Genomic DNA, 72,089 nt, shown 5'->3' with positions numbered 1-72,089 from the left:
TTTTGCCTATTGAAACCTGATGCATTTTTCTCCTTACTATATTTTAGAGCTCTTTCTGCATCAATACATGGAGAGTTTCCCCCTACCACCTTTTTAAATGACATCTGCATAGTATTCCATCGGATAGATAACATTTATTTATTTATGTAAACATTTATTTAACCAATTTGCTATTGATGTGCAATGCTTTGTTTGCAATCTTTTGCAGTTACAAAAGGTGCGGCATTGAGTATTCCTTGCGTTTACAACATTTTCTAAGCATGCTAGGATATCTGTAGAATAAATTCCCCAACATTTAATTAATCATTGGAGGGCAAATAAATTTATAGTTTTTTAAAGTTTTTATTTAAATTCCAGTTAGTTAAGATACAGCATAATATTTGTTTTTGGTGTACAATACAGTGATTCAACACTTCTATACAACAGCTGGTGTTCATCACAAGTGCCCTCCTTAATCCCCATCCCTTGTTTCACCCATCACCCCTCACCTGCCTTCTGGTAACCACCCATTTGTTCTCTATAGTTAAGAGTCTGTTTCTTGGTTGACATTCCAACATATATATATATATATCACATCTTCTTTACCATTCATCAGTCCATGGTCACTTGGGCTATTTCCATAATTTGGCTATTTTAGATATTGCTGCTACAAACATTAGGGTGCATGTTTCCATTTGAATCAGTATTTTTGTATTTGAGTAAATACCTAGTGATGCAATTGCTAAATCATAGGGTAGTTCTATTTTATTTTATTTATTTATCTATTTATCTATTTTAAATTAAATATATTATTTATATTTATAGTTATTTATTTATTTATTTGTCAGAGAGAGAGAGAGAGAGAGAGCACAAGCAGGCAGAGTGGCAGGCAGAGGCACAGAGAGAGGCAGGCTCCCCACTGAGCAAGGAGCCTGATTCAGGACTGGATCCCAGGACCCTGGGATCATGACCTGAGCTGAAGGCAGTGGCTTAACAGACTGAGCCACCCAGGCGTCCCTATTTCAGACTTTTTGAGGAACCTCCATACTGTTTTCCAGAGTGGCTGTACCAGTTTGCATTCCCACCAAAAGTGTAAGAGGGTTCTCCTTTCCCCACATCCTCATCAACACCTGTGGTTTCTTGTGTTGTTAATTTTAGCCATTCTGACAAGTGTGAGGTGGTATCTCATTGTAGTTTTGATTTGCATTTCCCTGAAGATCAGTGATGTTGAGCATCTTTTCATGTGTCTGTTGGCCATCTGGATGTCTTCTTTGGAGAAATGTCTGTCCATGACTTCCACTCATTTTTTAATTGGGTTGTTTGTTTTTTGAGTGTTGAGTTTTATAAGTTCTTTATAGATTTTGGGTACTAATCCTTTATCAGATATCTCCTTTGCAAATATCTTCTCCCATTCCACAGGTTGCCTCTTAGTTTTGTTGATTGTTTCCTTCACTGTGCAGAAGCTTTTTTATTCTGCTACAGTCCCAATAGTTTATTTTTGCTTTTGTTTCTCTTGCCTCCGGAGACATATCTAGAAAGAAGTTGCTACCTGTTACTGCCTGGGTTCTCTTCTAGGGTTTTTATGGTTTCAGGTCTCATGTTTAGGTCTTTCATCTATTTTGAATTTATTTTTGTGTAAGGTATAAAAAAGTGGTCCGATTCATTCTTCTGCATGTTGCTGTCCAGTTTTCCCAACACCATTTGTTGAAGAGACAGTCTTTCTCTCATTGGATATTCTTTCCTTCTTTGTCAAAGATTAACTGACCATATAATTGTGGGTTCATTTCTGGGTTTTCTATTCTGTCCCATTGATCTATGTGGCCATTTTTGTGCCAATACCATACTGTCTTGACCACTACAGCTTTGCAATATAACTTGAATTCTGGAATTGTGGTGCCTCGAGTTTTTTCTTTTTCAAGGTTGCTTTGGCTATTCGTGGTCTTCTGTGGTTCCATACAAATTTTAGGATTGTTTTTTCCGTGAAAAATGCTGGTGGTGTTTTGAAAGGAATTGCATTAAATGTGTAGATTGCTTTGGTAGCATAGACTTTTAAACAATATTTATTCTACCAATCCATAAGCATGGAATGTCTTTCCATTTCTTTGTGTCATCTTCAGTTTCTTTCATCAGTGTTTTATAGTTTTCAGAGATAAAATTTTAGTTTAGATAGCCATTGCTACATTACCTTCCAGAAGTTATAAACCAATTTTTGTTTTCACCAGTAATACAGCCTATTTCCCCACATCTTCACCAGCACAGCGTGTTATTAAACCTTTAGATTTTTGGCAAACTCATAGGTAAAAGATGGTATTTCAGCACAGTTTAAATTTACATTGCTTTAATTTTGAGTGAAATTGAGCATCTTCTCATATGATATGTAGACTCGATACACTAAACAATTTCCAGTTGATTCAAAGACTGATATCTTTGCAATTAGAAAGCTGGAGCCAATGCAGGTATCAGCCTTCTTGGAACAAATATTAGAGTCAGAAAGCACCTTAGGGGTCATCAAGTCCTATCCTGATCTGATGCCTAAATGACCTCCTTGCATTTCCCAGCACAGTTGTTTGCAACTAGGGAGTTCATAAAATTGAAGGCAGCTTTCTGTGGCTCTAAAAATTAAGAAGTTTTTTATATTGAGCCAAAATCTTTCTGTAATTACTGCATGACAGTAATTACAACATGCTCTTGTTAAATTATGCTCTTCTTTTAGATCACAATGAATATACCATGAAGAAATAATATTAGCTTCAAATATAGGTAGAATAGTCTTCAAATTACATTACATATTGTCTTCATCACAATTAGAAATAGAATTTAAAACCTAAATGCCATCACTGTAGTATTCTTACTAAAAATCCAAATCTGATCCCGAGGAAACCTCACACAGTACTAAATTGAAAGACACTCTGGGCAATAACCGGCCTGTACTATATCCAAAATACTGTCGTTATGAAAACTGAAAAAAAGCTAAGAAGCTGTTCTAGATGAAAAGAGATTAGGGACTCCTGGCTGGCTCAGTTGGAGGAGCGTGCAACTCTTGATTGTGGGGTCATGATTTCGAGCTTCACTTTGAGTGTAGAGATGACTTAAATAAATGATACTTAAATAAAAAGAAAGAGAGAGATTAGAGAGATGTGACAATTAATTGCAATCTGTAATCCTGAATTGGATTCAGGGATTCCAAAGAAGACTAAAAAGACCATAAAGGATATTACTGGGAGAATTGGCAAAATTTGAATACAGATTGTATATCAAGCTATAGTGTTACATTAACATGAAAGTTTCCGATTTGAATAATTTAGCTGTGATACTATAAGGGAATGTCCTTGTTCTTAAGAAGCGCATACTGAAGAATTTAGGGGTAAAGGGCCATGATGTCTGCAACTTACTCTTAAATGATTCAGTAAAAATTAGAGAAAAAGAAACAGAGAGACAATAATAAAACAAATGTGACAAATGTTAATTGCTGAATGTGGGTGAAACGTGTTTGGGATTTCATAGTACTGTTCTTGCAACTTTTCTGAGTGTGTTTGAAAATCTTTCAACATAAATTGAATAGAAATACTTTTGGAAGAGTGACTTAAGTTTCCACCAAAATGTGAATGACTGCTACGGGCACATTTACTGAAAAGGCACAGGTGGCAATTGATTAAAAAACGATTTGGAAGCCATGCACGGTCCCTTAGAAGCACTTCATAAAACAGACAAAGAAAATTGGTGAGTTGTTGGCTTGCAAACTAGTCTCCGTATTTTCCTCCAGGACATATTTGTTTGGATAATTTTAACAAAAATGATCGCAGTGTGCATAACTCTATTGTGATCAGCTGTGTGATTGCCAGGATCACAGTTCCATGAATCCAATCACAGAGGTGGTTATCAATCAGGGGGTGGGGGGTGGGGGGTGGGGGAAGTATTTCAGAAGGGCTAAGAATGAAAACAAGATGAGTGTGGTGGTATAAAGTTGAATTAAAGGAGAAAGTTGATGGTAGAAGGAAAGGTGGTTGTATTTGCTGTAATTAAACATAGGGGAACATGGGCATGTTTGGAACTGGTAACTAAAATTTTAAAAAAGGAATGGCTAATCCATCAGTTATGGTCACAGTCTTACTATAAAACAAACCACCTCAAAATCCAGGGGCTTCAAGCAACGATCTTTCATTTTCAGTCACACATCCGGTGGGGAGCTGGCTGCTGTAGGCTGGGCTGAGCTGGGGTTGGGTCAAAAGTCTGCTCCGCATGTATCTCATCTTCCCTGGACCAGCTGGCTCCCCAGAGCGTGTAACTCTCATGGCCATGACCAGCAAAAGGAAAGCAACCCAGCTGTGCAAGCCCCTTTCAACCCCAGCTTGTATCACTTTTGCTAATATTCCTTTGGCCAAACTCTTCCAATCCTCTGTGTTTGAAGAGCTATACTCCTCTGCACTCCCCCCGACCCGGCCCCCCACCATAAGCTCATGAATGCACTGCTGGGCAAAAATCTTTCTGGCCCACGGAAAAGAGAGCATCTTCAGCTGCTAGCCCTGTCCTCTCTACCATGCTGCTTTACCACCAGAAAGAGAGGCTATGTGTAATGCTTCAGGATACATTTAAATTCCCTGGACAAGTCACTTCTCGAACCCGTGCCCTGAGCTCCTCACAGGTAACCTGAGAATGGTGATAATGCCACCCTCTGCATAGCTATGAAAGTTGAATCAACTTAGAACACTGCTTGGCACATAGGTAGTACGATGTGTTAGCTATTATTATTATTACTTTTACTAATTCCAGGAACCCACAGCTCTAAAGCAAGTGGTAGTTAAGGTACCCTGCCTTTTACCCTGCTAAAAAAATTTTGAGTATTAGTCTATTTTTAAGCCAAACTGGCTTTCCAAAGGTTCTAGTGTTGTCCAGTCAGGCAGCCTATGGGGCACTAAAAAAAGGATGCTATTTGAAGTTTTTTGAATTTTATTTATTTATTAGAGAGAAAGAGAGAGAGAGAGAGAACACACACAATCAGGGGTAGGGTCAGGGGCAGAGGGAGAAGCAGGCTCCTCGTCGAGCAGGGAGCCCAACTTAGGGTTCTATCCCAGTACCCTGAGATCACGACCTGAGCCAAAGTCAGACGCTTAACCAACTGAGCCACCCAGGAGCCCCGCTATTTGAATCTCACCAGATAACAGGAATCAACTCAATTAATAGACCTCATTAATTTCAAACTCTTAATTCATTAACACTAATATACTCATTCCATGGATGGACAGTTCCCCTAGTTATAGTCATGGTTTTAATGTCATTACAGATTTTAACATTATCCTCCTAACATCTTTCTTGGGTCTTGCTCCATTAGGCTACATTTTCTGATTTCATAAGCTAAAAAGCACAACATTGGATGATGCATGCCTGGGGGCCTCCCAAGGGTCCCAGAGAGGGAACATGGCAAACCTTCATTAATTTGGACTCTACTGACTCTGAATCTGTGATAATTTTCACACAGGAGAAGTTCTTGGTGCTATTCCAAGAAAAAGGCAATGCATTCAAATTTTGCCCACCTAAGCTTAATATGTAGTTCAATATCTGAAGTGAGGAGATAAGAAAGGGTGGGAAAGCCTGAGATCTATGAGGCAGACTTGGCCTAATTTAAGCTTGGACATGCACACAGCAGGTAGGATGAGGAAATAAAAACTCTAAAGCACTCTAAGAATAAAGCAAAGCGACTAGCTTTTAAAACTAAAATGAGAGGCCCCTGGGTGGCTCAGTCAGTTAGGCTTCCAGCTCTTGATTTGGGCTCAGGTCATGATCGGGCTTCTCGCTCAGCAGGAAGTCTGCTTGAGATTCTTTGTCCGTCTCCTTCTGCCCTTCTCCCCATTTGCATGCGTGCACACTCTCTTTCTCTCTTTCTCAAATAAATAAATAAAATCTTAAAAAAAAAAACCCTAAGATGAGAGCATCTTATTACTCATTTGGCCCCATGGAGAGTCAGAAGATGAGAAATTTGAGAACCAGTTCTGCCTCAGGACAGCTGGGTATCCTTGGGCGTGTGGTTCAGCATCTCTGACCCTGTCTCCTTATCAGTAAAATGGGGATGATTTTTACTCTGCGGAACTATTGGAAGATTTTATTGGAATAATCTGTGTAAAGTCCCTGGCATTGTGTTTGGGAAGAAACCAGAGGCTCATGCCAGTAGTGATAATACTATCAACTACTCAAATTATTTTTTGAAACTCATGTTTTTAAAGGGACTTCAGATTTAGCTTGAATTACCCAGGAAGAAAAGTTTCACTATCCTAGAGTCAGGTTTCATTATTGAAATAAAAAGATATTTTCCAGGGGCGCCTGGGTGGCTCAGTCGGCTAAACCTCTATCTTCGGCTCAGGTCATGATCTCAGGGTCCTGGGATCGGGCCCCGCATCAGGCTCTCTGCTCAGCGGGGAGCCTGCTTCCCTTCTCTCTCTGCCTGCCTCTCTGCCTACTTGTGATCTCTGTCTGTCAAATAAATAAATAAAATCTTTAAAAGAAAAAGATATTTTCCAGATTGGTCTATTGACCTACTTATCAAACATGGGTTCCTTCTGACTGCTTCTAAAAATCAAATCACCATTAAAGGACAAACATTCATTGCCATTCAGGGTGGTTTAAAAAAATCACATTTCATGCTTTTAGAGGCAAATCTAGCAAAATAAGAATTTCGGAAACATTTAAGCAATTATTTCATCAATCTTGGCATTAATGCAAAGCCTCATAAAGAGCTACCTCAAAGATGCTCATACTTTTCAGAAGTGTACATTCTACTCAGTTTGTTTAAAAACACACACACATAATTTCATGATTTTTTTCTTATGTAAAGAATAAACTCTCAGCTTGAAAGAAACATTGGGTTTTCTGCTGTTAAAAATGATGTTATTTCCCTGATACCACATTTGGTAAGAAATCAATGTTACTTTCCAAGCATAAAGAGGAATTGATAAAAGCATGGTTGTTTCCTTTTAACCACCTGATGGAGAAGAGTCGTCAAACCTTACGGCACTGGGTGGCTCAGTCGGTTGAGCATCGGGCTCTTGGTTTCAGCTTAGGTCACCATCTCAGGGTGTGAGATCGAGCCCCACATCATGTTCTGTGCTCAGTGTGGAGTCTGCTTGGGATTCTCTCTCTCCCTTTCCCCCTGCCCCTCCCTTGGCTTGCACATGCACGTGCTCTTTCTAAAATAAATAAAACTTCAAAAAACTTTAAAAAAAGAAAAGTCAAACCTTTGGATAGGTTACCAAAAAAGTTCCAGAAGTGTCTAAAATGAAAAGATGTGATCCAGGGAAATTATAGAGGAAGACATGTGCATACAACAACAGCCATTGCATGGCCACCAGTGGGAGAACAAGACTATCAAGAGGAAGCCCCAAAATACAAAACAAGAAAATATTTTTTTTTTAAGATTTTATTTATTTATTTGACAGAGAGAGATCACAAGTAGGCAGAGGCAGGCAGAGAGAGAGAGGAGGAAGCAGGCTTCCTGCTGAGCAGAAAGCCCGATGTGGGGCTCGATCCCAGGAGCCTGGGATCACGACCCGAGCCGAAGGCAGAGGCTTTAACCCACTGAGCCACCCAGGTGCCCCACAAGAAAAGATTTTTAAAAATCTTCCTATGTTTGATTTCAAAATGGCTTTACTGAGATACAAATCACATAACATACAATTCACCCATTTAAAGTGTTCAAGTCAATGGTTTTTAGTATATTCACAAGGCGTAACCATGACTACAATTTAATTTTAGAATATTTTCTTCACCCCAAAGTGATCTTTTAGCAGTCATCCCCATTTTTCCCAAATCCCCCCAGCCCCCAGCCCTAGGCAACCACTGATATGCTTTCTGTCTTGGTAGATTTGCCTTTTCTGGACACGTCATGTAAGTGGGAGCATACAATATGTGATCTTTGTGATTGGGTTTTTTCCCTCAGAATATTGTTTTCAAAGTTGATCTATGTTTTAGCATGTGTCACTCCTTCATTCCTTTTTATGGCTGAATAACATTCTGTAGTATGGATAGTCCAAAGTTTGTTTATCCTTTCTCCAACTGATGGACATTCGGGTTGTTTCCACTTTATGGCTGTTATAAGTCATGCCACTTCGAACACTTGTGTCCATGTGTCTGCTTCAATGCCCGTTTTCAGTTCTCTTGGGGATATACCCAGGAGTGGTTCCCCGGACTGTTTCCCACAGTGACTGCACCATTTACATTCTCACCAGCAATGCACGCGAGGGTTTTGATTTCTTACATCTGTTTGATTTTGTTTTAAAATCAAACTGAAGACGGCTGACAGCAAAGCCAGGCTACTAAGATGGAAAGAATTAGAAAGAGATACAATGAGCACATAAAGGGTTTTGCGGCTGCTGACAATGTTGTGAGCCTGTTGGATGAAGAAGAGTCAGGAAGAAATCCAATGTCAAATAAAATAAAGTATTTTAAACGTTATCATTATCAACCAACATTGCCTGTCGCCACCTGTTCCTTTGTGCTTTTGTCTCCCTCCTGGGCAGCATGCATATTCATATTTAGAGACTTAAATTAAGGACAAAAACTGAAGAGGGAGAGAGCTTAGTGGAAATAAATAATTGAGGATAATTATAATTGAGGGAGAAAATAGACAACTATTTATGATATTATTTCAATGCGATGTATTATCAAGCTAAGCGTCCAACTTCACCTCCCCCCACTTCCATCCCTGAAAACACCGTTCCAGCCAGTCTCTCAGCTCCACTGTCCCATTGTCTGATGACTGCTATCCCATTTATCCCCAATTCTTTGGCAGCTTCTCCACTTCTGCCTCTGAATACACAGCGCTTTCTTTGGATATTACTCATTGGGCACCTTCTGCCATATACCATTGTCTGTTGTAGTTATTTGACCTTTGATGCAAAAGCGCTTCACCTCCTTCCTTCACCTCCTGCATGCTGGCAGCGTATTAAACTTTCTAATTCACCAACAACAGCTTGGGATTATGACGCGAGAATTTCATAAAGGCACTCCATTTAGCTTTTTTGAGCCATTTCATTCTGGAGCAGCACATATAAATTTCAGTGATGTCACAAGATGACAAGGCACACATTTTTCAACTTCTGGACCCTGAAAATAAGCACCCCCCAATTGCTTGTTTTTCTTAACAATATTCCCATTTCCAAATGGCAATACACACTAGCAGCCAGAAATAAATATTGACCGTAAACTGACATTTAATCAAATTTCTGACTCACCCTGTGTGTGACCCATTTCCCATCTGAGTACACACACACACACACACACACACACACACACACACACCACGCAACTCCAACAAAAAACTCACCTGTCAATATCTGCCTCTGAGCATAAAAACCTGAACAGCAACAAAAAATAGGAGTTGCCACGTTCACAAAAGCCTGCAGATCTATTCCCAGAACTAGAAAGATAATGTTCATCCTCCTGAAACTGTTGAGAGATTTGCAGCTTTTTTTATGCTGCAGAGCTTATAAAATAAAATAATAATGCAACACAGTATACTTCGGTTTTATATAGCACCTTTCATCCAAGGAACTTAAAGAAACTTGCAAACATTACTCATTCACCTTCATAAATTTTTTTATTAAATTAACAAGATAGTCTACCAAACAAAAGTTAAAAGCAATAAAAACAACCATATTTTATGTAATGACTGTTCCAAACATACCCAATTTCCATTTTCTTGACTTACATGAAATTATTCAGCCTCTCATTAATTTCACCCTCCAGGAGATAAGGCAACCACAAGCCGCTGAAGCATATAAATAAAAAAGAATAATTCAGAGCTTGTGTCGCATTTGTCTCCTCCCTGTCTAACTTAGAGCTTGAATTCTGATGAAGAAGGAAAAGCCCATGATATATTTCTTATCAGGCCAATCCTATGTGTATTTCACATATGACAATGACCCCACTAAGCCTGTAACAGGGTTTGAACTCTTAGGGGAAACTCTTGTTAATGCAAACAGAGACATAGTTCTGGGACTCCAGGACTCTGCGCCTAGCCATTTGTTCTTTGATCCAATATCGCAAAGCCAAAGTTTGCTTGGGTCATATGTGTTTATGCATATAGGCGGGTGGAGGGGAGAAACTCTCTTACTAACGAAGAAAGACGGGGAAGATGGGAATCCATAGCGCAAGGACTCTTAAGACCCCCAAATGGGGGCTCCAGGAATCTCCGTGGGTGTTTTCTTCAAGTGGGTGCGAGCCTTTTGAATGAATTGCTTCTTAAATTAACATAAAAGCAAGACAATGCTCAAAATTCATATTAAAATAACAGCACTGTCAGGATGCCGGGGTGGCTCAGTCAGTTAAGCAGCCGCCTTCAGCTCAGGTCATGATGTCAGGGTCATGGAATCGAGTCCCGCACTGGGCTCCGTGCCCCGCAGGGAGCCTGCTTCTCCCTCTGCCCGCTGTTCCCCAGCTTGTGCTCTCTCTCTCTCTGACAAATAAATAAAATCTTCTAAAAAATAGATAAAGTAAAATAACAGCACTGTGTTAGAACTGCTTGCCACGGCAATACAAAAATGGATTTTCCCTAGGAAAGTAGAAAGCTCCACACCTAGGTCACCCTATGCTCTACCCGAGATGTTTCCCCATCTATATTTTTGTCTGTGGTCTGTTTGGTGGGAAATTCAACCCATTTGAATGTTGAACTAGATACCAAATCAAGGCCTGAAACTCTGCAAGGGTTTTATAATCACACATTCATGAGACTCTGGGCTGTTATAAATGCCAGGACAAACATTTAGATGAAGATAAAGTAAAATAAAGCTCATAGCTTTATTTTCCTAAATGAATTATTTTAAAGGAATATTTAACAGTGTTTAAGGGTTCTAGCCAATGTGTGATTTTAGCCCTATTTAAGCTATGCCAAAATAATTATTTTAGTGGGAAACAAGACAAAAAGTTGCACTTAATGTCTTGGCATGGTATAAATCAAAAAGAATAACGATTTCTTGGTTTTAAAATACTTTATTAAAGAACATTAAAAACATACCAAAAGACAGAATAGTGAACAATTAAATAACCTTTACCACAAAACAATAGACATTGGCCTTGGCGACTGTATTCTCATGAAATGAAATGAAATGAAATGAAATGAAATGAAATGAAATGAAATAATATTGTTTTAGCTAAGACTTCGTCCTTTCCTCTTACCTTCCTTCTCCTCCTAAAAGAAATCCAGGATCCTAAAGTTGGTGTTCATCATTCTCATACATATGTGAGTCCACTGAAAAATTGCTATTGCTGCCTATTTATTCATTCCTAAATTGATACAAGTGAAATTTATTTCCGGTTTTTTCTACAGTTAGAGTGTTAGGATAAAATTCATGTACACGTTTCCTTGGTCATACTCAGAAGAATTGGGCCAGGGTGGATATGGACATGTGGACTCTTGGGTTGTTGGATAGACACATAATTGACTTTACTATGTATGGTCAACCTGCTCTCCAAATTACTCTTTTTCTTCAAAGATTTTATTTATGTATTTGTCAGAGAAAGAGAGAGAGAACAAGCAGGGGGGAGTGGCAGGCAGAGGGAGAAGCAGACTCCCTGCAGAGCAAGGAGCCCAATGAGGGACTCCATCCCAGGACTCTGGGATCATGACCTGAGCTAGAGGCAGTAGCTTAAGCTACTGAGCCACCCAGGTGTCTCACCAAATTGCTCTTCTGAAGGCTCTTATAGCTTCAGGGCCTCACGGTCACTTCGTGTTTTCAGACTGTCATACCTTTAAAATTTTTGCCAATCTGCTGTGTATAAAATATTTCATTGTAAAATGGTATTTAATTTATATTTTTCTGGTTAGAAGAGTAGATGATATTTGAACATATGTCACATATTTATTGCCCATTTACATTTCTTCCTCTGTGAACTGCCTATTCAAACTTTTGGCTATTTTTTTTTTAAAGAGTTGATTGTCATTTTCTTATTGATACAGTGGTGTTCTTTATATGTTGAGGTTACCGATTTGTTAGTTATGTGTTACAAAATATTCTCCCAGTCTATGTCTTGATTTTGTTTTTAAGTATCATCTCTCTTTCCCTCTCTCTTTTTAAAAATTTTTAAATGGAGAGTTTCAAATACGTGGCAAACTAGAGAAAACAGTGTAATAAAGCCCCATGTATGCATCACCTAGATTTAAGAATCATCGACTCCTGGCCAATCTTGTTTGATTTATAGCCAACCCACTCCCTAGCTTCCCTACCCCCCACCAATTTCTCTTCTTGCTTCCTGGGTTATTTTAAAAACAAGTCCTAGATATCATATTATTTCATCCATAAACATTTCAGTATGTATATTTAAAAGGTGAAAACTTAAAAAAAAAAACATGGTTTGTCATTTCTCTTTCTAATATAGAAGTTTTAAAAATTTTAATATGGTCTAATATATCATTTCAAAGCTTTACTTTTCGCATTTTGGTCTACAGTCAACTGGAATTATTTCTTTCGTATGGGATGAGGTATGATTATAATGTTTTTATTACCCTCCGTATTTAACAAATTGTTCCAACACCATTTAATGAAAAGTTCATTCTTTCCAGACTTATTAATGATGTCTTTTGTCAAATACCATATTTGAAACTATATATGAACTTGTTTCTGCATTCTCCATTCTATTCCCATGGCCAATGAATCTAGCTTTCACCAATAACAGTACTTTTAATTATTGTAGCTTTATAATGGATTTTCATATCTGAAAGATAATTTTTCCCTTCTTCTCTTTAAGATTGCCTTGGCTACTCTTGGTCCTCTACCTTTCTTAGGAGTTTTGAGATTGTCAAGTGTCAAGAAAGATCCTGTTGAGATTTTGATATAAATTACATTGGGGGGCACGTGGGTGGCTCAGTGGGTTAAAGCCTCTGCCTTCAGCTCAGGTCATGATCTCAGAGTCCTGGGATCGAGCCCCGCATCAGGCTCTCTGCTCCGCAGGGAGCCTGCTTCCCTCTCTCCCTGTCTGCCTCTCTGCCTACTTGTGTTCTCTCTCTCTCTGAAATAAATAAATAAAATCTTAAAAAAATTACATTGGATTTATAGATCAGTTTGAGAATACTTTATGTCTTTATGATGTTGAAAATTCCCAACGAATATGGTATACCTTCCCATTTATTGTCATCATTTATGTCTTTCATTAAAATTGTGTAATTTTTATGGAAGTCCTGTGAATTTTTTTGTTAGAGTAATTTCAAAGGACTTTAGCTCCTATTGCTATTTTGAATGTTCTTTTTAAAAAATTACATTTTTTAATTTTTTGATGCCATTACAGAAGAAAGCAATTGGTTTTGTATTTGAACTTATATCGAACAAAGTTGTCATACCATCTCATTAGTTCTAATTGTTTGTCAAGTCTATGAAGATAATCATGACATCTGCAGGTGACAACAGTTTTGTTTCTGACATTTTAATTATTTTTCTTTTCCTAAGTCACTGGCAAGGATCACTGATACATATTAAATAAAGGAGCGATAATGGGGATCCTTTTCTTGTTCTTAGGTTTAAAGGGAATGTTAATAATATTTCATGTAACAATGTTTGATCAGAGGAGCAGAACACTAGGAGATATCTATTTGACAGGGATCTGTCCTTACACAATTGCAGAAGCTAGAAGGATGCTGTCTTCCCAACTGACGCTGGAACTTGAAGTTCAGGGGCAGACAGTGGGGATGGGAAGATGGATGTAAAGTAGCGAAAGATCAAGGACAAGATTGGACCCACAGGCAAGGGCTGGAGCCCACAAGGACAGACTGAAACCTGTGTCAGTTCTTACTACCTCCGATCTTGGTGGCTGGAGCTGTAGAAGAGCTCAACACACACACCTCGTCCAGGAGTCAGAAAAATCCCACCTGCTAGAGAACCACAATCAGCTGAGGTGATTGCTAAGGGCAAAGGGAATGAAGACTAGGTAGTCGAAGGAGGTAGTTATGAACGCCAGCTATGACCATGTGACCAGTTGCGGGAACAAGAGTTTTGAGCATTTCTTCATTATTCCAATGTGAGTAGGAATGAGGTTAAAATATTTAGTGAGCTAGTTTTTGTTTTCTCTCCCTTTGGGTCTTCGTCATCAGGGAGCTCAGAGCCCCCTCACCCATCCCTGTAACTGTAGGGACCTTATTATTGGCACAGTTGCAATGTTCTTTTTTTCTGCCAATATTGCACTTGTCTCTTTTTGTTAACCAATTCATGTATTTTCTGGGGGGAAAGAAAAGTAAAAATTAAATAAGTAATGATTCTGGTAGTAACCAGCTTTTGGATGTCTCATTTATTTTCCTTTCTATGTAATATAGATTTATAGCGATATTAGATATTATTTTTCCTTTGGAACACATTATACATAATAACAATGGAATGGTGGCAAGTAGGGAAGTAGAACCACCAGGAATGAATATACATACACATATGGACGTGTTACAGGAATTTCACCTTAATGCAAGTGTAGCAGCCAGTAAACAGTCTCTGAAAGGTTATTGTCTTCACTTCTCCTGCTGAAAACCCATCTCTACGGGGCAAGCAGTCGGCAAGGGAAGATGGACAACGTAGGGGAGGGCAAGAACAAGTGGTAACCCACAAGCACAAACTGGAGACTGAGGATGGACTGGAGCCCATGTTTGTTCTTGTTGCCCTTGACCTTGATGGAGCAGGTGCTGTCGCTTGCCCTCGGCCAACAAGGGGAGCCAGAAGACAAAAGACAAAATACGTGAATTGCAAAATGGCTGCTTTGTCAGTCCCACCCTCCAAATGTCACCGGAGGATCTCTCTCTCCCCAGGGCCACTCTAACCAGAAACATACATAAAGGGGAGTACTGGGAAATGCAGGTCAGTTTAGCCAAGTCGACAAATGACAGACCCACCACAAATGCTTCGGGATTTTTTTTAAATCAATTTTATTGAGGTGTTTATTTCTAATAACATGCACCCATTTCAAGTGTACAGTCTGATGAGTTTTGACAGCTGTTGCTGATTACACCCATGTAACCAGTAATCACCAGTACAATTAGGTTATAGAATATATCCATCCCCCTTAAAAGTTCCCTCCTGCCTCTTTGTAGTTAATTCCCCCCTCTGCCCCTCCATTCCAGGCAACCATTGACCTGTTTTCTGTCAGTATAGATCAGCTATGACAGTTCTAGAATTTTATATAAACAGAAGCATGCAGAACTGTACACTCTGGCTTGTATCTGGCTATTTTTGCTCAGCCTAAGAACTCTGAGATTCATGTATGTTGCAGCACGCATTAGTAATTCATTCTTTTCATTGCTGAGGCATATTCCATGGCCTGGGTAGATCACAATTTGTTTATTTTATTCCCCTGTCAATGGACATTTGAGTTGTTCTCACTCTTTGGCTATTATGAATAGAGCCACCGTGTACATTCACGTATAAAGAAGGCATTATATGGGTGTACATTTTCTCTTGTATAAATGTCGAGGAGTACAATTCGTGCTCTACTCAAATATTTTGCCCAGTTTTCGATGTGGTTTGTTTTTCTTCTAATTAAGTTGTAAGCGTTCTTTTTCTTTCTTTTTTTTTTTTAAGATTTTATTTATTTATTTGACAGAGAGAGAGAGGGAACACAAGCAGGGAGAGTGGGAGAGGGAGAAGCTCCCTGCTCAGCAGGGAGCCCAATGTGGGGCTCGATTCCAGGACCCCAGGATCATGACCTGAGCCGAAGGCAAACATAACCGGCTGAACCACCCAGGCTACCTGAGTTGTAAGAGTTCTTTATGTGTTCGGGAGACAAGGTTTTTGTCAGATATATCAACTGTGAATATTTTCCTCTGGTCTGTGGCTTGCTTTTTTTTTTCTTTGCCTTTTTATTTTTTTATACGTGTGTTTCAAATAGCAGTCCTTAATTTTTGTGAAGTCCAGTCTATCAGTATTTTCCATTTTTGACTACTGCTTTTTGTTTGCTAGGATATCCTTTCTGCCCCAATCTGGTCTCCTCTATAAGTTTCATAGCTTAACTTTCGCATTTAGATCCATCTTTCAGTTAATTTTTCTTTTTTAAAAAGACTTTATTTATTTATTTGAGAGAGAGAGTGTGTAAGAGAGAGAGAGAGAGCACAAGAAGGGGAGCGTCAGAGGGAGAAGCAGACTCCCTGCTGAGCAGAGAGCCCAATGCAGGACTCGATCCCAGAACTCCAGGATCGTGACCTGAGGCAAAGGTAGTCGCCCAACCAACTGAGCCACTCAGGCATCCCCATTCAGTTAATTTTTATTTGTATAGTGAGCGCTGAGTTCCCTTTTTAAAAAATATGGATACCTAGTTGTTCTAGCATTATTCACCTTTCTTTGGACCATATCTGTGTGAGTCTGTTTCTGGACTCCCTCTTTTCTTCCATTCATCTATATGTGTCCTCACTCCAATATCATGCTGTTTTGATGAACGTAGCTTTATCAGAAGTCCCATAAGACTTTCAAGTTTATGCTTTTCCAAAATTGTTTTGGATATTCTTGGTTCTTCTGCATTTCCATACACATTTTATAATTGTTTATCAGTTTCTATTAAGAAGTCTGCTGGGAGGGGCGCCTGGGTGGCTCAGTTGGTTAAGTGTCTGACTTCGGCTCAGGTCATGATCTTGGGGTCCTGGGATCAAGCCCTGCGTTGAGCTCCTTGCTCTGCGCGGGCTTAGGGGGAAGGGTTCTGCTTCTCCCTCTCCCTCTGCCCTGCCTCCCCAACTCATGCTTGTACACACACACACTCTCTCTCTTTCAAATAAATAAATACAGTCTTTTTTAAAAAGTCTGTTGGAATTTTGACTGAGATCCACTGAATTGATAGATCAATTTGGGAAGAACTTATATCTTAACAGTATTGAATGTTACAAGTCTTAATCATTGTATCTCTCTTTGTTTACTTATATCTTCTTTAATCCGTTACAGCCATGTTTATCATTTTCATACAGAGGTTTTGCACAGTTTGTTAAATATTTCCCTACATATTTCATTGGTTTGTTGCTATTTGTAAGTTGTACTTTTTAACATGACAATTTCGAATTATTTATTGAAAGTGAGCTCTGTTCTTATCATTATCTCCTTTCTTCTCATTTTTTTCGATTTAACTTTTCTTTTTCTAGCTTCTTATGGTGGAAACTTAGATAATTGATTTTGAATCCTTTTTCTGCCTAAAATAAGCATTTATACCTATACGTTTCTTTCTAAGCAATCTTTTAGCAGCACCCCAGAAATTTGATATTTTATTTTTATTTTCATTCATTTTGAATGTCCCATTGGTTTCTTCTTTGACCCATGGCCTTCTTAAAAATACATTATTTCATGGCCAAATATTTGGGAAATTTTTCAGTTATCTTTCCATTACAGATTTCTAAACTGATTCCCCTGTGATCGGAGGTCATATGCTGTATGATTTCAATCCATTTAAATTTATTGAGACTTTTTTAATGGCATAGCCTATAATCTGCATTGTCGACTCTTCCACATATGCTTGAAAAGGATGTCTATTCCACGGCTGTTAGGTTAGAATGTTTTATAAATGTCAATTATGTCAAGTTTGTTGATGGCATTTAAGTCTTCTATATCCTTACTGATTTTCTGTCTAGTTGATATATTAATTATTGAGAGAAGAGTGTTGAAATCTTGAATAACAACTGGGTTTGTCCGTTCCTTTTTAAAGTTGCCTCAGATTTTGCCTCATCTATTTCGAAGCTCTGCTATTTGACACATATGCATTTAGGATGCACGTCTTCTTGACGAATCGACCCCTTTATCATTAGGAAATGCCTTTCTTCATCTCCAATAACTTTTTTTTGTTTGTTTCCTTTTCAGCAAAGGTCTGTTTGTAGTAAACTCTGTAAATCTTTGCCTGAAAATGTCTTGATTAAATGATGGCTTAGTTGGATATTGAATTTCAACCTGATAGCTATCGTCTCTCAGCCCTGTAGATGTTATTCCATTATCTTCTGGGCTCTGACTTTGCTGTTTCAATATCTCTTCTCACTTAAGTGTTATTTTCTTAAGGTGCTCTGTTATTACTTGCTAATGGCTTTTTAAGATCGTCTGTTGAACTTTAGTATTTTGTTATTTTTTTGCAAAGTGTCTAGGTTTGGGTTTATTTTCATTTTTCTTGCTTGGATGTGCTTCTTAAAACTGAGATTTATGATTTTAATGAATGCAGAAAAAATTGTCAGCCATTATGTCTTAAAATATTGATTCCCCATCACCCCGCCATCCCCATAATCTTTCTGTTCTCTCCTTGGGGAATTCCTGTTAGAGACATATTTGACTATCTAATTCTATCCTTGATATCTCATAACGTCTTTTATGTATGCTCCATAATTCATGTATTTCATTTTTTTACCTTGCCATGTTGTGTCTTGAGTAAATTCTTCAGATATGTTCTCCAGAGAGTTCAATAATTCTCTTCAGCCATGTTAAATCTGATTTAAAAGTCCACTGAGTTTTGAATTTCATTAATTATATATTTAATTTCTAGGAGATCAGTTTGGTTCAAAATCTGCCTGTTATTTTTAAAACAGTGACTTGTTCTTATGGATTACAGTGTTTCCTTTATGTCTTTAATTATTTAAAACATACTTATTTTATCCTTTGCATTAGGTTGTTCTAATATCTGAGGTACTTTGGGGATACAGATCTGCTTTTTATGTGCCCACTTTTACTCCTAGTGAAATCTTTCTTCTGTTTTGTAATTTAAAGTCTAAGCTGAATGTTTCAGACTTGGGATATAGCCTCCAAAGCACTTTTGCCTTTGTTTCTGCCAGACGATAGAGACTGGGAAGAGTTTTGTTTGTTTGTTCACGATTTTATTTATCCATTTGAGAGAGAGAGAGAACACAAGGCTTTGTGGGGTGGGCAGGGCAGAGGGATAGGGAGAAGCAGACTCCCCGTGGAGCAGGGAGCCCCAGGCAGTGCTTCCTCCCAGGACGCCGAGATCATGACCTGAGCCGAGGGCAGACACTTAACTGACTGAGCCACCCAGGTGCCCCTGGGAAGAGTTTTTATATTAACTTTTCATTTTAGGGCTTCATGCACCATGAAGCACATGGTTATGCATTTTTCAGGGGAGACATTGGCAAAGAAAGCAAGCAAGCAAAAAAGCAAGCAAGCAAGACTCTTCATTGTCAACTGTGCCGGTAGGCGGGTTTTTGTTTTTTGTTTCCATTTCTCACCTTTTACTAATGGTTTATCCCTTAAAGTCCCTGGATTTTTGTAGAATATGGCAATTTCAATTCCTTGCCTCAAAGGAATTCATTATGCAGCTAAACCATCATTCAAACAAGAGGGATAAATAAACACATTTATAGACTTAGAGTTACCACTAACAAATCTTGCTAAAAAAAGAAGCAAAAAGATTTTCACAAGGAAGAAAGGTATTTGAACAAAACAATAGGAATTCAAACGGAAGAAGCAGGATAAGAAAGAAATTGGTAAATGTGCTCCAGAAATCACTACATATTTTTAATGATGATTAATTAAGGGGACATTAAAAGTTAATGGAACAGGGGTGCCCAGGTAGCTCAGTCGGTTAAGTGTCTGCCTTCAGCTCAGGTCATGATCCCACGGTCCTGGGATTGAGCCCCACATCAGGCTCCCTGCTCAGTGGGAAGCCTAATTCTCCCTCTCCTTCTGCTGCTCCCTGCCCCCACCCCCGACTTGTGCTCTCTGGCACTCGATCTCTTTCAAATAAATCAATAAAGAAAAAATTTTTTTAAGTTAATAGAACAAAGATACTGGACAATAACAGCATTAAAATGGAGATCATATCCAGGGAGATTAGAATGTAGCAGAAAACACAATTACAGCTGGCTTAAACCATCCAGAAAATATTATTCAGATTAACAAGAAATCCTAAGATAGGTGGTCCTTGGGCTGGTTAAATTAAGGACTCCTCAGGGCTGACGAGCCCTCAGAACCTTCATCTTCCCCTCTGGCTTCCTTCTCTTGAGCTCCGTGTCAATGTTAAAATCCAACCCAGCTGACCGGATCACTTTTGTCTTTAGATCTCTCTTTGTTCTATCCATCTAGAACTTTCCATTTCTCACCTGGAAAGACTTTCTTCTGTGCACACACATATATTTTTTCTCCCTAAATTGGAATCATGCTGTACATACCATTTTGTTACCTGCCTGTTAGAAAATATTCATCATTATAATGTTTAGCATTGAATAAGAGAAAGTCTTTGATTTCATTTTTCATTTTTCAAACGGCTGTTTTGGAACTGTGAAAAGAGTCCTTAAAAAACGTTGACTCAAACAACAATTTAATGTAATTCATTGTCATCTGTTCACTCAAATAAAAATAAAGGAAGAAATGCCCACCTACAGAAGGTGGAGGGTTAAGAGAATAAACAAGCTGGTGAGTGTTCACACAGTAGGGAAGAAATAGAAATCAGTAAAATCTGCTTTCACCAAGACAGTTTAATGGCCTGGTTCGCTTCACTGTTGAGATTAGGATTCTGACGTTAGTGTTGCAATGTCTTTATTATAATATGCTTTGTCTTTGTGCTCCTTATTTTCAGGGTTGCACAATAAGGCTCAGTAAGTGTGGCTTTTATTCAATAACTCTGAAATGCTTTGTTTATTGATGGGTTCCTTCCATATAGTATTGTGACCAAAGGCCTACCTAGGAAAGATGCTAGAAACTTCCTTGTGGACCTGTCTATTGGGGATGGTGGCAGCTGCTGTGGATGTCTGTTCCAGAAAAGTCACTTGAGTCCCAGAGGCCATGGAAAGAGCCCCAGATTTCTGGATATAAGTACTTCCACCATAAGAAGAATGGATAATTTAAGCATAAACTTTCTTTTTATTTTATTTTATTTCAAGATTCATTTATTTCTTTATTTCTTTCTTTATTTGAGAGAGAGAGAGAGACAGAGAGAAAGGGCCCTGTGAGTGGGAGGGGAGGGCAGGGGGAGAGGGAGAGAGAGACTCTCAAGCAGACTCCACACTGCGTGCAGAGCCCCACAGGGGAGGGGCGGCTCAATCTCATGACCCTGAGATCATGACATGATCCAAAATCAAGAGTAGGTTGCTTAACTGACTGAGCTGCCCAGGTGCCCCACCTTTCTTTTTAAAAAACTTAATTTTGGGCCACTTGGGTGGGTCAGTCAGATAAGCATCTGCCTTCAGCTCAGGTCATGATCCCAGGGTCCTGGATCCAGCCCCCTTGGTGAGGGGGGTGGTTTCCCCTGCTCAGCAGGGAGTCTGATTCTCCCTCTCCCTCTGCCCATGCTCATGCTCTCTCTCAAAAAATAAAATGTTAAAAAACAAATAATAGTAACAACAAAAAAAAAACTTGATTTCAAATAGCCAAAAAGTGAGAGCAACTTGAGCATCCTTTAACGCATGGATGGGTAAGCAAACATGATAGAAGCATACAATGGAATATCATTAAAGATTAAAAAGGAAGGAAGTTCTTTTTTTTTTTTTAAGATTTCATTTATTTATTTGTCAGAGAGAGAGAGCAAGAGAGTGAGCTCACAAGAAGGGGGTAGCAGCAGGCAGAGGTAGAAGTAGGCTCTCTGCTGAGCAAGGAACCTGATACGGGACTCAATCCCAGAACCCTGGGATCATGACCTGTACCCAAGGCAGACACTTAATGACTGAACCACCCAGATGTCCCAGGAAGGAAATTCTGACATACACTGCAACATGGGTGAACCTTGAGGACACCATACAAAATGAAATAAGCCTGTCAAAAAAGACAAGTACTGTATAATTCCATCTATATGTGGTATCTGGAGTTGGCAAATTCCTAGACAGAAAGTAGAGTGGTAGTTGCTGGAGCCTGGAAGGAGGGGGGAAATGAGAAGCTGTAGTTAATTGGATACAGAGTTGAATGGGTACAAAATGAAGATTTTCCAGAGATCTGTTGCACAACAGTGTGAATATAATTAATACTATTGAACTGTGCACTTAAAAATGGTTAAAATGGCTAATTTTGTGTTATGCGTATTTTATCACAATAAATAAAATTTAATGGGGAAAAGAAAAAATCTTGATTTCTATTTTGAATAGGTCATACATACATGGGGTGAAAAATCAAAAGGTACAGAAGGGTAGGCAGTGTTTTTGCTATGTGCCTGAGCTGTCTCTGTCTTCTTACCTGTCCCACAACCACGCAGCCCACCTGCCATTAGGCATGAACTGATACCACTTTCCTGTGTGTCCTTCTGTAGGTATTTTATGACTCATTCTTTTGAATGGCTGCACGGTATTTTATTGTACTTTTGCGTCATATTTTCACCATGCCCTTGATAGCGTTTAGTTGCTTTTCACCTGACATTTCTTTGAAATTTCACTTTTTAATAAAAAATGTCCATTCTTTTGCACTTATTTAATTTTTTTATTAAATTTTACTCATTGTGATAGGCACTATAAAAATTAGAACGCACAAGGAGGTAAACATTAAAATGTCCCCCTGCAAGCTGTGTTAGGAGCCTCAGAAACATTGAAGTCATTGAGGTCCCTGAAAATGGCTGCAGGAAATTTTTTACATTTTTAAAATAGAAACCACAAATTTTTTATATAAAATAAAATAAATAAAACAAAACAAAATAAAACAAATAAAGTGAAAGAAATAAAACAAAATAAATAAAATAAAATAAAGTACAAAAGCTCCCTGCTACAGCTCTCTCCCAGGTCAACACATTCTGGTTTGCCAGCTTCTTCATAAATCCATTCACTGGCCTCTGTCTGCTCTGCTCTGCTCTGCTCTGTGCTGCAGGAAACTGTCTTTCCCAGGCTCCTTTGCCTGGTGGTTTCTGTAGCTTCAGGCAGTGGGGGCACGGGCACTGGTAAAGACTGGAGGCTGGAAGGAGGGCAGAGCCAAGGGGTTTCGTTCTCCTCTCGTGCTTGAGTAGGACCTTCTGCAGTTGCTGCCACTGCTTCTTGGTTCAAGCTCCCCTCAGTCAGCCTCACCGTCTGTGGCCCCAGCTCCCCCCATCCCAGCACTCTCCACCACTGTTCTACAACTGCTTCACTGGCCCAGCTTTTAGAACCTGATAACGCGGGACACCTGGGTCTACCTTCAGCTCTGGTAATGATCCTCGGGTCCTGGCATTGAGTCCCGCATCAGGCTCCCTGCTCAGCGGGGAGCCTGTTTCTCCCTCTCCCTCTCCCTCTCCCTCTCCCTCTCCCTCTCCCTCTGCCTGCAGCTCCTCCTGCTTGTGTGCTTTCTCTCTCTCTCTCTCTCTCTCAGTCAAATAAATACATAAAAATCTTTAAAAAAATTTTTTTTAATAAAAAAAAATTTGGAATCTAGTAACACCACCTCTTCCCTATACCTCTTCAGCCCTAAGGATGGTAGTCATTTTCTTGGTCTTAATAACTTCTGGGTTAACCCGAAGTCTCCTATGTGGTGCCTTACTTCTTCCATTACGTGCGTAACTAAGTTCTTGTATTAAATATACTCTGAATGACATCCTTAGAGTGGTTTCTCTGGCTGGACCCTGACTGACAATCAGTCCTAGAGACAAACATTATTATTAATTTCTTATGTGTGTTCTTCCAGAGGTATTTAATACACATACAAATTATATTTATTTTCTCCCTCCCATTTTTTCCCCAAATGATAAAATATCATATGCACTATTTTGCACTTTGCTTTTTTTTTTCTGCACTGAGCAATAATCCTGGAATTTGTTCTACATAAAGATTTCAAAGGTCTTCCTTATTTCTTTTAATCCATCACATGGGTCCACTTAAATAATCAGAATAAGCCATGCTCATTTGTTTACATATTGTCTGTCACTGCTTTTGAACCTGTCCCTCATCTATGGATTTTTAGGTTCTATATGATTTCCTGCTATTACAAATAATTCTGCCAGGATTAACCTTGAACTTTACCACATCATGACCTTGGGATAAAATTTGGGAATTGAAATTGCTGGATCAGTGGGTATGAGTGTTTGAAAACTTTTTAAGCATAAAATTTCAAAAATATATTCTTGATAGGCTTGGGAGAACTTTCAGAGTTCCGGCAAAACAGCATGTTAAGTTTCATCTTTTAGTTTTATTTTGCATACGGTCGACATAATTCCTCAGAGAACAACACGATTTCACACTATTAAAATGTTCTTGAAAGATTACGTATTAAAAATGAATCCTTCGAGGGGCGCCTGGGTGGCTCAGTCGTTAAGCGTCTGCCTTCGGCTCAGGTCATGATCCCAGGGTCTTGGGATCTGAGCCCCGCATCAGGCTCCCTGCTCAGCAGGAAGCCTGCTTCTCCCTCTCCCACTTCCCCTGCTTGTGTTCCCTCTCTCGGTGTGTCTCTCTCTGTCAAATAAATAAATAAAATCTTAAAAAAAAAATGAATCCTTCGAGTATACAACCAAGTGAAAGCAAAAGGGCAGGCCTCCATCATCACCTTGAGTTTTTCAAGAAGTTCAAGTACTACTAGTTTAATAGAGTTTAAGAACTCTATTGGGTTCTCTTGACTGTGAACTGGTACAGTGATTACCCACTGAGGATAACCAATTTTCCCATTGAATGATTAAAAAAAGAAAATCTCTGAGCATAGAAAGCCTACTACAATTCTCTTCCCTGGGAAGAGGTTGAGTTTTGCATGGAGAGAGTGCACCAGTGAGGACTTGAGGACAGGTTCTAGAAGTGCTCAGGACATAAAATTGGTTTGACTTGAAAGCATCACATAGGTGCACCCTTGAAATTCGATTACTGAAAGCTTTACATTCTCTTGCCTCTTTAAGGAATTATATGGACTGGCCCAAGAACTGTCTATTTCTGCCAGTTCAAATGTGAACCTTGGGGTCAATGGAATTTCTGGAAATGAAATCATGTATGAGGAAGAGTATCATTACTGACTATTGCCCCTGGTGCCACGGTTGGCAAGCTTTTTCTGTAAAGGGTCAGACAGTACCTGTGTTAGGTGTTATGGGCTACGCAGTCTCTGTTGCAACTACTGGGTTCTGCTGGTTTCGTGGGAAAGCAGCCATAGACAATACAGAAATGATTGAGCGTGGCTGGCAGGATTTTACCAGAGGACTGGAGTCTGCCGACCCATAGCCTAGAGGAACATCAGAGTCCTCTCAGGGCACCCTCACTTTAAACCATGGAGTGTTTCATGGATTTTGGTGCTCTGGCTCTCTTTGACTTGAGCCAAGCTCTCCCATGGGACACCTGGAACATCTAAAATGACCTTCCCTGGTAACAGCCCAGATATGCTCTTGTCTTTTGGTTGAGAGTAAGTACACAGGGCATGTTGCTATGCTATCCTTCAATGACTTTGGGGTTCCATGGAGCGAAAGTCATTCATGACAGAGCATCGGAAAGTGAGAGAACAAAAGCAAAAAGAGGCCCCTGGTGTCACTGATGTCACCTAAAATGGATGTTTCCAATGACACCTGCCAACAATGGGCATAAGCTGCACTTGCCATCAAGAAGTGAGGTCTATTTCCCTCCCCCTTGCAAATGGGGTTAACGTTGGGACTTGCTTTGGCCAACAGAATATGGCAGAAGTTCTATGTCCAGGCCTTAGGAGACTTGGCAGCTTTCACCCTCTTGCAAGCCTTAGGTAGGGAATTTTCTAAAGTAGAGAAACTTGGGGCGCCTGGGTGGCTCAGTGGGTTAAGCCTCTGCCTTCGGCTCCGGTCACCGGTCATGATCTCAGGGTCCTGGGATCGAGCCCCACATCAGGCTCTCTGCTCAGCAGGGAGCCTGCTTCCTCCCCCTCTGCCTGCCTCTCTGCCTACTTGTGATCTCTGTCTGTCAAATAAATAAAATCTTTAAAAAAAAAAAAAACTAAAGTAGAGAAACTTGAGTTAGATTTCTGCATAATGAGCGATCACATGGAGAGAGAGATTGGTCATTCACATGCAGAACTCAGGTGTCTGGTCACTCATGCCATCTAGGCTGAGGCACCAGACCTGGAGTGAGGCCATTTTCAATGTCCCAGCTCCAGCCCGGCTCCCAGCTCAACGTAGCCACATGACTGACTGCAGGTGACATCCCACGGAGTAGAGACATCACATCTCTGCCCATCTCCAGCCAAACGGCAGAACTATGAGCAAAGGCGCAGAGGGTGTTCTAAGCCACTAATTTTAGGGATGGTTTGTTATGTGGCAATTGTTCCCTTGAGCCCATGACCTAACGGCAGGGAACTCACATTGGGGAACCCCTGGCCGAAAGCTCTCCTGAGTCTTAACCTTCTGCCCTTACAGCATCATACCTAGTAAGTAACTCCTTAATCTGGCCTCTCCACTGCCTGGCTTTTACTTACTTCTCCAACACCATCTCTGTGCTCTGCCGCAAGAAACTCTTCTTAAGAGCAGTACCCCATAGTGGTTAGGAGCACTCTCTGGAGACAGACTGCCTCTTACTGGCTGTGTGACCCTGGTCAAATTTCGTAATCTCTCTGTGCTTAGTTTCTGCATATGTAAGATGAGTAATAAGAATCCCCACTTCCTATGGGCCCGGCGGTGAACATTAATATGTGAATACGTGTAAAGTATTTAGAACACGGTTGGCACTGTGCAATAGATGATTTGAGTAGCTTTTGTTCGAATGTTCTGTCCTGCCACAGTGGCCCTCTCTGTCCTCTTTTTCTCTTTCCTTCTCTTTCAGCTCCTCTGGAGCCCCTTCTTCTATGTGGTGCCCCCTAATGCAAGAGCTCTTACTCATCTAGGCCTTGCTTCTCCAATATCCTGGATACTCATTCCCGGGACTCGCACCTGACATGTGTAGGCTTTGAGATTCCGGGTCCTTGTGCAGTCTGGGGATCCCGTGCTGCCCCTTGAAGGCAGATATGGTTGTATAAAGATACCCAACAATTGCATTGCTGCCCCTGCAGGGTATGCACATTTTCTTGAAATGAAAAACTTTATGGGGACATCTGGGTGGCTCAGTAGGTTAAGCGTCTGCCTTCGGCTCAGGTCACAATCCCAGAGTCCCGGAATCAAGCCCCACATCTGGCTCCCTGCCCAGTGAAGAGTCTGCTTCTCCCTCTCTCTCTACCCCTCTCTCCTGTTCGTGCTCTCTTTCTCACTCTCTCTCTCAAATAAATAAATAATAAATTCCTAAAAAAAAAATGTGGGGTGCCTGAGTGGCTCAGTGGGTTAGGCCTCTGCTTTTGGCTTGGGTCATGATCTTGGAGTCCTGGGATTGAGCCCTGCATCGGGCTCTCTACTCAGCGGGGAGCCTGCTTCCACCTCTCTCTCTGCCTGCCTCTCTGTCTGCTGGTGATCTCTCTCTGTGTCAAATGAATAAAATCTTTAAAAAGAAAAAAAAGATGTGAAGGATAAAGGGGGACTAAAGCCAGTGGCAACGTTTTGGGGTGAGCAGGACTTGCATTGATCTTGAAGGCCTAACCACATAGTGAATGGGAGGGGTGGGTCCTTCTTCTGACACACATGATGGAGACCTTACACGCACGAGGGCTCTGGAGTCAGGCTGCCATGTCCTATTGCTTGCCCGTCACTCAGTAGCTTGGTAACAATGGGCAAGTACTTAACCTTGACTCTTTGGTCTCATCTGTAAAACGGGAAACTTAACAACAGCACTCCATTCACGGGGTCACGGTGAGGATTTAATGGCTTCTATCTCTTAAACCCTTGGAACAATGCCTGGCACCAGGAAATAGTTCATAAATGTGAAAGATTTTTGTATGGTTAAGCCCTGTAATTTCTATCAGCTGTCGGCAGCTCTATCCCCAGACAAGCCCACCACTAAAGAACACGTTTCCACACTTTTCTGTGACAAAGATCATCCCATCCAGGTATGATCCGTCCCCCCTCCTCCAGCTTAAGGAGGAATGCCCTGAGGGCATTCTATCTGCCGGGTCCTTAAAGCGCTCTCTTAACCCAGGACTAGATTTACACTTGAACTGTGTTATTTTAGCCCTCTATAACATTGCTTTTATTGGACTGTGCTGTAAAAACTTTGGTCTATACTGCAGGACGTTATAAAGAATAGCACCGAGAGCTATAGATTTTCCTATAAAGATACCATTGAAGAGATTAATTTCATTTCAGTGTCCTCTATCTAGGGAAAACTTTCTCTCTCATGTTTCATTACTAAGAATAAGTGTTCTTTTCTCACAGTTTTGTTGCTGTTTTTTTACCATCTGTCCCTGTGACATAAGTGACAGAGCAAAGGATCACTCTTGGACTTTATCTGCCAAATCTGAGGCCCTCTAGCATGTGACAGGCTCTTACATGATATTCGCGGGGGGAATGCTTTGTCTCTTGTTTTCTACCATCATTTGCCCTCTCTCCTGATCATCTTGATTAATTTATTTTAAGATTTTATTTATTTATTTGACAGACAGAGATCACAAGTAGGCAGAGAGGCAGGCAGAGATGGGGGGAAGCAGGCTCCCTGCTGAGCAGAGAGCCCGAAGTGGGGCTCGATCCCACTACCCTGAGATCATGACCTGAGCTGAAGGCAGAGGCTTAACCCACTGAGCCACCCAGGCGCCCCCATCTTGATTAATTTTTTAAAATGGTACTCCAACCCAAATCCTTTGGTTGGACCAAAGTGAGTAAAAGATTTAAAAATTGCTACTTAAAATAGTTCTAAAGCAACACCTTTTTAAAATACTTGGACAACGTAAATATGCCTTCTGTAATTTTAGAAATCATGTAACTTATCTGTGAGTTTCTTCTTGGCCTTGAGTTGTTAAACAGTTAGTGAAGAAAATTAGAATGATTTGAGCAAGAATGTGGGTGCTTGTTTTCAAGCCCCAAAGATGTATTGTCACGAAATCCATTATAACCACCACAGCCACCACTACCACTGAGCAGTATGCAAGGAATTCTGCTGGACATGTTATGTTCATCATTTTACTCATGAATGAATAGGTGCCATATTGAATATAGTGAACAAATAAAATATATGCTAGACATAAAAGGTGCTGGGGAAACAGCAGAATAAAACCAGGCAAGAGCTCGGCTTTCAGAACACTTTGGTGGAATTAGTTGTCTTTCATACTGAATTTATCACTGCCTGCCTTGGAACAAGTTGTCTCTGTGCTCTGAGCTCTTAAAGAGGCATTGATCAGAGTGCTTTATATGTATTAGCTCATTGACTCCTCAGACAATCCTATGAGGTTTATGCTAATATTAATATTAATTCCATCTTATAGATTAAGAAACTGAAGCACACAGGGTTTCTGAACTTCAGCACTATTTGGAGCCAGGTAATTTTTTTTTTTTTTTGATGGTAGGGGCTGTATTGGCCACGGTAGGATGTCTAGCAGTGTCTCTGACCTCTACTTGTGACTAGATGCCAGTAACAACCCCTGTCTTCAGTTGTATAACCAATATGTCTCCAGATATTGCCAAATGTCCCTGAGGAGGCAAAACTGTCCCCCGGTTGAGAATCACTGGGTTAGATGATTTGCCCAAACTCACACAACTCGTCAGCATCAGAGCTGAGATTTAGACCTTCTGGCTCAGAATCTGAAATAGCAACAACACTAAACTTTAAATGCAATCGTCTTGTTCGTGATTACAATTTTCAGCAGAGAAAATGCAAAAACCATGTGCCAACCTTCTGAAAATGACGGACATAGCACTGACATTGAAATTTAATCATTATTAGCATTGTAATTCTTTGTGTAGGATCAGTTAGGGTCCCAGTGGGAAACCAAGGTATCCTCTAATTAGGACAATTGGAGAAGGGTTGAATAAGCCAACTGCTGACAAAGGTGTGGGACAGGGAGCAGAGAGACCAGAATGGAGAGTACAGTACTCTGAGGCTATTAATAATGGCAACCCTTTACCACTTCTAGGCCCGATGGGATGAGGAAGAGAAAGAAAGAGAGAGACAGACAGAGAGTATTATAAAAAGACACCTCTAGAAAAACATAATGTTCTGTCAAGGGGCCCAGTTAACCCACGGTGACCCTACCACAAGAGGGCCAGGAGAATAAATACCATAACTGCACTCTCCTTCTTCCCCCTGATCTTCCGGCACAGTTAATGGCTTCCCACTGGAAGCCAGAAAGCAATGGTGCCCACGAATGTGCCACTCAGGTCAGGAGGAGGAGAAGGGCGAGGAGAGATATCTGTATGCAGCAACAACACTTCTTATGGGATTTCAATCTATCTGCTTTGAGATTTTATTTTTTTTAATTTTTTTAAAGATTTTTATTCATTTATTTGACAGACAGAGATCACAAGTAGGCAGAGAGGCAGGCAGAGAGAGAGAGGAGGAAGCAGGTTCCCCGCCGAGCAGAGAGCCTGAGGCGGGGCTCGATCCCAGGACCCCGAGACCATGACTGGAGCTGAAGGCAGAGGCTTTAACCCACTGAGCCACCCAGGCACCCCTGCTTTGAGATTTCAAATGTTAATCCATTAACTTGACTGATTCGTGAGATTTCTTGGTGGGAAGTCAATTTCATCTAATATCTTTGTGCAGATTTTTCCATGACTTCCAATTTGTGTAGTTGATTAACCAACTTATACAGAATTTGCGGGGAGAAAAAGAAAATTATTGTAATATCTGCTTTGGAAAGATGTCATCAGGACGCATCTGTTACTAAGACATAAGATTCGCTATTATGTGTTTATATTGGCAGAGCTTCAAATGTGAAAATTCTCTTCTAAGCAGTTCTTTGAAATATTTGGATATTTGCTTCAAACTTTTTGCTATGCCTGAAACTGATTAAACATTTATTTTGAAGAGTTGATGCATAGCATGCCTGAATTTACAGTCCTTGCTAAAGACTTAAAGATCATGTCTATACAACAACAAAAACGGCCTATCAATTCAGAGAAATGGAATCAATTTATGGGGGGAAAAATCACCACCCTAACGCTGATTCTGTGGCATCCTTTGTGTGAAATAGCTTTTGGGTGACCGTAATTTTTCTTTTTCTTGCAATGGGTTTTGGCACGTTGGGCACAGCTTGGCTAAGTTTCTTCCCTAACCACCCTTGACTGCTTCTGTCTTCTCTCATGTTCTTTATATATTGTGAGTTCAGACCCTTGCTCTGAACTGTATGTTCTAGAAACAGAATCTTGGAGTCGAAAGTGCTTTTAGGATCCACTCAGTTCTTTCAGCCTCCCAGTGAATAAACATCGTCTCATGTAATGTCTGTGACAAGTGGCCACTCAGCCAGTGTTTGAGCATCACCTAGGACAGGGTACCCTGTGCTTTGCAAAGCAGTTTGTTCTGGTGTGCGCAAACTCACACTGTGACACGGGTCATCTTTTTATTGAGCTCAAACCGGCTTTCCTCTAGCTTTCAGACATGAGGGCGAAGCAAGAGAAGACACTGGTGAAGATCCTGGGTTCTGAGCCAGACTGCATTTGTTCACGGTTCAGTTTTTCCACTTACCATCTGTGTGCCCTCATGCAAATTATTTAACCTTCTAAGCCAGTTTGTCTGGAAAACAGGGACAACAGGAGAGTGGTAGTTCAGAACCATATCAATTTTGCAAAGTTGGAATGAAGATTCCCCGAATTTCTTTCATTGGTGGGTTCTAGGTTAGGGTTGCCTACAAGAGAAGGTGGAGAGCAGAGTGAGGCCAGAAGGAGCGTGTAGGGCTGGTGCTGTTGCCGTGCCCCTGCATTGTCACGAAATTTCTGGCTTGAATTACTCATGCAGGGCAGCGATGGGGCCCACAGCTCTTCCAATTCCTGCCAGATCTTCTCCTTCAGCATCTCGGAGTCCTAGGCCAACTCTGTGTGAAGCCCAACGGTGAAGCATGGCAGCTCTTCCGAGGGTCACCTGCATGTTAGAGACCATGAGAGACCAATGTAGGTTTCAGTGTGAGACCAAGATGACCAATATGAGTTCTGATGAGAGACAGATGTGGGTTTCAGCTTCTTGGTGCTCTCACCCACCTCACGTCCATCTTCCCTTCCCACCTACTGGCCAGGCTGGCTTTAGGCACCAGGCACCAGACACAGAACTAAGAGCTCTGCAAAAACTATATGGCTCCCACTACTTTGTAAGATCTAATCCCTCGAATAGATCTCTTATATGACTCATACTGGTTGGGCTTCTCTGATCGAACCCTAATGATACCAGTATATTGTGAAGAATAAATGAAATAATGTATGTAAAACACTTAGCACAGTCCCTGAAAGATAGACGAGTGTCCAGGATCTGCAAACCTCTATGATTCTTCCTCTTCATGGAACTACCAGCTCCATTCTCCAGGGCACTAGAGAATGCATTTGGTTCCTCTTCCACCTGACAATGGACCCACATATTTAAATCCATAGTTTTGAGGAGAGAATGATCAGCCAAGTGAAACTTTATAGTAGATATCAGACTAAGTGATTTACGTACATTATCTCATTTAATCTCCTTAAAAACTCTAGGAATTTTATGGATGAGGCTATGGAAGTCCATCCCAAGGTAATATATCAAGAGGCATGACGATCTAAGCTTGTTAATGATGTAAGAGGACTTTTGGACTATCTATACTTAGATGGATTTTACAGCGATATTCAATTTTTAAACTTACATATTTATTCTTGAAGTGTTACATTCACTTTGTGAGTATTGCTAGTTATGCTATTAATAAATCTTGTAACTGCCATTTAAAATAAGGGCAATTACTTTCATTTGTTCTCTGATTAATAGTCAACACAATTCAAACAAATTAAATTCACTTTAAACAATTAATCTCATTCATAAACTTATTTAATTCCCCTTTTTAAATTCTCCTCATACATTTAATGTATTTGAACTTTTCAAGCCCTTCAACTGCCTGACAAGGCGTACATATAATCCTAACAAATAAAATCCTACTAGGTGGTTAAATAACTCTGATGAAGATAATACATTTAGCCTGTAAGTGTGTTAAATCTTGAGTTCTCTTAAATATTTCAATACTGTTAATACACTTGGTGAAATTCTCATATTTTTTTTTTCTGAAACTACAAGTCAAAATCAATTGCTCACGGCTAATCCCACAGATTCTCTAAAATGGCAGGTTCTCTTCAACATCACAAAGAGATTACTTTTAATTCACATGAAAGCATTACTGGGATGATGGTTATTATATCATTCTAAATTCTTCCTTGGAGTTGAAAAGTCACTCAAATAAGAGTAGCAGATTTACCATATCTGCTGGATTGAGCAAAAGTTAGAAGGTGGCTTTGGCCATCAGAGTATGTTTGCTCACTAGGTAGAGATTCAAAACAAAGACAGTAGATTTAAGAGCTTCGTGCCTCCTGAATCAGCCTACCTTAGCCACCGAGTGCAAAGGGAACCTTTGTTCCATGTACAAAGGGAACACAGGGTACAAAGAGACTATGGTGGGGTGGGGGTGGGGGGTTCACTTGGTCAGCTGGTTCAGGGAAGACTTCAGCACCATACCTTTCACAACAACATTTTACCCCCTGATTTGGAAACTGGAAATCTACAATTCCACTCTGGTGACAGCTAACTCCTTTAACCCCTAACTGGGCTCTGAATTCTTTAAATATTCTATTTAGTCATGTATCAAGGGTTAGTAGAGCTGGATTTCAGCCCAGGTCCCCTTGCACTCAGAGCTTAGGTTATGATCGACCATGATATGCTGTTTAATGAATCCTCTCAAGTCTTTTTTTTTTTTTTTTAAGCTAAACATTTCCTTCTAGTTCTCAGGGGTTTGTTTGGTTTTTTTCCTCCCCTTCTACTTTTCATTTTGTGAATTTCCAATTGCCTCACTATCCTAACTTCCCATTTCAGAATTTACTTCGGTTGACAATATTCCTCCTAAAATGTAGTGAACTGGAGTATGAGGGGACAATTACCCACCTGGATCTAGACCAGAGTGAGGAAGAATAGTTCAAGGATCAGTCATCCAAGAGGCTCTTAAAAATGGGCCTTCCTGGAATGTGTCGGTGGGTCAGTGGATTAAGCATCTGCCTTCAGCTCAGGTCATGATCCCAGGGTCCTGGGAATCAGTCCCACATCAGGCTCCTTGCTCAACGGGGAGCCTGCTTCTCCCTCTGTCAACCTCTCCCCCTGCTTATGTGCTCTCCCTCACAAATAAATAAAATCTTTTTAAAAAATAAAATAAAAAATAAAATGGCCCTGCCTCCAGTTCCTCCACCTCACACATTTAAGATAAAAATATGGCCCTGGTTTCCTAGTAGTCTTAGCCCTTGGTGTATTGGGATGGAAAAGGTTGCAAATCAATGGTCTTGATACTTTGTTTCTTTTAAACAGGGCTTAAGTATGAGCTGGTTTTTAAGAGCCACATCAAAGTGTTAGCTCAAGTTGACCTTTTATGGATATAAATAAAATCTGTAATTCTTTTAATCCCCAAAATACCTTGACTTCTCCATCCTGAATTTATATAATTAAATTATTTAAGCTAAAAATGGAAATAAACATTGAATTTATTCTTCTTAAATTTCATTTTGTTATTAGGCACATTATTCCAGCTTATGGAATTCTCTCTATAGCCTTACACCAAGGATACTATTCTTTGGAAGTTTATTCTTCTTAAGCCTATGATTTAAAAACAAGTCTTAGTATCTTCACCTAAATTGTTAGTACAAATGCTAAAGAGATTGACAAAGAGATTGACCAAGATAGGTATGATCTTAGAGATTTCCACCTTAGTTGGTGTTGAAATGTTAATTAAAACCTTTTTGGTATCATTACTCAATTACAAATTTGCTAAATTCTTCTTGAATGGCATCCATATTTCTACATTTTGTCTATGATACCATGAGACTCTGTCCAATGTCTTCCTGAAATGAAGATACTTTATTTCTAGGGGCATCTGGGTGGCTCAACCGGTTAAGCATCTGCCTTAGGCTCAGGTCATGATCCCGGGGTCCTGGGATAGAGTCCCACATTGGGCTCCTTGATCAGAAGGGAGCCTGCTTCTTTCTCTGCCTGCTGCTCTCTCTCTCTCTCTCTCTGACAAATACATAAAAAATCTTAAAAAAAAAACAAAACACTTTATTTGTAGTCCCTACTACAGTGCCAGACACAGCACATAGCAGGTACTCAGGTGAGACTTACATTAAAGGATATATCATAGCATTTCAGGACCACTAAGTGTATTCTGGACCATTTTATGTGTTCTCTGCCTCCATGTTCTTGCCTCTGAAATAAATTAAAGCATATCTGCTGAACACTGGTTGGTAAGCTAAGTGCAAAATGTGATAGTTATATTACTTTTAGGATACAAAAGGCCTGTAACATACAGGACAGTCATGAGCTCCACTTAACCACAGCTCTTTAACACATACTATTGTCCATTTGTATGATCTTGAATAGAATGAAATGTTGGATTGTTTTAAACATATTGTGATTCTTTTTTTCCCTCCAGTTCACTGAGCTTCGAAAACAAAAGGAGATTCAATTTCAAGTCAAATGAATTCACTAGCTTGGTTTATTTCATTTGGTTTTCTTTTATTTGTTTTATTGGAGGGAGGTATTTTTGTTGCTTAGTAAATTAGTTTAATTCATTCTCATTTTGTTCACGGCTTATGCCAACATATGTTTTATGTGAAACAGATTTATTTTTTCTTAAGATTTTGTATTTATTTATTTCAGAGAGTGAGAGAGAGATCATGCGCAGGGGGAAAGGGTAGAGGGAGAAGCAGACTCCCCGATAAGCAGGAAGCCCACCAGGGGACTCAATCCCAGGACCCTGGAATCCTCACCTGAGCTGAAGACAGATGCTTAACCGACTGAGCCACCCAGGTGCGCTGTGAGACAGTTTTAATCTTACGATCTCCCCAACATACTTCTAGGCCTCACAGTTCTTCCATTTGATATTTGACTAGAAAATCCGGTAAAGTTTATTGAAAACATAAAACAACTACCAGTAAGAATGAAATAGGTCACCAAGTCACTGGTGACATGGACCACAAACAATGATATCATTAGGAATTCCGAAGGATATTCCTAATGAATTCCTAATTCCTAATTCCTAATGATATCAATAGAAATTGATCACCATTAATTTTATTAAAATACCATCATGAAATTGGCATATCGTGAAGGACAAGTAACAAAAAGGAAAGTAACTGTGAATGGAGGTAACTTCCCAACTCACTGTTTTCAATGAGATGTCCGTGGTGCCTCCACATGTAAGGATTTCTTTTATTCTAATTTTTTAAATGGTGCACTTTAAGCATACAATGAAGGGGAACATAATTTGTCACCTCAAAATATGCCTCTTCGGTGTAAAGATTATCTTGAGCTGGTTATTTTTAAGAAAGAGCAGACACAGGAAAAGCTCTGAAAACCTAGTAGAAGTTATCTCCTGTTAAGTCACGTTTATATTTTTTTAAGAGTTTATTTATTTGACAGAGAGGGAGAGAGCACAAACGGGGAGTGGCTGAGGGAGAGGGAGAAGCAGACTCTGCTGAGCAGGGAGCCCAGTATAGGATATAGAGCTCCATCTTAGGACCCCGGGGTCATGACCTGAGCCCAAGGTAGGCGGTTAATCCACTGAGCCAGCCATGGGCCAGGACACATTTACATTTTTAAAGAAAATCTCTCTTTGTGAGGGTGTTTCCCTTATGGTACCTGGAAAAAAGGGGATTACTGAGTCTCTAGAAACTCTTATCAAGGGGAAGGCAGTGACCAAAATCTGCCTGATAACCATATCCTTGTTTACTGTGCTTTCCCTGATCACTCCCCATAACTGGCTCCCTCTCACCCACATCCTCTTTCGTCTTTAGCTGGAGATGGTATTTAAGATGGTAGCTTTGGCCATTTCCAGGAGTTACTCAGTTTTCCTGGGTCTCTCCCACGTACACAGGCGGTATACATGTTACTAAACTTCTGTTTGTTTTTCCCGTGTTAACCCGTCTTTTATTGTGGGAAGGGGGTAGGAGTCTCAGATAACAACCTAGAAGGGTAGAATGACAATTATTTTTTCTCCCCTACAGCAGCAAAATAGAATAGGAAATTGAACAATTTTTTTGCAGATTTTATTTATTTGTTTGAAAGAGAGAGAGCATGCCCACAAGCAGGGGGGAGGGGCAGAGGGAGAGGGAGAAGCAGACTCCCCACTGAGCAGGGAGCCCAGACATGAGGCTCCATCCCAGGACCCTGGGATCATGACCTGACCTGAAGGCAGACGATTAACCGAATGAGCCACCCAAGCGCCCTGCAACTGAACATTCTTACACAGACTAACTAGTTGGAACATTTGTTAACCTTTTGCCCTGATTGCTTCATTTTTGAACCATTTTTGGTGTAGTTTTGGAATGCAGGTGAGGTTTGGTGGGGTGAGGTCTGGAGCTAGGCCAAGAAAGAATTCTTGGGACATCTTTGGTGCAAAATGGTGGTTTTATTAAAGCACGGGGGGCAGGACCTGTGGGCAGAAGAGCTGCTGTGCCCAGGTTTTGAGGGGAGACTGATTATATACTTGGGAGTTGGGGGAGGTAAGGAAAAGAGAGGATTCCAAAGGATTTTCATATGTTAAAGAAGACTCACAGGAAACCTGATTTCTTGCCATTGTCAAGTTAAGGTTGTTATTCCCTCTAGCAAGGCATTAATATTAAAAGAGTTTGGGAGCTTCCTGGAGGAATATCACATATCCCACCCAGGAGTGGTGGTGGGGTGGGTGAGGGTTGCTGGGTGTCAGATTGTGCCTTGTCCTCACCTAGTCTGAGGAGTATGAAGATCGTAATACTTCATTCCTAAAAACTCTAGCATTTATCTCCAAATAAATAACGTTCTCCTGCATAACAACAATAGTACCATAAGCCTAACAAAATGAGCTATGATTCCTTACTATCACCTAATACCATCTAATATCTTATTTTACCAATGTCCCCCATTGCTTAAAGATTGTTTCATCACTATTTTTTAGCCTCAAAATGTAATCAAAGATCAGTGTTTCTCATGATTATGTTGCTTCAGTATATTTATAGTTTATACCCTCTTTTTTTCTTATTACATGATGTTGACTTTCGAAGAGAATGATCAAATATTTTCTATGTCTCACATTCTGACTTTGTAGGATTATTTCCCTGTTGCATCATTTAAAATATGTCTCTTCCCACAATGAATCCATAAAGGGAAAGTTAGACACAAAGATGTGATTAGATTCAGGTTAAACATTCTTTTCAAGAACATAGACGTCATAGGTGTCTGCTTCCTATGTATTACATCAGAAGGCCCATTTTTTTTAATGTGTCCATTATTAGTGATACTACCTCTGTTCACTAAATGAAGATGGTTTCTGCTTGTTAAAAGGACAATTTTTGAAAAGGGTGAACTCGGGAATCTCATACACATATAAGATGAACATATGTCAAAGAATTTATTTAACTCCTTAATTAATGAGGAAATCTGTAAGATGTTACAACTGGTTCAAAGGAAAATCCAAAAAGCTGACACATATATAGGATAAATAAATGCTGACATGATTGGCTTACATTGGTCAATATCCATGGGACAATAATCATCTGCATTTCTACCAGACAACTTCTGTTTCTATGGACAAGAATTTATTTGCATTATTTTCATATTCGACAGCTTAAAGAGCTGTGAAATAGTTCAAAGACAAGGAAAGGCCCAGAGACCCAATGGAATCAGATAACCTATACAGCACCTACTTTTCCATTGAAGAATGGACTCTTTGGTCTATTCAAAGGCTTTCATAATTTTCCCCTATATTCTAGATCTCTCCCTTATAAAGCTGGCATTTTTTACTTTTCATCATTTTTTACTTTTCATTATCTGTGATGCCTTGGGAATCTCCATGAGGTAATGGAGATACGGTTTTGTTTAAGAGTTTTGGTATTCATCGATGATTTTTGTCTAAATCAATTATTTCACCAACGGGGCAAAATGGTGATTGTTTTAATTTTATCATTTCTCCTCTTTTTATTGCCAGACATTCTGCAAACTTGAGGAGATTTCCCTTATAGTTGGGACTATTTTATTACCCCAAAATACAATTTCGACTGAAAAGGCAAAAAAATTAGATTTTCTCCTTGAATTACCAATTTTCAGAGTTAGGAGCACATATAATAAACACCTCTACTGTTGGGCACCTGGGTCCTGTGATACAGTCCCACATTGGGCTTCCTGCTCAGCAGGGAGCCTGCTTCTCTGCCCCTCCCCTGGCTCATGCCCTCTCTCTCTCTCACTCTGTCTCTCAAATAAATAAAATCTTTTAAAAAAACAAAAATCACCTCTAGCGTTGCCAAAGAAGATTTTGTTTTGTTTGGGGCTTTTTTTGGGGTGTGTGTGTGTGTGTGTGTTTTATTTCCTATATTTTATTCAATTATATTTATTTTTATTGCTCAAATCGTCTCAAATTTAATCAGTCGGAAGCTCTTCAATCTAGTTCCTTTATCCTTTCCACATGCCTCCATTACCCTTTGAGCACCTTGCTTCTGGCACAAAACAATGCACCAGATAGATCAAGAAAAAAAGAGAAAAGACGCAAAATACTCATATCAAGCATTAAGGAAGGTTTATTGCTAGAGATTCTACCAACATTAAAAGGTTAGTGAAGAGATACTATAAACAGTTTTATGCCAATAGATGTTTTAACATAGATAAAATAGAAAAATTCAATTTTATTGATCTTTTCAAAGAAGTGGCTTTTTGTTTCATTGATTGCCTGGGTTTTTTAAATTGATATTTCTAACTGAAATGTAAAATCAAGTCAGTACAGAAAACAGTGTTGAGATCCTTTCACCAATTAAAACCAGAACTACCATATGATCCAGCAGCCTCATTTCTGGGTATATATCCAAGGGAAATAAAATCACTATCTCGAAAAATATCTGCACCCCATGTTCACTGTAGCATTATCGACAATAGCCAAAACACAGAAACAACCTAAGTATTCATCCATGGGTGAATGGATAAAGAAAATGTGATACACACACACACACAGAAACCCAGGGACACATGTGCATGCACATGAGCACATGCATGCACACACACACACACACACGCACACATACACAGAGGAATGTTATTTGGCCATAAAGAGAAAAGAAATCCTGCAAATTGCAATAATATGGATGAACCTTAAGGGAATTATGCTAGGCGAAATAAGTCAAGACAGAAAAAGATACTGTATGATCTCAGTGATATGTGGAATCTTAAAACAAAACAAAACAAAAACCTCATAGAAACAGGGAGTTAGACCGGTGGTTACCAGGCGCAAGGGAGTAGAGGAAATGGGGGAATAATGGTCAAAGGATACAAACTTCCAGTTAGAAGATGAGTAAGTTCTGGGCATCTAATATATAGCACAGTGACTATTTTTTTTAAGTAAATTCAAGTATATTATATTTAATATATAAGTATATTTAAGTAAAATTAAGTAAGTTTTTAAGTAAGTTTTTAAGTAATCTCTACTGTGGGGCTCATACTCACAGCCCCCAAAATCAAGATTCCCACACTGCACTGACTGAGCCAGCCAGGCACCCCTAGCACAGTGACTACAGTTAACAATACTTGAAGGTTGCTAATTAAACTTCCACAATGTTTTATGTCAATGATTTCTCAATAGAGCTGGGAAAATGTAAAATTTAAGTATTTGTACTAGCATCTCTTTTCTCTTACACTGAAACTCTTGGTACCTAATGATAATAACGTAATTCTTTATTTGCCATATCTTGAAATATACACAAAATGGATTTCAAGGAATAATACTTCTATTACTGCTAACAAGCCATGGAATGAAGTTAAATATTTGCTACAGTTCTTTCTGTCTTAGAAGGATATACAACTCTCAGTACCATAATGTCACATCAAGTAATTACTTCAGTGTGGTAATAATATATCATCTGATATATAGTTGGGTTCATTTGTTTAAATTTTTTTTTCAGTTTTAGGGTTTTTAAAATATTTATTTTGGGGGCACCTGGGTGGCTCAGTCACTTAAGTGTCTGTCTTCAGCTCAGGTCATGGGATCCCAGGGTCCTGGGATCGAGCCCCTTCTCAGGCTCCCTGCTCAGCAGGGAGTCTGCTTCTTCCTCTCCCTCTGCGTGCTACTCTGCCTGCTTGTGCTCTTTCTCTGTCTGTTAAATAAATAAAATATTTAAAACATATATATATATTTATTTATTTTAGAATAGGTAGAAATTTAGCAAATGCAAAGCAATAAAAAAGAATACTCAGAAGTCTCCCTTCTATCCTTGTCTTCTCACTTCCTTCCCCATCCTTAGAGTTAACCATTTTGGTTAGTTTCTAGTTTATTATTATATTATGTTACATTTGAAAATATATGTGCATTGGGACCCCTGGGTGGCGCCGTCATTAAGCTCAAGTCATGATCTCAGGGTCTTGGGATCCAGCCCCGCATCAGGCTCCCTGCTCAGCGGGCAGTCTGCTTCTCCCTCTCCCTCTCCCACTATTCTCCCTCTCTCAAATAAATAAATAAATAAATAAATAAATAAAATCTTTAAAAGAAAATAGGGGCTCCTGGGGAGCTCAGTTGGTTGAGCGTCTGCCTTCAGCTCAGGTCATGATCCCAGGGTCCCAGGATCAAGTCCCATGTTGGGCTCCCTGCTCAGCAGGGAGTCTGCTTTTCCCTCTCCCTCTGCTGCTCCCCCTGCTTGTGCTCTCTCACTCTCTTTCTGTTAAATACACAAAATCTTTAAAAACAAAAAAAGAAAAGAATATATATGCACCTGCATATATATTCCTGTGTGTGTGTGTGTTCTTATTTCTCCTCATTTTTCACACAAAATACAGCACACTGTAAACACTGTTCAGTACCTTGGTTGTGTGTGTGTGCATGTGTGTCTGTGTTTTAACTTAATGGTATATTCTGGAAATTAACCCATCTCATTACATGGAGATTATAGTGAGTTGAATTGCATCCTCCAAAAGATATGTCCACCTAGAACCTCAGAATGTGTCCTTATTTGGCATAAGGGTCTTTGGAGATGTAATCAAGGTAAAGGTCTCAAGAGGAGATCATCTAAATATATTGACTGGTGCCCTTTAAGATAAAGGAGAGGGAGATTGGAGATACAGAGAAGGAGGCCACATGAAGGCAGAGGCAGAGATTGGAATAATGAAGCTACAAGCCAGAGAATTCCAAGGACTGCTGGCAGTCACCAGAAGCTGGGAGAAGGGCCTGGAATGGATTCTTTCTCAGAGCCTCCAGAAGGAACCAACCCTGCCATCACCTTGCTTTCGGTGTTGTCGGGATTCCAGATCTGAAGAGAATACATTTCAGTTGCTTTAGGCCACTAAGTTTGTCATGATTTGTTAGGGTAGTCACCGTAAATTAATACAGAGATCCTCCTCATTCTTTTTTCTTCTTTCTTTTTTTCTTTGGTAATGACTACATAGTATCCCTTCTGTAGTTTCTTCAATCAGTTGCCCATTGATGGACATGTGGATTACCCCCAAACTTTTGCTTGTTCAAATAATGTTCAGTAAATAACCTTGTGCCTACGTTATTTCAAATCTGTTTAGCTGTAATTTACGTTTGATTCTTAGAAGTGAGATTGTTGGGTCAAACCTCACAAATTTGCATTTTTGTTAGATATTGCCAAATCCCCATCCACAGGGGTTATAACATTTTGTACTCCCACCAGCAATGAGTAAGACTGCCTATTTCGGGTGCCTGGGGGCCTCAGTCCATTAAGCATTTGCCTTTGGCTCAGGTTGTGATCTGGGAGTAGCAGGATTGAACCCCTCATCAGGCTCCCTGCTCAGCGGGGAGTCTGCTTCTCCCTCTGTCCCTCACCCCCGCCCCCCCACCCCCACCGTGCTCACTCTCTCTCTCAAATAAATAAATAAAATCTTAAAAAAAAAAAAAGAGTGCCTATTTCCCCACAAAGTCATCAACAGAGTGCATTTTCAATCGTGAATTTTTGCCAATCTGATACACAAGAGATGGTATTTCAGTGTAGTTGAAATTCACATTTCTCTTCTTATGAGTGAAGTTTAACATTTTTAAAATATGTTTGAGATTCTTTGCTTTTCTTTTACTATGAACGCTCTAATCATGTCTTCTACATATTTTTCTAATGGTTTTTTTTCTTTTCAATTGTTAAGAGCTTTTGCAAGATATAATTTGAAAATATTTTTTCTGTTTTTTTTTTTATTTCTTTTGACCATGTCCATGGCTATTTACTATGAAAATGTATTTTTTTCCTTCAATTTCTTAAAGGAATTTTTGTTTGTTTATTTGAGAGAGGCAGAGAGAGCACAAGCAGGGGGAGAGGAGGGGCCAGGCAGAAGCACGCTCCCTGCTCAGCGGGGCTCTATCCCAGGAGCCAGACACGGGGCTCGATCCTGGTACCCCAGGATCATGACCTGAGCAGAAGGCAGACGCTTAACCGACTGAGCCATCCAGACCCCCTTTTCCTTCAATTTTTAGCACACAAGGATTGTTGACACTCCCAGTCTAAGGAGCCTTCTTGAACCATAATAGCCTTCTCTGAGTCATTGCTCACCAATGTCTGACTTCTTTCTTCCTGTGAGCTCTTCTCAGTTAGAATCAGAGTTTGGAGGTACACTATGGTTCCTGTCACTCCTTTTTCTTTATATATCCTAGATGGATTTCCCCAGAAAGCAGAGCCAGAGACAGAAGTCATATATGCTGTTACCTCACTGGGGCAATGAAGTAGAGAAGGACAGAGGGTCAACACAAAAGTCTGCTCGATCCGTGCAAGCGTTGCCCTCGAGAAGCCAGATCAGCTCTGTCTCAGGAGGTCCCTTGCCAGTGGAGCCCAGAGGAAGAGGAGACAGCAAAGAAAAGGGAATGTATTTATCCTCATGTTGATTAACCAGTTACCAATCTAAACTCTTAATAAGGTCAACTCACTGAAGACTCGTCTTCTTAAGAGGTTATGTTTAGATTATTCAAAAATGAGCACGGGGAGCGACTTCCACCCAGCACCAGGCCATATTTCTACTATCAGACTTGACATTCTAGGGTTTTTCTCAATATAAGTAAAGATTAAAAAACAATGATGGGGGCGCCTGGGTGGCTCAGTGGGTTAAGCCTCTGCCTTCGGCTCAGGTCATGATCCCAGGGTCCTGGGATCGAGTCCCACATCGGGCTCTCTGCTCAGCAGGGAACCTGCTTCCCCCTCTCTCTCTGCCTGCCTCTCTGCCTACTTGTGATCTCTCTCTGTGTGTCAAATAAATAAACAAAAATCTTTAAAAAAAAACAAAAACAAAAACAATGATGGATTTTTTTTTTTAAGTAGACTCCACGCCCAGCATGGAGCCCAATGTAGGGCTTGAAATCATGACCCTGAGATCAAGATCTGAGCCGACACCAAGAGTCAGGTGCTTAACAGACTGAGTCACCCAGGTGCCCTTCTTAAGTTCTTAAGACAAGAACTTAATATGGAAGATATTTCTCAGCTCTGACTCTGACTTGGCCACATCACAATCTGATACCCTATGGGGAGGAAAGTGATGGCTTTGAATATAATGCTCAGAAACCCAGGACTGGAAGAATTGAAAACACACAACAATGGAGGAAATTAAAGAGTTTGTGATCCTCAGAGCAGCAACTTTGGTATGTATTCCAGAACTCCAGTTATTTCAGGATTCGAGAGCATAATATGTGTATTCCCAAGAAGACCTTGAAATATTTTCAAAACAGCAGATGCATAAATTCTTTTTAAAGGGTAAAGAATAAATGTTTTGAAAGGGAAGAACTACAAAAAGAATCAGAGAAATCTAGTTTGAAAAATCCTCAGAGGGATGGGCCTCTAGTTTTTAAGATACAACTTCGTGTGTGTTATAAGAAAAATGCTTTTTATTATCTTGTATTTAAATGGAGACTTTACTTTGGGGAAATTATTATACATGTTTATAAGTAGCTTCAAAGATAAAACCAGTTATTAAATCAAAGGGCAGTAAACCCTTCTCAGTGTAAAGACTTAGTTCTTTTTTTGACTGCGTGGAAGGAAAATAATGTTATTTTGGGGTCTGACTGCTCTGCTAGTCAGATGGACAATTATGCTGAGAATATGCAGGTACAGTCTTCTCAGGCATCAGATTACACAGTGTCTAGCTGTATAATAAAATTAGTTTCTGCTTTGTTTTGTTTTGCTTTGCTTTTAAACCCTAAACTTAATGTTGGAAATACGTGGAATAAAATAAATAGATATTTGGCTTGGCTAAGACTTCAAATATTGTTTTGATTGTATGTTGTACTTGAACATGCAATTAAAGCTCCTTGGGATATGCCCTTTTTTGAACTCTTGAAAGAATAAAAAGAGTCCCACATATGGCTATACTAACATATGGCCTCCCTAAAGACAGCACAACAAGACACCTACTCATCTTAAACAAATTGTAGCATAAGACATGAACAAACGATACACGAGTGCTGAATGTTCCTGGGTCCATCCCAATGGGAAATGAAGATTTATATGCATCTGGCTGGATGGGCATCCAGAAAATGTAGGTGCTGAAGTGAGAAAACATAATCTGACAATGATGTATGGTATTCAGGAGTTGACTAAATATTACCATAAATTATAAGCTTGGAACTTTGGGCTGATATTCAAAGAGATTCAGTAGTTTTTATTAAAGGATGATGAACATAACCACACTTAGCCTGGCCTCCCCTCTAAAATGCTCTGCTCTTTTTTTTTTTTTTTTTGGTAAATAATTTACTTATTTTAAAGAGGAGAACGTTAGCAGGAGCAGACGGAGAGAGAATCTCAAGCAGACTCCCCACATGAGCAGATTCTGATGTGGGGCTCAATCTCACCACCCCTGACACCAGGACCTGAGCTGAAACCAAGAGTCAGGGCACCTGGGTGGCTCAGTGGGTTAAGCCTCTGCCTTCAGCTCAGGTCATGATCTCAAGGTCCTGGGATAGAGCCCCGTGTCAGGCTACCTCTTCAGCAGGGAATCTGCCTCTCCCTCTCCCCCTGCCCCTCCCCTCCACTTGTGCTCACTCTTGCGTGCTCTCTCTGTCTCACATAAATAACTAAAATCTTACCAAAAAAAAAAAAAAGATGCTCTACTGACTGAGCCACCCAGCACCCCAATGCTCTGCTTTTTCTGATGAAGGAAGCTGCATTACACAATTTTCCATTCTCAGTAAATAGTTAAAGTTTACTTACTCATCTTCAAATAAATGTGTTTTTCGTGATCTAAGGGATTAAGGTAGCAACACAGTTTTCTGATCGCACTGGACCAGGAGCCCTCCTTCTCATACTCTGTTGGCCACGCACACATGCACGGCAGACTTTGTCTTATACACCGTTACCCTCAGTTATTTCACAAGTGCAGGGACTCAGATGAGGGGCCCTAGGGTCCCTGTTTAAAGATGGCAGCATCTAGGCTCATCCCTCCCAACCTTGCCCACCTCCAACCCCCACACGTGTATAGCCCATGCAAGGTTCTTGCTCTCCAAGGCAAAATTTCTATACAAGGTGGAAACCAAGGTGTGAGATCTTTCTGCCTTACCTCCATCAGTACTGGGGAGAAGTGAGGATCCCCCAGGAAGTCCTTTGCTGACAGTCTTTGAGTTAGCAGATTCCTTTCACTTCCTGGCCAGGAGGAGTATCGGTCTCCCTCACCTGTTCCTTTTCTCTACCAGATTCTCATCAGAGCTGGAAAGTGATTGTTGCTCTAGTTCACTCCTTGCCCATTTTCCTCTTCCTATGGGGTAGGACTCTCACTTCCGAGATTCCTTCTGTAACAAAAAGACTATGCCACTTCCTTAATCACTATAATCCTGAGTCGATTCCTCAGTTGCTCATTCCAGCACCAGGCAGAATCACCTCCTGCCTCAGCAGGCCTTTACTATTTGGATGATACCTTTCTCAAGACTCAGTAGTTAGCGCCGCTTATTTTATCCTCCAACCAGAGTGTGAGGTCTGTGAGAGTGGAGGTTGTAGCTAATAAGAGTTGCTAAGCTTCATATCAGAACATTCTGTTCAATCTGAATTTCAGATAAGTATTTTTCTTTAGTATAGATATGTTTCAAATATTGCACTGGACATACACTAAAAAATTAATGTTTATCTGAAGTCCAAATTTAAGTGAGTGTCCTGTATGTTTACTTGCCAAATCTGGCAACACTAGGCCTCATTCTTCTCTGACCTCCTAAGGTCTTAATCTGTGAAGGGGTATGGCTCTTGCCTAAGTTGGGGGTCCTATTCCAAAACAGCAACGTGAGGACAGAGACCATGTGGGCCGGCTTTAATGGACTCCATACTTCAGGACTGAAAGCTAGGTCCACAGGCCCTGAGAAGACGCATGTAGTCTGCAAGCTGAGGACCTGCCCAAGGCTGACACTTGGCATCCGAAATTGTGTTGATAACAGTTAACACTGGAGTCTGTTGTACCGTCCCAGGTACTCATCCATGTCTTTTGTTTGAGGATCCCAGTGGTTCAAAGCCAGAGCATTTTCTTCAGAGAGCTTTCTTCTGAGCCCAGCTAAGGTGCTTTCAGACATTGTTAAAGGAACTTCTGTGAAGCCAGGGAAAAGCATTTAATACCTAATGCATTGATTTTTGATGTTCTGATTATGAATTCCCACTAGAGTCCCCCAGCCCCCACCCCCAGAGATATTTTATAAATTATTTTACAGATTATCTTTCCATATTGATGACTCATTTGTAGTTCATTTTAGTGAACATGGAAAGTAAACAGGTTACACATGACTATCCTGCCATAGTTACGATGGCAATCACCCCAGGCTGGGCCACTTGGGCATGCAGACTATTTGGAGTTAAAAATCAATCAAAACCCAGCAGATTCAGGAAAAGCTCTTTACCTCCCTTTCAACTGCCTCAAAAAAATTTAGATAGGAGGACCTGCTCCAAAAGATAACTACATTAGGATACCAACGAGGTATGGTGGACAGGGAGGAACATAGCAAGGCTTGTTTGATCAAAGTCCTCTCTTTGTTCCATTGTTTTTAAATTGTTTTAAATTGCCCAATACACATTTGTTTACCATTTACTCCTTTTTATTTTTCTTTATTTTCTTTATACCAAAATACCAAAATGAGGTATATAGGTCATCCTAAATTAAGGAGAAGGGAATAGAGGTTTGGGTCTTCAAAGGGAAAGAAAATAAAGAAAATAAATAAATATTCCTGGCTCTAAGTAAAATACCTTTGTTGTGTGGGGGGGAAATATATATATATATATATATATATATATATATATATATATATCATATAAGATTATAGCAGGTGGGAAGATACTATGTACTGTAAGATCACATTTTATTTAAAAAAAAATTTTTTTAAGTAAACTCTGCACCCAACATGGGGCTTGAGTTTACAGCCCTGAGATCAAGAGTAGCATTCTCTACCAGGTACTCCGTAAGATCATATTTTAAAGCTCATAATAAATAAGCCAATAGGTCACTTGCTACACTCAACACATCAGTTACCTTTCTGAAATTTTTAAATGTAGAGCAGGTATTACTTCTTAAATTAGAAAACAACAATAAAGATACTGCAAAATTAATTAATTCTGGGGGAAATAGCAAAATTAATTCTGGGGGAAAAACAGACAATATTTTTATACAAAATACTTGTGGAAATTTTTCTTTACAAATTAAAAAAAAGAAAAATCTCTAGCAAGACTGGTCAAGAAAAAATCAGTGAAAGAAAATTAAGAACAAAAAGTAATTATTAAGTTACTGTAGAAATGTTTAAATAATAAGTTAATACTGTTAACAAATTTTTGTCAATAAATTAAAGAACATATAAAATGGGAAATTAAAAGCATATAAAATGGGTTAAGAAAATGCGGAATTCGGGGTGCCTGGGTGGCTCAGTTGGTTGGGCAACTGCCTTCAGCTCGGGTCAGGATCCTGGAGTCCTGGGATCGAGTTCCACATCGGGCTCTCTGATCGGCAGGGAGTCTGCCTCTCTCGCTGACCTCTCTCCTCTCATTCTCTCTCTCTCTCAAATAAATAAATAAATAAAATATTTTAAAAAAAGAAAATGCAGAATTAAAAAAAAATGGGTACATATATGTTCAAAGTTGACTCAAGAAGAAATAGAAAACTAGCAGACTGGGGCATCTGAACGGCACAGTCCTTTAAGCCTCCAACTCTTGGTGCTCTGGTTGTGATCTCAGGGTTGTGGAACCTAGCCCCACCTCATGCTCTGCACTGAGCACAGAGTCTGCTTGGGACTCTCCCTCTCCTTCTGCCTCTCTACTTCACTTCACAGCTCTCTCTCTCTCTCTCAGAGAACTAAATATTCAAAAAAAGAAAAAAAAAAGAACCAGACTACTAATCATGAACAGTAATTTAATTGGTAATAAAATATATCTGCCACCTGCAAAGTCCCAGGGTAAGATAGTTTTACAGGTGAGTTTTATGAAAACCCCTAAAATTCATTTTTATGCAAGCTGTATCAGAAAATAGAAAAAGAGAGTTACCTAACCTATTTTGTGATGTGTAAGAAAAATTATAGACTAATTTTACACCTAATTGCAAATTTAAAAATTCTAAATAAAGTAATGGTAATTTAACTACAACTTTGCATAAAAAATAATACATTATGATTAGGTAAGGTTAATGTCAGGAATGTAATGATTGTTTTAAATCAGAAAATTTTATCAACAGCCTTCACCACGTTAAAAGAGTGAATTACAATAACTATATATTCATGTCAGTAGACAGAGAAGGTACTTGATAAATTCAACACTAATTCAGAATTATAATTTGCGGCAAACTGAGAATATAAGGGAATGGCTTTAACTTGAAGAAGCCTGGAGCCAACTTCCTGTTTAATGGTAAAATTTAAGAAGCATTAACTTTTTAAACATGCGGACTATAACCATATCCATCCTAAATTGTATTAATGTTGTTAAAAAAGAAAAAAACAAGCCCAAATTGGAGTCATTTGCCCCCCATGACAACAAATCAAGACTTAATTACAGTTTCAATCTCTCCCAGGAATGTGACCTTGTAATAGTCAATCTGAAATTTCCTAATCAGTGCTAGGGAGCTCATCTGCATGATAAAAGCCCCTCTGTTACCCCCCTCACCTAAGCCCCCCAAAAAGACAACCTGGCTTGAAACAATCCTTTCTTTTCTTTTGCTAATAACTCCTTGCCCCAAGCTCCTTCCAATAAAAACCCTCTATTTTGTGCAACTCCTGGGAGCATCTCTATTCCTGAAACGCTTAATAAAGCCAATCAGATCTTCAAATTTACTCAGTAGAATTATATTTTTTAACAGTGTCCTAACCAATGGAATAAGAAAGGGAAAGTAATTACGAAGCATAGATTGCCAAAGGAAAGACATAGTGCTATTGTTAGTAGGAAAAGTGATTTGTCTAGATATAAAATCTAAGGAAATTGATAGAATTATTAAGAAAGCTTAGCAGCATTGCTGAATACAAGCTTGATATATAAACAATGGTAATCCTCCTAAACCCAATAATCAATTATAAAATGCAGTTGTGTAAAATACAGCATTTATAATAGAAAAAATTATAAAAAAAATACTAAGCATTATTAAAAGACAAAAAAGGAAACTCGTGTTAAATCTTCTCTTATGATATTCAAGAATTCTATAACTCCAAGTTTTTAAGATAACAATTCTACTACAAATACCATTGTTTGTCAATTATAAACACATTTTTTAAAAGCAGCTCCAAGATTGGGATATATCTTACAACCAATGGTTTCTTATATCTTGTCCCCCAGGACGGAGTGTGATAGAGCTGTCATTGCTTGGCCCCGGGTAAACTTTTGCTCATAGCTGTTCATATTCTTGTCACGTCAATTGAGTTATGTGCTTTTTTGGACTACATGTGTTGAGTTTAATGGCTGTTTAAAATGTCTTAAAATGGTAATGTTATGATTTAGCATTAAAATGAAAATTTATTGTGTATGCAGAAAGGCACAGAAACAGAGCAGAGGGCATAAATTTGATATCAAGAAAGCAAATCTCTTTTATTAGAAGAATGACTGAAATTGCATATTTTCTTGCAGAGAACAGTGAAGGACCTAAGAAAAGAAGAGACCCACGAGTAGGTGAAGCTGAATTATGTTTTGCTACTGTGGCTGGGAACAACATTTCAGAGACAGCAGCAGATGGACTATTCTTATAAGAATTGCTGCATAACCTATGTCTTTCTTGGCACAGAGGCTATTTTTACGTGGAAAAACACAGATATTGAAATTTTAAAGTGATTTGGAGAAGTCAGACTCTAAATGCCAAGAAGTTTTAGGGATATTTCAACCAATTCATTTCACTTATATTTTCATTTTAATGGACACACAGGAAAAAGAATAATATATATCAAATAAGTCTAAAAGACCTTTTTCAATAAATATAAAATTAAAGAGCCTAAGTGATAAGAAAAGATTATGTCATAGTTAAATGGGCAGGAATTTTTCTTCCCTAAGTGGCACAGAAAATAATGATGTGTCTTACAATCTATGGCATTACAGAATAGATGAGGTCTACAAATCCTATGCAATTCAACCACAAACTAAATATGAATTTTCTTGGAACTTGACAATCCAATTCTAAAACTCATATGAACAAATAGAGGTACAAGATGGAAGTTACCAGGGGCTGATCACAGAGGGCTTTGTGGGCCAGGATAAGAAATTTAGAAACTTTTTCTTTCTTTCTTTCTTTCTTTTTTAAAATTTGACTTATTTGAGAGAGAAAGAATGAGAACCCAAGCAGGGGTGGGGAGGTGGAGCAGAGGGAGAAGGAGAGGCAGACTCCCCGCTGAGCAGGGAGCCCAACATGGGGCTAGATCCCAGGACCCTGAGACGACCTTAGCCAGAGGCAGACACTTAACCAACTGAGCCACCCAGGTGGCCCCTAGACAATTTTTGTAAGTACAGTAAGGACTCATTGTTGCTTTCTAAGCAAGTTAGTGCTCATTTACAATTTTAAAATGTTATAATAAAAAGAATAAATCATCCCATCTGCAATATGAAGAAATTTCATATAATACCCCCAAATCTCCTGAAGAATAAGGAAGCTTCTGTCTTATTTGCCTTACCAAATATTAAGGCATACTATAAAGCTATAGTAAAATAAACCAGTGTACTAATAGAACATAGAAAGATTGATTGAACATAGTGAAAATTTTAGAAGGAGATGCAAACAATTATGGAAATTTGATATATAGCAGAGGTAGCAGTAAAAATCAACAGTAAGGGGACACCTGGGTGGCTCAGTTGGTTAAGTGTCTGCCTTTGGCTTAGGTCATGATCCCAGGGTCCTGGAATCGAGCCTCCCCTCAGGCTACCTGCTCAGTGGGGAGTCTGCTTCACCCACTCACTCTGTCCTGCTTGGTCTCTCTCTCTCTCTCCCTTTCTCTCAAGTAAATAAATAAAATATTTTAAAAAAATAATAAAAATCAGGGGAGGAGCCAAGATGGCAGAGAAGTAGCAGGCTGAGACATCAGGTAGCAGGAGATCAGCTAGATAGCTTATCTAACCATTGCGAACACCTACAAATCCAAAGGGAGATGGAAAAGAAGAGCAACAATTCTAAAAACAGAAAAACGATCACTTTCTGAAAGGTAGGGCCAGCGGAAAAGTGAATCCAAAGTGACGGAAGATAGACTGTGGCAGGAGGGGCCGGCTGCTGGCAAGTGGCGGAGCAACAGAGCACAAAATCAGGACTTTTAAAAGTCTGCTCCACAGAGGGATGTCGCTCCAGAGGCTAAACCGGGGTGAAGCCCACACGGGGTCAGCATAACCCTAGGTCCCACGGGGTCACAGAAGGACCGGGGGTGTCTGAGTGTCGCAGAGCTCACAGGTATTAGAGCAGCGAAGCCAGCTACAGCGACAAAGCCGAGGAGTGAGCTCTCAGCTCGGGGTTACCTTGAACCGGTCACAGGCTGGGTGAGCTCGAAGTGCGGCCAGAGGCCAGGGAGATGGAGTGACTGAGCTCTTTTCTCCGAGTGTGCACTGAGGAGGAGGGCCCCAAGCTCTCGGCTCCTCTGGGCCAAGATTGGGAGGCCGCCATTACCATTCCCGTCCTCCAGAAATTTACGGAAAGCATTCAGGGAACAAAAGCTCCCGAAAGCGAATCGGAGCGGATTACTTAGCCTGGCCCCTGATAAGGGCGGGGCAATTCCAGTTCGGGCAAAGACACTTGAGAATCACTACAACAGGCCCCTCCCCCAGAAGATCAATGAGAAACCCAGCCAAGACCAACTTCACTTACCAAGGAGAACAGCGGAATTCCAGAGGAGGAGAAAGCAAAGCAAGGAATTCATGGAGTTCTCCCCATGATTCTTCAATCTTGCTGTTAATATTTTTTTTTCTGCTGCTAATTTTTTTTTAACTTTTACCCTTTCCTCTTTTAATATTTTTTTAACTAGTTTATCTTAACAATACCTTTCATAAAAAAAAATCTTTTTTGAACCTTCATTATTATAGTCATATTTTATCCTCCATTGTATCTAACTATATTTTTTGTATACACATGGGTTTTTTTCTTCTAAAAAATTTGGGGTACAACTTCTCTTAATAGATCAAAATATACCCTAAATCTAGCTCTGGGCTTGTTCTAGTGTCCAGCCCAAGCAAATTCTCTCCACTTTCTTTTTCTTTATTCTCCCAACCAACTTGCTTTATCAACTCATTTTTTAGAAATTAAAAAAATTTTTTTTCTCTTCTTTATAGGCTTATTCCATCCCTTCATTGTGTCTACCCTTATATATGTTTTTCATCCTTCAAAATTTTGGGAGGTAGTTTCTTCTTAGAGACCAAAATACTCCCAAAATTAAGTGAGTGACCCTGTCCTAGTCACCACTCTAATATATATATATATGTATTTTTTCTTTTTTAATACTTTTTCTTTATTTGTTTTCTTTTTTAACTTTTTTTTTTCTGAACTTCTTTTTTATCCCCTATCTCCATCCCACGATTTGGGTTCTCTTCTGATTTGGTTAAAGCACATTTTCCTGGGTTCTTTGCCACCCTTTTAGTATTTTTTTTTTAAGATTTTTAAAATATATTTGACAGACAGATCACAAGCAGGCAGAGAGGCAGGCAGAGAGAGAGGAGGAAGCAGGCTCCCTGCTGAGCAGAGAGCCCGATGTGGGGCTCGATCCCAGGACCTTGAGATCATGATCTGAGCTGAAGGCAGAGGTTTAACCCACTGAGCCACCCAGGTGCCCCCCCTTTTAGTATTTTATTTGCTCCTTCATATATTCTTATCTGGACAAAATGACAAGGTGGAAAAACTCACCACAAAAAAAAGAACAAGAGGCAGTACTGAAGGCTAGGGACCTAATCAATACGGACATTGGTAATATGTCAGATCTAGAGTTCAGAATGACGATTCTCAAGGTTCTAGCCAGGCTCAAAAAAGGCATGGAAGATATTAGAGAAACCCTCTCCAGAGAGATAAAAGTCCTTTCTGAAGAAATAAAGAACTAAAATCTAACCAAGTTGAAATAAAAAAAGCTATTAATGAGGTACAATCAAAAATGGAAGCTCTCACTGCTAGGATAAATGAGGTAGAAGAAAGAATTAGTGATATAGAAGACCAAATGACAGAGAATAAAGAAGCTGAGCAAAAGAGAGACAAACAAATACTGGACCACGAGGAGAGAATTCGAGAGATAAGTGACACCATAAGACAACACAACATTAGAATAGTGGGGATTCCAGAAGAAGAAGAAAGAGAGAGGGGAGCAGAAGGTATATTGGAGACAATTATTGGAGAGAATTTCCCTAATATGGCAAAGGGAACAAGCATCAAAATCCAGGAGATGCAAAGAACCCCCCTCAAAATCAATAAAAATAAGTCCACACCTCGTCACCTGATAGTAAAATTTACAAGTCTTAGCGACAAAGAGAAAATCCTAAAAGCAGCCTGGGAAAAGAAGTCTGTAACATACAAGGGTAAAAACGTTAGATTGGCAGTGGACTTATCCACAGAGACCTGGCAGGCCAGAAAGAACTGGCATGATATATTCAGAGCACTAAATGAGAAAAACATGCAGCCAAGAATACTATATCCAGCCAGGCTATCATTGAAAATAGGAGAGATAAAGAGCTTCCAGGACAAACAAAAGCTGAAAGAATTTGCAAACACCAAACCAGCTCCACAGGAAATATTGAAAGGGGTCCTCTAAGCAAAGAGAGACCCTGAAAGTAGTAGATCAGAAAGCAACAGAGACAATATACTGTAACAGTCACCTTACAGGCAATACAATGGCACTAAATTCATATCTCTCAATAGTTACCCTGAATGTTAATGGGCTAAATGCCCCAATCAAAAGACACAAGGTATCATACTGGATAAAAAAACAAAACCCATCAATATGCTGCCTACAAGAAACTCATTTTAGACCCGAAGACACCTCCAGATTTAAAGTGAGGGGGTGGAAAACAATGTACCATGCTAATGGACATCAGAAGAAAGCTGGGGTGGCAATCCTTATATCAAATCAATTAGATTTTAAGCCAAAGACTATAATAAGAGATGAGGAAGGACACTATATCATACTCAAAAGGTCTGTCCAACAAGAAGACCTAACAATTTTAAATATCTATGCCCCTAACATGGGAGCAGCCAACTATATAAACCAATTAATAACAAAATCAAAGAAACACATTGACAATAATACAATAATAGTAGGGGACTTTAACACTCCCTTCACTGAAATGGACAGATCATCCAAGCAAAAGATCAATAAGGAAACAAAGGTCTTAAATGACACACTGGACCAGATGGACATCACAGATATATTCAGAACATTCCATCCCAAAGCAACAGAATACACATTCTTCTCTAGTGCACATGGAACATTCTCCAGAAGAGACCACATCCTGGGTCATAAATCAGGTCTCAACTGGTATCAAAAGATTGGGATCATTCCATGCTTATTTTCAGACCACAATGCTCTGAAGCTAGAACTCAATCACAAAAGGAAATTTGCAAAGAACTCAAATACATGGAGACTGAACAGCATCCTTCTAAAGAATGAATGGGTCAACCAGGAAATTTAAAAAGAATTGAAAAAATTCATGGAAACAAATGATAATGAAACAAAATGGTTCAAAATCTGTGGGACACAGCAAAGGCAGTCCTGAGAGGAAAATATATAGTAATACAAGCCTTTCTCAAGAAACAAGAAAGGTCTCAAATACACAACCTAACCCTACACCTAAAGGACCTGGAGAAAGAACAACAAAGAAAGCCTAAACCCAGCAGGAGAAGAGAAATCATAAAGATCAGAGCAGAAATCAATGAAATAGAAACTAAAAAAACAATAGAACAAATCAACGAAACTAGGAGCTGGTTCTTTGAAAGAATTAATAAGATTGACAAACCCCTGGCCAGATTTATCAAAAAGAAAAGAGAAAGGACCCAAATAAATAAAATCATGAATGAAAGAGGAGAGATCACAACCAATACCAAAGAAATACAAACAATTATAAGAACATACTATGAGCAACTCTACGCCAACAAATTCAACAATCTGGAAGAAATGGATACATTCCTAGAGACATATAAACTACCACAACTGAACCAGGAAGAAATAGATAACCTGAACAACAGACCCATAACCAGTAAGGAGATTGAAACAGTCATCAAAAATCTCCAAACAAAACAACCCCAGGGCCAGATGGCTTCCCAGGGGAATTCTACCAAGCATTTAAAGAAGAATTAATTCCTATTCTCCTGAAACTGTTCCAAAAAATAGAAATGGAAGGAAAACATCCAAACTCATTTTATGAGGCCAGCATCACCTTGATCCCAAAACCAGACAAGGATCCCATCAAAAAAGAGAATTACAGGCCAATATCCTTGATGAACACAGATGCGAAAATTCTCACCAAAATACTTGCCAGTAGGATCCAACAATACATTAAAAGGATTATTCACCACGACCAAGTGGGATTTATTCCAGGGCTGCAAGGTTGGTTCAACATCCGCAAATCAATCAACGTGATATAATACATTAATAAAAGAAAGAACAAGAACCATATGATACTCTCAATAGATGCTGAAAAAGCATTTGACACAGTGCAGCATCCCTTCCTGATTAAAACTCTTCAAAGTGTAGGTATAGAGGGCACATACCCCAATATTATCAAAGCCATCTATGAAAAACCCATCGCAAATATCATTCCCAATGGAGAAAAACTGAAAGCTTTTCCACTAAGTAGGAACACGGCAGGGATGTCCATTATCACCACTGCTTTTCGACATAGTACTAGAAGTCTTAGCCTCAGCAATCAGACAACAAAAAGAAATTAAAGGCATCCAAATCGGCAAAGAAGAAGTCAAACCATCACTCTTTGCAGATGATATTATACTATATGTGGAAAACCCAAAAGGCTCCACTCCAAAACGGCTAGAACTTGTACAGGAATTCAGTTAAGTGTCAGGATATAAAATCAATACACAGAAATCAGTTGCATTTCTTTACACCAACAACAAGACAGAAGAAAGAGAAATTAAGGAGTCAATCCCATTTACAATTGCACCCAAAACCATAAGATACCTAGGAATAAACCTAACCAAAGTGGCAAAGAATCTATACTCAGAAAACTATAAAGTACTCATGAAAGAAATTGAGGAAGACACAAAGAAATGGAAAAATGTTCCATGCTCATGGATTGGAAGAACAAATATTGTGAAAATGTCTATGCTACCTAAAGCAATCTACACATTTAATGCAATCCCTATCAAAATCCCATCCATTTTTTTCAAAGAAATAGAACAAATAATCCTAAAATTTATATGGAATCAGAAAAGAACTCGAATAGCCAAAGGAATATTGAAAAATAAAGTTAAAGTTGGTGGCATCACAATTCCAGACTTCAAGGTCTATTACAAAGCTGCCATCATCAAGACAGTATGGTACTGGCACAAAAACAGACACATAGATCAATGGAACAGAATAGAGAGCCCAGAAATAGACCCTCAACTCTATGGTCAACTAATCTTCGACAAAGCAGGAAGGAATGTCCAATAGAAAAAAGACAGCCTCTTCAACAAATGGTGTTGGGAAAATTGGACAGCCACATGCAGAAAAATGAAATTGGACCATTTCCTTACACCACACATGAAAATAGACTCAAAATGGATGAAGGACCTCAATGTGAGAAAGGAATCCATCAAAATCCTTGAGGAGAACGCAGGCAGCAACCTCTTTGACCTTAGCCACAGCAACTTCATCCTAGGGACATCGCCAAAGGCAAGGGAAGCAAGGGCAAAAATGAACTATTGGGATTTCATCAGGATCAAAAGCTTTTGCACAACAAAGAAACAGTTAACAAAACCAAAAGACAACTGACAGAATGGGAGAAGATATTTGCAAACCACATATCAGATAAAGGGCTAGTATCCAAAATCTATAAAGAGCTTAGCAAACTCAACACCCAAAGAACAAATAATCCAATCAAGAAATCGGCAGAGGACATGAACAGACACTTCTGCAAAGAAGACATCCAGATGGCCAACAGACACATGAAAAAATGCTCCACATCACTTGGCATCAGGGAAATACAAATCAAAACCATAATGAGATACCACCTCACACCAGTCAGAATGGCTAAAATTAACAAGTCAGGAAATGACAGATGCTGGCGAGGATGCGGAGAAAGGGGAACCTTCCTACACTTTTGGTGGGAATGCAAGCTGGTGCAACCACTCTGGAAAACAGCATGGAGGTTCCTCAAAAATCTGAGAAAAGCTGAAAATTGACCCAGCAATTGCACTACTGGATATATACCCTAAAGATACAAACGTGGTGCTCCGAAGGGGCACATGCACCCGAATGTTTATGGCAGCAATGTCCACAGTAGCCAAACTATGGAAAGAACCTGGATGTCCACCAACAGATGAATGGACAAAGAGGTGGTATATATACACAATGGAATACTATGCAGCCATCAAAAGAAATGAAATCTTGCCATTTGCGACAACGTGGATGGAACTAAAGGGTATTATGTTGAGCGAAATAAGTCAATTGGAGAAAGACAACTATCATATGATCTCCCTGATATGAGGAAGTGGAGATGCAACGTGGGGGGTTTGGGGGGTAGGAAAAGAAAAAATGAAAGAAAATGGGATCGGGAGGGAGACAAACCATAAAAGACTCAATCTCACAAAACAGGCTGAGGGTTGCTGGAGGGAGGGGTGTCGGGAGAGGGTGGTGGTGTTTTGGACATTGGGGAGGGTATGTGCTATGATGAGTGCTGTGAAATGTGTAAACCTGGTAATTCACAGACCTGTACCCCTGGGGATAAAAATACATTATATGTTTATAAAAAAAAAAAAAGAAAAGAAAAGAAACACACAAGTCAAGAAATAGAACATTAAAAAATCAAAAAAAAAAAAAAAAGAAAATCAACAGTAAAGGGTCCTTGGGTGGCTCAGTTGGTTAAGCATCTGACCCTTCATCTGAGCTCAGGTCTTGATCTCAGGGTCATGAGTTTAAGCCGTGTGTGGGGCTCCACAGTGTGGAGCCTACTTAAAAAATGAAAAAGATAAAAAAGGAATCAACAGTGAAAGGCTGGTCTGATCCTGGGGTGACTGGGACAAATGGGAATAAAAACCTATTTGATGCTTAAACAAGGGAGTTCCAGGTGAATTAATGGGCTAAATGTGAGAAGAAAACCTTTTAAACTTTCAAGAGAAAATGTAGAGTTTCTTCAGCAAGATATAAAATAAATACAAACAATCAAAGAAAAGATCAATAAATTTGACTGCATTAAAATTTTAAAAATCTATTTTAAAAGGGCCCATAAACAAAATGAAAAAAAGAAGTCAACAACTAAGAAAAAGTTATTTACCATCTATATAACCATCTATATAACTGACTGAGGATCAGTGTACAGATACATAAAGAATTCCTCTAACCCTAAGAAAAATAAAAAAGTCAAAAAGAGCAATTGGCCTTTCATAGATGAGGAAACCTGAATGATCAATAAACATATGAAAGGGTATAAGAAAATGCTTAATACATAAAACAAAACAAAATAAAACAAAACATAAATACATTTAATACATAAAACAAAAATAAAATATTATATTTGTAACCATGAAGTTTGTCAACTTCATGTAACCATGAAGTTGACAAAATTGTACAATCTGACAACACCAAAAAGGTCATGATAAAATAGGAATTCTCATCCATTACTAATGCCACTTTGGCAATTTCTAGTGAAGTTAAATATGCACATGCTCTGAGCTTACAAATTCCTTTCATTGACAGGAACCTAAGAAGTCTTCATTCATATATATAAGGGGAAATCCACAAGGATGTACATTTCTCATATTAGCTAAAACTGGAAACCTCACTTAACTTAGCACTGTCTCTCTTCAGTACATTTGGTATACCACTTCACATTCAGTATTAGAACCTTACTTTACACCTCTATTTCTCCCCTCCAGGGGAGAAATTGTGTTATTGTTGTCATATATCTTACTTTTACATGTGATAAAGCCCACAACATGCTATTTTTACTTTTGTTTTAAATAGTCTATTATATTTTAAAGTTATTTATATAGTAAGAAAACAGTCTTTCATGTTTACCACCATAATAAGCAGAATAACAGCCCCCCCCCCAAAATGTCCATGTCCTAATCCTCAGAACCTGTGAAGATGTTACCTTACATTTTGAAAGGGACTTTGCAGATATGATTAAGGATAAGGACTCTGAGTTGAAGAAATTTTCCTGGATTATTAAGTAGGCTCAACCTAATGACATGAGTCTTACAAGTAAAAGAGGGAAGTGAAAGAGTGAGTTAGAGAAATGGCAGTTGAGAAGAATCCTGAGATATACGGGCCTCAGCACAAGTATCTAAGAGAACTCCAAGTGCTAAAGGTAGCCCCACACTGGCAGTCAGGAAAGACACTGATTCTTCCCTGTGGCCTCCAGAAAGAACACGACCCTGCCAATACCTTGATTTTAGCTCAATGAGACATGTGTCAGACTTCTGATATGTGGAAGCTGCAAAATAATACATTTCTGTTGTTTTAAGCTGCTAAGTTTGTGATCATTTGTTACAGCAGCAACAGAAAACTAATACATCCCCTACAATATATATATCATCTGTAGTGTTCTTCATTCTTTCATATAGATCAAACTTTCCATTTACTATCATTTCCCTTTGGCCCAAAGGACATTCGTTAACATTTTTTGTAGTGCACACCTGCTGGTGATAAGTTCTTTTGGGTTTTGTATAATCAAAAAAGTCCTCATTTGGTCTTAGTTTTTAGCAGATATTCTCACTGGACATAACATTCCAATACCTTAAAGATGTCCCCCCACTGTCTTCTAATATCTTTTTCCCCCTGGAAGATAAATAAAAGAAAATATTTGTGAGCTTGGATTAGAAAAAAATTTCCTAGATACAGCACCAAAAGCACAAGCCAAACAACAAGAAAAATTTGATATATTTCATCAAAATTAAGAACGTCTATTCTTCAAAAGACACTGACAAAAGAATAAAAACACAAGTCATAGACTGGGAGAAAGCATTTGGAAATCACATATTCAAAAAGGACTTGTATTCTGAATATATAAAGTACTCTCAAATTCAAGATAAGGAGACAAACAACTCAATAAAAGAATAGGCAAAATGTTTGAACAGGTAGTTCATCAAAAAATACACAGATGGCCAAGAAACACATGAAAAGATGCACAAAATCATTAGTCATGAGAGAAGTACAAACTACATCACAATGAGATATTGCTATACACATATTAGGATGTCTAAAATGCAAAAGAAAGGAAAAAAGAAAGAAAATTTGACAATATTAGGTGTTGACAAGGATGAGAACACCCGTAATTCTCACATCCTGCTGGGGGGAGTGTTGAATTATATTTTGGAAAACGGTTTGGCAATTTCTTACAAAATTAAATCTACATCTACTGTATGACTCAGTAGCACCATTTTTAGGCATTTTCCCGAGAGAAACAAACACTTATGTCCATATAAAGAGTTGCACATAGAAGCTTTATTCAAAAAGCCAAAAGCTAGTAACAACACAATTATCCATGGATACATATACAGATAAAGAAATCATAGTATATCCATACAATGGAATACTAGTTAGCAATAAAAATAAATGAGCTACAACCAACAACATGAATGAGACTTATAATTACTATGCTGAATGAAGGAAGCTAGACGAAAAAAAATAAAAGCACATACCGTACAATTCCATTCATATAAATTCTAGAAAATGCAAAGTAATTAATAGTAATATCAAGCAGATAAATGATTGGCTGCAGTTTGGGGCAGGGAGAGAGAGAGAGGCAGATAACAAAGGAGCAGCACAAGGAAACTTTCAGGGATGGTAGATTTGGTGATTATTACTTGTCAGGATATAGTGATGGTTTTGGGGGTGCCTATTCATTTTAAAACTTGTCAATTTGCATACAAAATACATGCAATCTATTATATTTCAACTATATCCCAATAAGGCTGTTAACAACAAACAAAAATCAAGCCCATCAGTTTGACAAAAATAACTACCAAGTATTGGTGAGAATTGGGGAAAAAATGGACTTTCACACTGGTGGTGGGAAGAAAAATGGTACAAACATATTCCAATACACTTCAACCACATACAGTAAAATTTAAAATGTCAATCTCCTAAGATTCAAAAATTTGACTTCTAGGACTATAACCTAGAGAAACTCTCCCCACAAACACCAGGATACGCAGTGGTGTGCTGATAAAGATGACCACTGGCTCTCTGGGGAAATAAAAAAAGTCCTGTTTTCTAGTATTTGCCCATTTTTCTGGAGTAAATAAACTGTGGCTGATTTCTAGGTACTGACATCACTACATACAAAGTTGGGAGGAGATACATATACCGGTTAAATGTCCATCAATAATGGAATGGATAAACAAATGTAGTGTACTTGTACAATGAAGCATATAGATGTACCTCAAAAATATATTGAGAGAAAAATGCCAGTTGCGCAACATGTACAGTGTGATACCATTTATGTAAATCCTAGAATTCATGAAACAATAGTGTCTTGGTGCATTTGGGCTGCTGTAACGGAGTACCACAGGCTGGGTAGCATAGCTTATAAACAGTTCGGAAGGCTGGTTAAGTCCAAGATCAACATACCGGTAGATTTGGCATTTGAGAACTCACTTTCGGGTTTATAGATGTTTTCTACCATGTCTTCACTAGTGGAAGGGGTGAGGGAGCTCTCCCAGGTCTCTTTTAATGAAAAAAGGGGCACCAATTCTATTAATGAAGGATCATGACCTCATCACCTCATGATCTCATCACCTACCAAAGGCCCCACATCCTATTACCATCACGTTGAGGATTAGGATTTAACATGTGAATTTGGGTTGGAGGGGGAGACACAAACTTCAATCTATGGCAAACAGTGTAGATTGTACATCAGTAAGCATGTATGGAGGAAAGTTATTTAAACATGGGGACAAGGACATATACCAAATTCCTGGTGGTGCTTCTACTTGAAGTGGGAGGAGATGGGGGATCAGGTATTTATTTATATATAACATCATTGCCACAAATTTAGTGATATAGGTTTACTATCTCGTGGTTTCTGTGGGTTAGAAGTCTGGGCAAGGCTTAGGTGGGTCTCTGTTCAGGGTCTTACAAGCTGCAGTCAAGGTGTTGACAAGGGTCTTAACTGGAGGCTTGGCTATGGAAGCATTCCTTTCCACACTCACACATGTAATGTACTGGAACATGTAATTCCTTGGGACTGTAGGATTCGTGGCAACTTTCTTCTTCAAAGCCAGCAATGGGAGAGAAGGACTAGTGTAGAGAGTTGGCTTAGGAAGATGGAATCATATAATGTAATGTAACCACGGGAGTGGAGTCCCATCATGTCTGCCATAATCTATTAGTTCAGAAGCAGATCACAGGTCCCACCCGTTCTTTTTTTTTTTTTTTTTTTTTTGAGATTTTATTTATTTATTTTAGAGAAAGAGAGAGAGAGCACAAACAAGGGGAGTGGCAGAGAGAGGGGGAAGCAGGCTCCTTGCTGAGCAAGGGGCCTGATGTGAGGCTCTATGCGGGGGCTTGATCTCAGGACCTTGGTATTATGACCTGAGCTAAAGGCAGACGCTTAACCAAATGAGCCACTCAGGTGCCCCAAGTCCCACCCACTCTTAAGGGCAAGGGCATCCACGGGACATGGGGATCATGGAAGCCCATCCTACAATCTATGTGCCATAACTGCATGAGAAACAGAGGTCTTAATCTTTATCTGCAAAAATTTACTTCTATTTAAAACAAAAACAAAACAAAACCTCACACACAAGAAGGAAATTGAACAGCAATGTATACTGTACAAACAATGTGAAGCAACATAATCAAATCTCATAAAAATGAAAAAGTAGGAGTGTCTAATAGAAAATATAAACCTTTTATGTAGGTTAATAAAAAAGTCTTATATCATAAGCTACTGCTATGCAGGAAGCAATCTTTTGCAATGGTAGATGGTTTCGTTTAATTTTCTGACATGGTTTATTAATAACACGTGAGACATCTCTGCTTACATTTTGCAGCCTCTAATCCCTTTAGGGCAGGGGCCCTGTCTGTTTGTTTTTCATTGCTGTACTGTTAAATCAAACCATCTTTCAGTAGGTGAGCCTGTAGAGCGTTTTGGATGGGTTTCTATAATTCCTTCCAGGCTCTTGACTCCCCAGTCTCCCAGCTGCTGTCTGGATTGTGGTTATAGCTGTGTGTACATTTATACATGCATTGGCATAAAGTGGAGAATCCACTGATATAAATGTTGTCATTGTATTGGAGTTTTAATTTCATTTTTCCTTTGGGTGAGAATGAAATTCTTTATCCTAATAAGCTAAGTGTTACTATTGCCTTCTCAGGAGCTGGATACAACATTCTTTTAATTTGTTTACAATCTTAAACTCACGGTGACAAAATGGATCTTTGGATTTTCTGTGTTTATTACATCTGTTGTCACTAGGCAGTCCGCGTTTATTGAAAACACCAAACATCTTGTTGTGTTAAAAGCAAAACAGTGTGACATTCAACGTCAGTTCTGATTTGAAATTCCATTGTTTTTTGAATTTTCTTCATCACATGTTAATATAAATTTTTTGGAGAAATTTTTGCCTGTACATACTCGAAGCATTTTTTTTCCTTTTTTAAAAAGATTTTATTTTTAAGTAATCTCTCCACCCAATGTGGGGCTTGAAATCACAACCCTGAGATCAAGAGTCGTTGTGCTCTACCGTCTGAGTTGGTCAGACACCAACCACCATATTTGATGTATTTCTTATAGAAATTGGATTAGACAGAGAAATATGCAGAGCATCAAACTATAAATAGAATATGGCGCCACCACCAAAGAGGGAAACAATTATTTAATTAGTTTCTAAGTGTCTGACAAAGGAAGAAATCTGTGGGTTGGAACTGCTATTAGTTTTAATGGGCATCTACTTAGCTTAGTACAGTGGCTTGTACTGCATTAAAGGAGGGCCAGCACCTACCATATTCTCTCTTATAGGGAAGGCTGCTGTTAAAGATAATATTTGCTCACCGTCTAATAGTCTCTCACCACAGAAACTGTAATGTCTTACAAACATGTAGTAGATAACATATCAATATGGAGGGCCTACACCCTGAAGTTTATAATCTGGCAAGTAGAGGATGTATATAAATAATGGCAACATAATAACAGCTGCAGGAGAGCCAGCGGGAAGAAGAGGGGCAGTGGTGCAGGCTGGCTCAGTCAGTAGAGCATGCAACTTTTGATCTCAGGGTTGTGAGTTCGAGCCCCACCTTGGGCATGGAGCCCACTTAAAAATAAGATTTTTTTAAAAAGATTTTTATTTATTTATTTGACAGACAGAGATCACAAGTAGGCAGAGAGGCAGGCAGAGAGAGAGAAAGGGAAGCAGGCTCCCCGCCGAGCAGAGAGTCCAATGCAGGGCTTGATCCCAGGACCCTGGGATCATAACCTGAGCCGAAGGCAGAGGCTTCAACCCACTGAGCCACCCAGGTGCCCCCAAAATAAGATTATTGAAAAAAAAAAAAAAAAGAAGAAGAAGGAAGGAAGGGAGGGAGGGAGGAAGGAAAGAAAGGAAGGTACTATAAAAGTTCGGAAAACAAGTTACGATAGCTACCACGTATTTATCAAGTACCATTTGTGTGCCAAGTACCTTCCAAGGGTGATTACCAATACAAAAACTCTAATACTAAGACTCACAGATATGAATTGGATACTGGTGCCAGGCACTCTTCTAGGCATAGTACATGTACAGGGGACTAGAATATGCCTTCCTGAAAATATGTCACTTTGACATAAGGATTATTTTGAGTTGAAAACAATTGAGAAATAGCACGTACCAGAAACAGGCTCTCTGCCCTACACCCCCCCCCCATTTGCCTAAGAGCAGGCTCTGACTCTTAATCACCTGCAAAGGAGACACTTATCAGCCCTGAGACTGCACTGAGAGGAATCCACATTACAAACCTGCTGGGGAGTGCCTGAGTGGCTCAGCTGGTTGAGCTTTTGCTGGTCCTGATCTCAGGGTCCTGGGATCAAGTTCTGTATCCAGCTCCTTGCTCAGCAGGGAGTCTGCCTGCCATTCCCCCTGCTCGTGCTTTCTCTCTCTGGCAAATAAATAAATAAATAAAGTTTAAAAAACCTGCAAATCTCCCAAAACTTAGTGGATTAAGACAACAATGATTTATGATTTCTCCTGATTCGGTGCGTTGGCTGACCAGTTCTTCTGCTGGTGTGGTCTGAGTTACTTATGCTGCTGGAGGCTCTGCTGGGGCTGTGATGTCCAAGATAGCCTCATTGACAAGTTGGGCTGTTGTTGCAGGCTGTGGACTGGAGCCTCTGAAATCACCTCCGTGTGGCCTTTCACCCGGGCTTCTCCACAGCTTAATGATTTGTGGGCTGCTCCGATGGGAATGTGGGGGGTGCACCAAATGTGGACCGTCCCGGTTGGGTGGGGGCTGGTGGTACAGGAGGTGAAAGAATTCACCCCAGGTAGAACCAAACAGAAGTTTATTGAGTGAACTGTAAGGGACGGCAGGCAGGACGGCGAAGGAGAGACTATCCAACACAAGGCAGTGGTGAGCGACCACAGTCACAGGGCAGAGTGAGGGAGTATGGGGACTTACGGACTTTTCCCTTTTTTGGTAATCTTAGGAACTGTGCCTGGTTGTAATTGGCCAGTTAAATGAGGCTGTTTGCTTTCAGCTCGGTGGCTGCTATGGGCCCTTTTGCCTTGTTTCTATCGCAGAGGCTCATTACCTAAAAGCATCCTCCAGATGGTTCAGCACAGGAGTCTCAGGGTTCCAAGAGAGTAAGACCCAGTGCATAAGGTCTTAATAAACCTCTACTCCTGTCACATTTGCTGACATCCAGTTGGTCAAAGCGAGTCACGCAGTGAAACCTAGAATAAATGTGAGAGGCTATGCTAGGGCCCGGACACCAGGAGCTGTGATTCATCGGGGGCCACTCATGTAGGTATCCACCACATTTATCATTAAATATTTATCGTTAACATTTATCATTAAATTTATCATTAAAAAATCCACTGAAACTTGGCTTCTTCATCTGTAAAAGGAGGAGATGGAACTGAGTTAACCCTGAGGTCCCGGTCTCACTTGTGGCCGGAAAATGGAGGGCAGGGCCGGGGATGGGGGGCACACTACTTAAGCTTGCTTTCTCCAAGTCAGCTCCATAATCCCTTTGATGCAGGCAGGCCAGGTCTGAGGACCCAAGGGGACTCCCGCAGGACGAGCCAAGAGGATCCTTGGCTTCACACGGGATGGAAATCAAGTGCGGGCCAGCAGGAAGTGAGATCAGAGTTTACTGAAGATATAGAGAGACCAGATAGAGATGGAGTGTCTGGAAGACTCATAAAGGGAAAGGAGAACAAGTCTGATCTTTGCTTGAGGGCCTGGAGTTTTTATTGAGGATGGTGTCCATTGGACATGTCTTCTCAGGCATCGTGATCTGGTGGACATGTCCTCTCAGACATCCAGAACTGGCTGAATAAAGACCAGTGTTCAGGTGTCCTCCATAAGTCACTTATGCCCTGGAGCCAGAGGTCTTTGACATCAAGGTGTTTGGAGTCAGTGGGGATGCCTGGTCACTCCTTAGATATTGTCTATGGTTCCGAAAGATTCCAAAGAAATCATTAGGTCCTCAACCTTTACAAGGTGGACATACATTAAAACATGTGTTAAGGCAGGGGTGCAGGTCCTAGCAAGAACAGAAGCAGGAAAAGGAGCAAAGGGGGGGGGAACACAGCTTTTTTTTTTTTTTTCATGGAATCCCTTCAGTTTCCCTGTCTCACCTTGACATGCTGCCCACTAATTTCCTCCTTTCCCTCAAAAAGGACCTTCTTAAACCTTCTAAATAGTCTCCCCAGACATCTTTTTATGATCTGTATTGTCTACCTTAACTTAGGTGGGGAAAAAAAAGGAGGAAAGGAAAATGAGAAAAAGTATGAATTAAAACACTGTAGTGCAGTGCTTCTCAAGTGTGCAGTGTAGGCCACTGAAGATGCCTGGAAAACAAGAGGATGGCAGGACTGTAGTGTGTCTGTGGATGGTATGCTGGCTTCAGGAGAAAAATAATGAGGGGTGCCTGGGTGGCTCAGTCAGTTAAGCGTCTGACTCTTGATTTTGTCTCAGGTCAGGATCTCAGGGTCGTTAAGATCGGGCTTTGGGCTGGGCAGTGGAGCCTACTTGAGATTCTGTCTCTCCCTCTCCCTCTCCTTCTAACCCTCCTCCCACATGCCCGCGCGCATGTGTGTGTGTGTGTGTGTGCGCTCTCTCTCTCTAACAAAAAAAAAAGGATGCCTGGGTGGCTCAGTTGGTTAAGCATCTGCCTTCAGCTCAGGACATGATCCCAGGGTCCTGGGATCGAGTCCCACTTTGGGCTCCTTGCTCAGCGGGGAGCCTGCTTCCTCCTCTACCTGCAGCTCCCCCTGCTCATGCACTCTCTCTCTCTCTGTCTCTGACAAATAAATAAATAAAATCTTGTAAAGAAAGAAAGAAAAAACAATGAAACAATGTCATTCATCCACTTTTGTCATATTTGAAATATAAGATCATCATTTTCACAAGGGTCTTTTCTTTTTTTTTTTTTTAAAGATTTTATTTATTTATTTGAGAGAGAGACAGTGAGAGAGAGCATGAGTGAGGAGAAGGTCAGAGGGAGAAGCAGACTCCCCATGGAGCTGGGAGCCCGATGCGGGACTCGATCCCGGGACTCCAGGATCACGACCTGAGCGGAAGACAGTCGTCCAACCAACTGAGCCACCCAGGCGTCCCGGGTCTTTTCTTTTTTTTAAATGAGTATTGCCTTTTTATTGTAGCTGGGGGACGGAGGCATGGTAAGCAGGGAAGATCCTTGAGCAGACCCTGCAAAAGGTTGACTTTCCTGCAGTGGTCCAGGTACCATGTTAGCTTGACAATTGCTAACATTGCGAGAGGCTGTTAGATGAAGCAATGGAAAACTCCACACCTTAGCACAAGGAGCAAGTAACAAGAGGGCCCAAGTCCTTTTTTTTTTCAGCATAACAGTATTCATTGTTTTTTCACCCCACCCAGTGCTCCATGCAATCTGTGCCCTCCCTAATACCCACCACCTGGTTCCCCCAACCTCCCACCCCACCGCCCCTTCAAAACCCTCAGGTTGTTTTTCAGAGTCTGTAGTCTCTCATGGTTCACCTCCCCTTCCAATTTCCCTCAACTCCCTTCTCCTCTCCATCTACCCTTGTCCTCTATATTATTTGTTATGCTCCACAAATAAGTGAAACCATATGATACTTGACTCTCTCTGTTTGACTTATTTCACTCAGCATAATCTCTTCCAGTCCTGTCCATGTTGCTACAAAAGTTGGGTATTCGTCCTTTCTGATGGAGGCATAATACTCCATAGTGTATATGGACCATGGATAAGGAAGATGTGGCCCAAGTCCTTTTAATGTGCTCTTAATGTGCTCATTCTCTCACCAACCAGCGGTGTGGGCCCAGCCTCCTTTCTAGCCCTCAGCCTTGGCTGCGGGCATGCTTCCCCCAGTTTCTGAGCTTGTTGTACCTTTGGCTAAACATAAATTCTGCAAGCACCACTTTCATGGCTTTGTGGAGGCTAACATTAAGTTAGCCGTGTTCTTGGCCTTGGCTAATATTATCTCATATTGTTTCCAGGCTATTGAGCACATTGGTTAAATTTGCATTTTCTCATGGTTACCGTCGCGTGCTTATGTCGGATGCACAATTCACCTAAATGGGTCAATGACTCACAAGTGGTTCATTGAAAAGCAGTGATGAAAACGGTCATAATCAACAGGCTCTAGTTTAATATTTCCTGTGAATCTGTTAATCAGGATTTCTGACAAATAGTTGAAAAAGAATAGTTTGAATCAAAAGTATAATGAAAAATATATGAAGATTGGATTTTATTGGACCTGTGATTTATTTAAAAGCCCCCCAGAGTGTAGTCTATCATGTAATTTCGTTAAATAGTGGGAGGAAGACATTGAAAACACTGTCATTTTCAAATCAAACAGAATGACCTCCCTGGTAAATTGACTGTGTGTATTCAAGACGAGCATGAAATACTGCTTCCCATTACATGAATTATTAATTTTATATATAAAGACAGAGAAAAGACAAACCCAAAGAGTCGTGATTCCAAGTTGTCCTCGTGGCCAACACACACATAAAAAAGCAAACTCAAAATTGATGCTATATATTAAGCTCGAAGAAAAAACAGATCTGCTACTGGCAAAAATTATATCACGCACTAGGTTGATATTTTGCTTTACAGTGAGGTGAAATCATGGAAGTGCCAAGTATGACTCAGCGCTTAGCAAATATGTCGCGCATATCGGAAAATGAAGGGCTGGATGGCAGATTGTTTGGATTATAACTGAGAAGTCATGCTATAGGAGCAGAGCTGTTTTGTTCACTGGCGATGATTTGATGAGCCACCATGTAGCCTGGCAAAGCGAGAGGTGTACCTGGAGCAGGTTCAACCTGATGCCAATTCATACCCTGCCGTATTTCCAGAAAATAATCCATGGGAAACAAGCAAACCACCTGACTCTGTGTGTTGCAAGAAAAGCGAAAGCTCTGCCTGTTGTTAAATCTTGTTTGGTTTTTTTGTGTGTGTTGTTGTTGTTGGTTTTGTTTTGTTTTGTTTTTTTTCCAGCATCGTGTGTGAAGAAATGAGCAGTATTAGAAAATTAGAAGCCTGCTCTTTTTATACTGAAGCATGTTCCGTTCTGGGGGGGGAAGGTGCTCATGTGAGTTCAAGAAACAATGACTGTGATTACCAAGAAAAGGTCTTTGACACACTTTGACACACGTCAGCAAAGACAATTTTGATGACTTCAAATTGCTTGCTCACATAATGTACCTCAAATAATCAAGGTCTTGAACAGACTGAACTTGTCACTTGATTGCCTGTGTTTAATCATTCTACAACTGCTTCCTGAGTGCCAGCAATGTGCTAGATGGATGGTCAGCCAAAAATCTCTCCTAAATTCCCAGCCTTTGAGTAGTACAGTGTACAGATGAGGTACCTACATTTCTAAAGCGGCCAGTGTAAATATTTTTTTTCCTTCAAATCGTAAAACAAAGAGTATCCTTTGTCTGTTTCCCAATAACACGTAAAACGTGGCTTGGTGATCGGCAGGATTTACAAAGCCATAATCGATATAGGCAAAATGACAGTGTAACTACATTGTGAAAATGGCCATCCTGGGAAGGGAGGCATGCCTGTGTGAAAGAGGTAAATCCTCTTTTAAAGAGAGAAATTGATAGGTGTAAGGGCCTATTTAGCCAGAGCGGCCCCACCTCCGTTGAACAGCCATTTTGTTGTTTATGCAGTAAAACTTAAATTGACCCTGCCCCCCCTACCCAGGGGAACTTATTTAAAAGCAAGTCCAGGAAACCAGTCCCAGGTAATAAAGCCCAAATACAAGGGTGGGTCAGTCAGGTAGAGATAACAGCCGAATGCAGGGATGAGTCAGGTCAGGTGGAGACATCCAATCAGTAAAGTGCGCATACTGTCTCCCTAGCTACCAAGGAGTGTGGGCCCCGCCCTTTGGGCAACAATTCTTACCAAGGTGATAGGCTAGTTCAAATGTCTACTATGGGGTGAATTGTAGTTCAATTGGCCACCCGTGTGTGACCTAGCATGACCGTGCAGCTTTCTCTGTGTATTGCAATCTCATTGGCCACGTGTGTGTGGCCAGGCTCAACCACGTGGCCTTTGCTCTATAAAAGTTAGTCTGTGAGGCAGGGAGGGGTCAAGCTCTCTGTAAGAGGTGTGGCCTCGGCTGGTCGGTTTGATTCTCA

This window comes from Martes martes, assembly GCF_963455335.1.
Source record: "Martes martes genome assembly, chromosome: X".
NCBI lineage: Eukaryota > Metazoa > Chordata > Mammalia > Carnivora > Mustelidae > Martes > Martes martes.
The sequence above is the reverse complement of the archived record's forward strand: the minus strand, read 5'-3'. Positions refer to the sequence as shown.